Source organism: Salvia miltiorrhiza, chromosome 4, assembly GCF_028751815.1.
Source record: "Salvia miltiorrhiza cultivar Shanhuang (shh) chromosome 4, IMPLAD_Smil_shh, whole genome shotgun sequence".
Taxonomy (NCBI): domain Eukaryota; kingdom Viridiplantae; phylum Streptophyta; class Magnoliopsida; order Lamiales; family Lamiaceae; genus Salvia; species Salvia miltiorrhiza.
Genome location: NC_080390.1, coordinates 27848802 through 27919890, shown reverse-complemented (window position 1 = coordinate 27919890; position 71089 = coordinate 27848802). Strand labels below are relative to the sequence as shown.

Sequence of the window (71089 nt, the reverse complement as noted above, 5' to 3'; positions counted from 1 at the left end):
TCTCACCAGAGGGATTTCATCCACCAAAGACAACTCATTTGCTAGAGGAATGGTTCTTGCCAGAGGAGTTACGTTCGCCCGAGAAATCATCCTTCGCCAGAGAAGTCATCATCGCCAGAGAAATCCTCATCGCCAGAGAAATCATCCTTCGCCAGAGAAGTCATCATCGCCAGAGGAATCACGTTCGTCAGAGAAGTCATCTTCGTCAGAGAGATCATCATCGTCAGAGAAGTCATTCACGCCAGAGAGATCACCTCCATCAGTGGGATCGTCAGAAACGCGGGAGACTTCCCGCGTAAAGGCAAAATTACTATTCTACCCTTCGACCACGCAAGGAGCATGCGTGGGCATTGATTTTACCTTTTTACCCTCAATTGTAATCTATAAATAGACCTCAACTCATGTATTACAATTACGCTATCTTACACTTTTGAATATAACAGCTATCTTCTCTCTAGTGCAAGGTTTCCGATCATTCACTTTGTCTTCTTCAGTCAATCGCATTAGGTATAGTTTATGATTTCACTTTGTAGTTTTAGGTGTTGGTTTCTTAAAACACCATGCGGGTACCCTTATTACCCGCGGGTATTTTGTCCCTCATTTCAGAAAAAATTTGAAAATATCCTTTCAATTTCATCGATTATCCATAAAACCTATGATGATGAAATAATAATAAAACTGTTGACCAACAAGTACAAATTCAAAATCAATTCTTAAGCTAAGTCATAAGTGAATTAGAAATTCAAAATCAAAACTGAAATAAAATTAATAATTATAAATATTAATTATTTAGTAAAAATAAATTCGAGTATACGGGTACCCGATACCCGCACTCGACCCTCTTTGATAAAAATGAGGGTATCGGGTACCCCATATCCGCACGGGTATTGGGTTGGATGAGGGTATATTTGATACTCTCTACTTGAATTTACACCCCTAAAATTTTATATTATAAAATTCAATACAAAATTTGAATCTAATGATTATTTTGGTCCTTAAATCCTTACGAATTTCTTGTAATTAATGATTTTGGGAAGTTTATATCAAAGCTTCCACAATATTTTCTAAATGTTACTGTAGGGTTGTAAACGAGCAAAGCTACTCGTGAGCTATTTGACGTTTGACTTGATAAAAGCTCGATCGGTAATTTAATGAACAACTCATTTAGCTAAACAAGCCAAGCTTGAGCATGACGATACTCGACTCGTTAGCTCGTGAAGGGATTTATCTTAAAAATATAAGATTATTCATTAAATGTCTTACAATATTTTATACTATATATAGTAATATTTGGATTAAGTATCTAATTAACATCATTTATTTACAAGAAAATAGTAAATATATTATATTTTTGTGAATCAAAATAACTTATATATTTGAAAATTAACTTATGTATTAGGAAAATAACTAAAATTTTGAATAAAAATTTAAATTTAAAAAGTTCGATTAGGCTCGGCACTGTATTCGACTCGATTAAAGCTCGATCGATAATTAATCAAACAGCTCGATTAGCTAAACGAGCCAAGCTTGAACAAGACACTATTCAGCTCGGCTCGGCTCGATGACACCCCTAGATGTTAGGGTGATATTGCCGCATATTGAAAAGTGGCATTAATTCTAAGGTAGTTCTCCCACTAATAGATGATCAATTATCCAAAACTAAGCAATAACATGTCTACGTTTTATCTGGGTCAAGTTAGCCGTGGTTGGACTTGTGATATATATATATAGGGTTGGGCTAGGGTGAAAACACCCTTTTTGTAAAAACTAAAAACGGCTGAATTCTATGTAGAACACGTATGAATTAGCCGTGTAACTGTATGAATTGCGAAAGGTCCTGATTTCTATGTAGAACACGTATGAATTGGCTGAATTCATACAGTTACACAGCTAATTCATACGTGTTCTACATAGAATTCAGCCGTTTTTAGTTTTTACAAAAAGATGTGTTTTTATTATAGCCCACCTCTATATATATATATATATATATAGGGTTGGGTTCCGGTGGATCCCTATGCTTATAATAGATCCGTAGATCCAAATCTAGACCACACATTTATGACATGTGGCGCATCAAGATGGTGACACGTGGCAAGGCATTTCAAGGCAAAATCTGGAGAGGGGTAAAATTGGAATGTAATTTTCGAAATTTAAAAAAAAAATAGATTTTCTCAAAATTGGTATATTTTAGATGCATAAAGTTTCATACGAGAATGCATGAACTTTCATATAAAAATGCATAAAGTTTCATATAAAAATGCATAAGATTTCACCCCACCCCCCACACCCCTGAACCCCACCCCCACCCCCCCCCCCAAAAAAAAAATTTTTTTTATTATTTTTTTAAAAACTGATTTTCTGACCACTGACCCACCCCTACCCCCACCCACCCACCCCCCTACAATTTTTTTTTTCTCAAAAACTGATTTTCTGACCACTGACCCCCCCCACCCACCCACCTCCCCACCCACCCCCCAAAGTTTTTTTTTTTGAAAATCAGTTTTTTAAAAAAAAAAATTTTTGGGGGTGGGGGTGGGGGTGGGTCAGCAATCAGAAAATCAGTTTTTGAAAAAAAAAAATTGGGGGTGGGTTGGGTAGGGGTGGGGCAGGGGCTGGGTGGCGAAACTACCAGATTTATTAAAATGAAATGCATTTTTTGTATAATTTAATGCATTTTTATGTGAAAACTTTATGCATTTTTGTTTGATTTTATATGCATGTGAAACATGCCTATTTTTGGGGGTGGTAATGGGGAGGGTTGGGGGATGGTGTGGGCTGGATTGGGGGGTGGTATGGGGTGGGGTGGTGAAAATACCAAAACTGAAAAAATTAAATGCATTTTTCTGTTCAAAGTTATGCATTTCATGTGAAAACTTTATGCATCTTTGTGTGAAACTATATGCATCTAAAATATATCTATTTTGAGAAAATCTAAAAAAATATATTTTTTTTAATTATTAAATCCAAAAATTACATTCCAATTTTACCCCTCCAGATTTTGCCTTGGAATGCTTGGAAGCTCCTTGCCACGTGTCACCATCTTGATGCGTCACATGTCATAAATGTGTAGTCAAGATTTGGATCTAGGGATCTATTATAAGCATTGTGGGATCTATATGATCCCATTATATATATATATATATATATATATATATATATATAGAACACGTATGAATTAGCTGTGTAACTGTATGAATTGCGAAAGGTCCTGAATTCTATGTAGAACACGTATGAATTGGCTGAATTCATACAGTTACACAGCTAATTCATACGTGTTCTACATAGAATTCAGCCGTTTTTAGTTTTTACAAAAAGGGTGTTTTCACCCTAGCCCAACCCTATATATATATATATATATATATATATATATATATATGCTTTCAAAATGGAAACAATAATTAAATAAAATAAAGATAAAATGAGAATAATAACGTTATCTATGTAAAGAGTTGAGACAAGGGTTAGACTCTTTATCCGCATGACAAAAATGTTCTGCTACTAATGCTTGCGGTCTATAGCATATGTCTCCAAGATACAACGATTAGGTTGAACTCGATATGTTGCACCACATGTTGACAACATGTCGATGTTTTGGCGAACTACTCGATCTCCAGGACTAAATATCACTCCTAGGACTCGAACTAAATGCAGAACAAGAAAGATCGTTCGAATACGATCGAAACGGTATGATGTATATATGAATACTAAATGAATCGTATTTATTCTCCAATCGATGAATGAAATTTGCATTATGGGGCTCTCCGAACAAGTGCAAAATCCATGACTCTGAGTTAGGCGTGTGTCACCCACAGGCCAACGGTTGCCATGTGACGTAACTGCCAAAAGTTTTGGCTCCTCAACGCTCCTAGAGACGATGCAAAGTGCAAAGTGCACCTTAAAACGCCCATTGCGACGTACACGTGCCCGACACTGGCACTGAACGTGGACACCAAACTTCATGTATTAATTGCTCATTCATTACTACTTGAAAATGAGCAACTATATACACTATTTTTAATGTGCTTGAAATATAGATTACAAATCTACAAATAACTCTACAAAAATCCCAACGGATTTACACAATTTATACATAAAATTTCCAATAGAACTCGTGATCGAAAAAATATTAATTTTATTTTTTAGAATTTTTAATATTAAACTTGCGTATAATATATATTTTTTATTTATCTTATAAGTACACTCACAAAAACAACTCGTACTAACAGAAAAGATAAAGAACTTCACACCAAAAATTAACCTTTGAGACTTCGTTAGCAACTTGTTTTCTTTTACTCTCTCTGTTCACGATACATCTTTGTGCGAGAATGGATACAGGCTTTAAAAGAAATAAACTGTATATTTAATGAGTGAAGAAAGGATCCCATAAATTAAAAGATTGATGATAATTAATGGAGCTATTTTTCAAAAATATAGATCCATTAGTGACAAAGTCTGTAAATATGTGCGGATCGTAAGAATGGTAATTAATGAGGTTATTTCCAAACTTGAACTAAGAAGATGTTTCGTAGACGGACAAAAATGAAAAATAGAAAGATATTTCGTGGACATAAGAATATTTATAAGAGGCAAATGAGATATACCCTTTTTGAAAGATGAAACATAAAATATACCCACTTTTTTAAAACAATAATATCTACCCACTTAGGACATTTTTACCCTTATGTGTAATTCGCGCATTGCTCGACACTGAAGCATCGAGCACTCAAGTGTCGAGCGTCGAGCATTGAACTGTCGAGCAATAGTTCAAATTGAACTATTGCTCAACCCCTCGAGCATCGAGCGTTGCGCATCGTGTGTCGTGCATCACATGTCGAGCAACTAAGAACTGTCGAGCGAGGCGGAGGCGTCAAGCGTCGAGCATTGAACTGTCGAGCGAGGCGGTGACACCTCGAGCATCGAGCATCGAGCATCGAGTGTCGAGCAACTAAGAACTGTCGAGCGAGGTGTTAGGTCCTGAGGGTCTCGAATAGGTGTATGGGGGGGGAATACACCTATGGGCTATTTTTCAACAATCCTCAATCAGAGGGATCTCAGTCAGAGATCAAAACGAAACTTTGCATGCAAACAAAGACGCCTGTTTTACTGAAAACAGTTTTGACCAAACAGGGTTGACGACTGATACTGAAAGCTCTTCAGTAAAGAGTTATCAGTTAAGTTGTTGGAACTTAACTGATGCAAGTAAGGGCTTCAGTCGAGTTTGCTAAAACAGAGATGATAACACTCTTCCTGACTATCAGAAGATAGATCAGTCAGACTGATATCATACGCAGCGGAAATTAAACTTACTGAAGATAGGCGGCGTACAAAGCGTGATCTCTTAAAATAGATATGGAATATGTGGCATGATCTCTTACTGAAGATAGGCGGCGTACAAAGCGTGCAATGATTTGAAAAGATATGCATAAAAAGAGATTTTCAGAATATGAAAGTCCAATGCAGAATGCAATGTCGTCAGTTAATCATTATCACTCATAGTCCCTATTTTCTTTAATAGTCAAATCGAAAAGTGAATACGAACAAGTTCCCAACAATAAGTCAGGAAAGTAGTCAAGTACTGAAAAAGCTAAAACAGAGTTCCCCCTAAATTAGATAATCCATAATCAACTCAAGTAAATTAGGCGAAGAGAACAAAGACTGGATAAACATAAATCAGCTTGAAATCAGTAAAAGACTATGTATCAACAATTTTGCAGAAGAACATAACAAGGAAGAATTAATCAATGACAATCTAAGAATATCATTTACAAAATAAAGAGTTTCTTATAAGATGACATTCCTTGATCTTCCTTAGTCCTCAGTTGATGCGAAGTTGTTTGCTTGGCTTCCTTGTAGGACTTCCTTTTGGTTCTTCAATCATCTTCCCTTTTCCCTTCTTGTCTTCTTCTCGTTTGTCTTTGTCATCAGACTCAGGAGCCTTGTTGTATTTGTTCTGAACTTCCAGTTGCTGTTGAAGAAGAGTGACTGTTGATTCAATAATAGCTATTTTGACTTTCAGCTCATATGTTGCTTCTTCTTGAATGAGCAGCCTCTCGTCCAGCTAGGGGTGAGCAAAATATCCGAAATCCGAATATCCGATCCTAACCAAACCGAAATTTAAAATTTGGTTCGGATTTTTCGGATTTTCGGATCGGATCGGATTGAATTTTAAGCAAATTTCGGATTTTCGGATCGGATTGGATTGGCACCTTAAAAATCCGAAAAAATCCGAAATCCGAATTATATTTATAATATAATTAATATTATAATATTATAAATAAATATATATAATTATTAGTTTTTAAATAGTTAAATATTTCTAAATTCTAACCCTATACTCCCATTTTGGTTGATTATAATTAATGGTTTGTTAATTATGACCTTAATTTGATTGTAATTATCTAATATGTTAGGTTGACATCTATTTCGGATTTTTCGGATTTTTTCGGTTTTCGGATTTTTTTTTACATTTCGAATTTTTTTTCACATTTCGGGTTTTTCGGTTCGGATCGGATTTTATCCGAAATTTTTTGGATTTTCGGATTCGGATTTTCGGATAATACGGTTCGGATCGGATTGAATTTTAGGAAAATTTCGGATTTTCGGATCGGATCGGATCAGGCAAAAATCCGATCCGAAATCCGAATGCTCACCCCTACGTCCAGCATTTGAAATCTTTCATCCGTGGTAGTTCTTGCAGGTCCTTGCTCTTCAGCTGGTGTTTCTTCACCTCTTGCGTTGGCTGGAGCAGTCTGATGCGCTGGAGATTCATGGTGGACTTCAGTGTCCTCAGCATCATCTTCTTTAAGAAGACCTTTGGAAATCAGGTACAGTCTGAAGTTGGGTGCCCAGTCGTGAATAACATCCCAAACATTGGTGACTCTGAATTTCTCAAAGATGCTGATCTCCAATGCTTCCATTTCTCCTTTAGTGAGAACTTCATCAATTTCCTTGTATTGAGATTTGGGCAGGATTTTGATGAAGATGAAGAAGAAGTAACTGACAAGATCCTGAAACTCTTCAGGATTCAGAGAAGCACAGTTGTGTCATGAAGTTTTTGAGAAGGGCAGTTTGATTGATAGTGGCTGAGGATGAGGATGCGGCATTGATGTCAGCAGGTTCATCAAACTTCGCCTTCTTGTTGAACCCTTCCCGACAAAGTGAAAGAAACCTCTAAGAGGAAGTTCTTCATAATCAGTTTCTCTGTCATTGGTTGCTTGCGTCTCCTCTGGCTGTTGATTTCCTTCATCTTGTGGAGGGACAGTGGGAGACTATTGTTGAGTAGTTTCAGTGCTTGGAATTAGCACTTCTTTTGAAGCTTTTGGTGCAGCTTCTTCATGAACCTCATTGTGAGATCTCTGAGAACTGTCAAGTGAGATCTTGACTGGAGATGACAAACTGTCGAACTTTCTTTTGATTGAACCTCGAGTCTTGTAGCTTGGCTCTGAGGTAAGAAGAGAGATTTCAGTTGAGATACTGACATTCCCTTTGACTGAACTTCTCTGTCCTTCAAACAGATGGATGATGGAAGACACTTGAGTGGTGTTCTTCCAGAAACATTGTGTCTCATTTGCACTATTAAGAATGAGTGCTGAAACTCTGGTTCCTTGACGCAGATGCTTGATGGAATGAGATTCCTCCTTCTCTTCAGCAAGAATCTGAAGATAGGCCTTCTCCCAGTTGAATGGGCCTTTCTGAAGCAGGGCGATCAGCACCAGTTTGTGTGGTCTTGAGAGATGACCAGGGGATCCCAGAGTGACAAACCAGCATTTCTTGATCATTTTGGCGATGGGTTTGAGATGATGATGTAGTCTTGAAATGCTCAGAACATTGGTGATAATGCGGTCGGCAGATGCATTGCTCATCAGTGCTTTTCTCATGAGATCAGTTGCTTCATCATCGGCAAAGAATGGGGCTGGTCCATCAGTCGGGAGGTTGAACACTTCTCTTGCCGCTTTAGAGATGTTGATGGAAATCTTTGTAGATTCTGAGAAATTTCTGTTGGTGAACACCGTGATTTCAGTTCTGAGTTCGCCGGTTGACTCATCAGCCTTGATGTTGTCATAGAATTCTCTGATGATTGACTCGTCGAGAAGAAACTCAGGTGAGCATAGAATGAACTTCATCCATCCATGTCGTTCTAAGATCTCGTTGATCTTGTTGAAATCAGCAAGATTTTGTAGTGACTCCAGTGTTACAAAAGATTCGTAACACACCACTTGTTGAGATGCTAATTTTCCCATGAGGAGGTTTGAATGAAGAGGATTTCTGCAAAAATCTGTAAATTGGTTCTCACAGAGATTGAACTGTGGATTCTTACTGTTAGTCTTGCAAAGAAAGACACGCTCAAAGAATTTTTGCACGAGTGATTTCTCTGAGATTGAGGAAATCTTTAGTCCAAGATGAAACGTTTTTGAATAGTGTGAAAGATCGTGCATGAGGCGGTTTCAATAAACGTTTGAAATCCGTGCAAATGGGGACGTGGCACGTGGGTCACTCTGCTTGTTAGTAAAAAGGGCGGGATCGTGTGATCGTGTGTCATTCGTTTTAAAAGAAGTTTGCACGTGTCAATTAAAAAGTAATGAGAGTGTAAATAAAATGACACGTCAGACTAAGCACATTTCAGCCTAAACAGAATAAAGAAAAGTAGTCATAGATACAAGTGAAATCGTTGAGAGAAGCTTACACAGTGATTATCACTAGATACATCGTTGTTTGAAGTGCAAGTTCCCCCTGAGTTTTATGACTGATTCTCCTTCGATTTCAAGTCCGTTGGCTGTTGCTTCACGTTCCTTTCACGTTTCATCTTTTTTCTGTATTGAAGTGATTCTTCACGGATCACTCATTCGAGGACTTCTGACGCCTTTTTGAATTCTGTCTCTGTTTCCTTGAGACGTTGTAGAAGTTCTTGCTTCTGAGACTGAAGAAGTTTCAGTCTGTTGATCAATCTGCGCTCCTGAACATCTCTTTGTCTGTTTCGTCTTCATCTGTAATGAAGTGGCGCATGATGATCCTTCGAGCATCTTGCACAAGATCAATCTCTTTGATGATCTGTTTGTGCTCCCTAAGGAGATTTTCAAATATCGTTCTTAGGTGTTGATACTCTAGTCGTGTTTGAACATTTCTGCTTGCTTCTTCTGACTGTGAGTGGGTTGGACTCTGATTTTCTTCTGGAAAGATGAATCTATCTTTTTCATCAGAATCTAGTGTCCCCATCTCAAGTCCGAGCAAGCAATCTTAAGAGGAATCTTGAGAAAAGATTTTGATCAAAAACAACAACTCCCTCAATAGGATCTAGTTCAATTAGAACCTAGTCAGATACAGGTAGTTCTTGCGAACAACCTGCTCTGATACCAATTGTTAGGTCCTGAGGGTCTCGAATAGGTGTATGGGGGGGGAATACACCTATGGGCTATTTTTCAACAATCCTCAATCAGAGGGATCTTAGTCAGAGATCAAAACGAAACTTTGCATGCAAACAAAGACGCTTGTTTTACTGAAAATAGTTTTGACCAAACAGGGTTGACGACTGATACTGAAAGCTCTTCAGTAAAGAGTTATCAGTTAAGTTGTTGGAACTTAACTGATGCAAGTAAGGGCTTCAGTCGAGTTTGCTAAAACAGAGATGATAACACTCTTCCTGACTATCAGAAGATAGATCAGTCAGACTGATATCATACGCAGCGGAAATTAAACTTAGTTTCATAATAGCCTCGGTGAAGCAAGTTGTTGGTTATGGTTTCTCTTTGCAGTTAGTCAGTGTTTAGTTTTATCAATTGAAATAACACAAGTAAGAATGTAAAACTGAAAGCTGTAAACAACACAGAGACTTTTACGTGGTTCGAAAAAACCCTTTCCTACATCCACGGTTGGTTGATCAGACCAACAATCCACTCCGCAAGTGCTTAACAGGTGCACTGCAAACCAAACCGTGTGCTTGCCGGGTGCACACAACCGTACACTGAAGAAAACCCTTCTTCAGTACCCACGCTTCACTCGCGTCGGATTTCTCTTGCTTAACACAACTCGTGCTAAGACTCTCAGAGACAGAAAACCCTTCTGACCTCCGAATCACTCAAAACACTCTTATGGGGGGGAGGTTTGAACGAGTGCCAACTATACTTACAAAGAACAAGTTCTTTGAAGCAAGTTTGACCTTTGGCTTCTAGGTGAACAGAGTTTTGCCTAAGGTCTAAGAGAATGTATGTAATCAGCAGTGACTGATTTTGGCTTTGAAATTCTCTTCTTCGATTCAAGCTTTGGGTTGTTTAAGCTTAAGGCTGAGTAGCAATTTCGGCAGAGCTTCAGCTTATGTCGTTGAATCGGTGAAGGTTGAAGTAATCCTCGAGCGCTATTTGTAGGAGAACTCTTGAATAGATCCGTTGGCATAAATCGTCCTCAAGATTTCTTCCGTTGGAGAGCAATTTGAATTTGGGCTGAGGCTTCAATCTTCGAGGTTCCTTGTCTGGGTGGAAACGACTCTCTTTGATGGACAGGAGATGTGACGTCTCTGAAAAGTAACCACCAGATAGGAATGACCTCTGCAGAGATAAGATCCTGAGATCTCTGTATTTAATGCGGCTGTACTTTGTGAGTACGTGGCTTCCTCTGAACGTTGGAAGATCAGTCCGAGGAGGAATATTCAACCGATACTTGACTTTAGTATCAGTCCATTGCGCGCATTAAGTAATCAGTCTTCAACTGATTCTTCAACTGATACTTCAGTTGGTATCTGCAGTCTTCAGTCTTCAGTCCTTCGTTCTTCAGTCTTCAGTCTTCAGTCTTCGACACCGCAAGCTAAACTAGAAACGAACTCTAACACTTGAGTTCAAAACAATTCTAGTCTATTACAATTAAGTCCTATGAATTTTGGTATCATCAAAACAAGGGTTAGGATATTCCACAAGGTTCCCAACACGAGGTGAAGGCGTCGAGCGTCGAGCATTGAACTACTGAGCAAGGCGAAGATGTCGAGCGTGGAGAGCGAATATGCTCGACATTAAGTGTCGAGCGAAGTTCGCAAATCGAGCACTATAGAACAAACACGCGAATCTTCGAAATATATCAACTCAATTCAAAAATGTTGTTCATAAACCATAAAATAGTTTTGAATAACAATAACTCATGTATAGAAGACCTCAATATACCTTTGAAAGCAATAGATTATGATCGAATCGAAGAAACCCACAATTGAAGAAGCTTTGGGGTTTTGAAGATGAATAATTAAAAATTATTTCGTTTTGTGTTTGATGTTGAATTTGCAGAGATATATTCACTACCAATTATAGGCGTCGGCGGCGTGGAGGCGCCGGAGGCGCGGTGGAGAGAGAGTGCGTCTACGATTTGGGGATTTAGGGGGAAGGGGATTTGTTTGGTATTTCCTTTTTATTTTAAGGGTATCTTAGTCCTTTCAACCTCAAAAAGGGTACATTTTATACATTTCTTTTATAATGGGTATATTTTTGTTTTTGTCTTTCAAATAGGGTAAAGACTACTATTAACCCTATTTATAACCCCTTATTCTCATTTAGATTATACTCTCTATGTGCTACTAACAATGACTCACTTTCCTTTGTTCTAAAAAAAAATGACTCACTTTCCTTTTTCATTTATTCCATTAATATGACATGTTTCAAAAAGGAAATCATATTTTCTTACAAAAAGTTATGAGCTCCATTATTTTTATCACTTTTATCTTTTTATCTCTCTCTTTTTTAATAATCGTGCTAAGCATTAATGAGACATTATCAATGGAATGAGACATTATCAATGGAACGGAGGGAGTAATTAGCAACAAATTAGTAACATAATAACAAGAATTCGATAACTTACATGCAGATGAAATTAATTATAGTTAGATTGTTATGTAGGTAGGACCAAGTGAGTGGAAAGTGGAGGATATGGGCGGTGATGGTGGCGGCGGCGGCGGCGGGGTGACTTTTGCAATATTTATATACTCCATTAAATAAAAGGTTGTTGGTTGATGCACTTAGCTTTAAGCTTCCAAGTGCTCTAAAACTGCGTCAAAGCTACCATTTTAGCAGACAAACACCTGCATGCTTCCACATAATACATATATTGCTTTGCTTAAAAGATTGTCACAATTATGATTGCAGATCATGATGCATCATGCAATCCATTGTTTTTTTTGACAATTTTAATCGGGGATGGTGGTTTCAGAAATTATATATTTATATTCATTTGCAAGGAGTTAATAATTAATCTATTTATTTTTCATAACTCTTCTCATTTTATTTTGTGTCTTTTAATAAAAAGCATATGGACATTTTGGTTTATAGACGTATGAGCGAACCTTTTATATATACTTTTTGTATATTTCTTTTCTTTTTATTGACCGAAATGTGATTGGGCAATTTTTTCTATATCGTGGTTGATTTTTCTATCTATTGTTACTACTTAATTTGCTATCTCTTGTAACTATATTAGATTCCAAATTGTGCATTCACTAAAAAAACTAAAGATTCAGTCGAGTAAAATTGGTCACGGAATCTTTAAGCGCCAATTTTTTATTGTCCTAAATATCGATGATTTATTTTCCAATATTTTTTATAATTACACGTCAATTTATAGCCTCACTAAATTATGCATGATGTATTCGAATGATGGTACATTTGGTATATAACATCATATATATATATAGGGGGCGCTCCAATGAGACCCCCTAATTTTAGTGAGATTTAGGGCACGATCTGATGCGTTTATTTTATCAATTCTATGGCTGATATTGTATCTGGAGGGTGATTTTTTTTCGCAGGGTTCGAATCTTGGAGGGAGCAGAATATTTTAAATTTTGTTATTCATCAGTATATACTGCATTGTTCATCAGTATATACGGCCCTGTTCATCAGTATATATGTCTTATTCATTACGAATTTTTTAAATTTTATTTTTCATCAGTATATACATCTTGTTCATTAGATATACGTTTTGTTCATTAGTATTATATGCCTTATTCATTGTACTCATGTTACACGAAAAATAGGGGGTCTCACTGGAGCGCACCCATATATATATATATATAGGAATGGGATCATATAGATCTCAATGCTTATAATAGATCCCTAGATCCAAGTCTTGACCACACATTTATGACATGTGGCGCATCAAGATGGTGACACGTGGCAAGGATTCCAAGGCAAAATCTGGAGGGGTAAAATTGGAATGTAATTTTCGGATTTAATAATTAAAAAATATATATATTTTTTTAGATTTTCTCAAAATAGATATATTTTAGATGCATATAGTTTCACACAAAGATGCATAAAGTTTTCACATGAAATGCATAACTTTGAACAGAAAAATGCATTTAATTTTTCCAGTTTTGGTATTTTCACCACCCCACCCCATACCACCCCCAATCCAGCCCACACCACCCCCCAACCCTCCCCATTACCACCCCCCAAAAATATGCATGTTTCACATGCATATAAAATCAAACAAAAATGCATAAAGTTTTCACATAAAAATGCATTAAATTATACAAAAAATGCATTTCATTTTAATAAATCTGGTAGTTTCGCCACCCCACCCCTGCCCCTGCCCCCCCACCCCACCCACCCCCACCCCCACCCCCCCCCCAAAAAAAAAAATTTTTTTTTTCAAAAACTGATTTTCTAATTGCTGGCCCACCCCCCACCCCCCCCAAAAAAAATTTTATTTTTTTATTTTTTTAAAAACTGATTTTCAAAAAAAAAATTTGGGGGGAGGGGGGTGGGGGGGTCAGTGGTCAGAAAATCAGTTTTTGAGAAAATAAAAAAAAAAAAAAAAATTGGTGGGGGGTGGGTGGGTGGGTGGGGGTGGGGGTGGGTCAGTGGTCAGAAAATCAGTTTTTAAAAAAATAAATTTTTTTTTTTGGGGGGTGGGGGGTGGGTGGGGGGTGGGGGGTAGGTGGGGGTGGGTGGGGGTGGGGTTCTGGGGTGGGGTGGGATTCTGGGGTGTGGGGGGTGGGGTGAAATCTTATGCATATTTATATGAAACTTTATGCATTTTTATATGAAAGTTCATGCATTCTCGTATGAAACTTTATGCATCTAAAATATACATATTTTTAGAAAATATAATTTTTTTTTTTTTTTCGAAAATTACATTCCAATTTTACCCCTCTCCAGATTTTGCCTTAAAATGCCTTGCCACGTGTCACCATCTTGATGCGCCACATGTCATAAATGTGTGGTCTAGATTTGGATCTACGGATCTATTATAAGCATAGGGATCCACCGGAACCCAACCCTATATATATATATATATATATATATATATATATGAGACATGACAACCCTCTACCATATTTGATGTACTATCTTTCTTCGGAAATAATTTTAAATTAAACGTGAAAAGTGAAAGAAAATCATGGGAAGAACGAAGAAAACCTCATGAAAATGATTAAATGACGCGACTTTAATTCTAAAAAAATCAACCGTTACAGTGAATAGGTTAAAAGTAACCTGCAAAAGGTCAATATATAACATGTGTTCACATTTGTCTTCATATATATTTGCCATAATTTAACAAATTTAGATGTTGTTATCATGCAGTAAGAATATTGTTGTTATGAACTACACATTTACCTGGCCCACATTAAAATTGCTACTAAAATATTCAGGCTATAGAAAAAGGCTAATCATGGCATTAGATGTATGATCAAAGAAAGTATGCATTATATCCATTGATCGATCACTGTATGTCTAACATCTATGGGCAAAAAAAAATTAGTCTAACATCTATTTGGATTTAAATCTAGCCAAGCAATTATGACTTATTAGCTACCAAATTGTTATATATCAACCGATTTAATATATCAAGTGGTATTTAACAGTACTCATAAACTTGCACTTATTATCTCGTGTAGAGTCTCTATCGATATTTTTCATACGTTGAGTGTTCAATAATACATGTAAAATTGACATGAATTTCATCTTATAACAATTTTCAACCTAATTAATTAGGTAAACTATTAGTACATTCATCTTTTTTTCGGTAGTACTAGTATATTAATCTTAACTTTGGGCTCCAACTATTCTAAACCTCTTTAAGAGTCGAGGCTTGACTTTTCACTATTGAATTAAATTTGCAACAATGATGCATGCAAAAGAAGAAAAAGGTAGCATTCCTGCTATTAAAAATTATAATGACCATATCTTCTCTTAATAACAATTGAACAAATTGTTCTGATTTAAGCACTTCCAAGTGTCTGCGAGATACGAATCGTGGGAAAAGATAAGGTTAGCGGTATATTAAAAATGATAAAGTGTTCGAAAAAAATAAACAATCGATTAAATTATTAGGAACATTGGATGAACCTGCAACATTTAAAAAAAAAGGCCAAATAAGATAGCTATCAAAGCTTAGGAAATTTGAACAAGAAACCCTCATGCACATGATTGTTTCTTTGAAAATGACTGAAGTTTTAGTTATTTATACAGAGTTTCATTCGCCAATCCTTTAAATCGAAGTGAGATAACTAAAAAACAAATGGAAATAGTTAGCAAGATCTAGCAAGATACACATATTATATTATTATTGATTAATTGCCACAAATAACACAACTAACCGATAAAATGTTGCAATCACAACACCCTCTAACACGCCCTTTTTTTCAATAGTGAAACTATGTCGTTTCATTGCTAGAACAACATCTACCGAGACATTGGGGATATATATTGTAATGATGATAACAAGTTATGTTCATAACATAAGGTATGAGATTAAAAAATAATAGAAATTATAAGATGCACACTGCCAGCTAATATGTCAAGTACTATTCAAAGATCCAAGAAATGTAAGTGTGCTCCCATTTGCAATGGCAAAAATTCAATCCATCACTTTTAGGAACCAATCAATCCTTATCTAGTTTTGTTTTATAATACATATAATTAGAGCGATTACCAATTCAACTGAAAACGATTATTCAACAAATACTTTCACTACTGACTTTGAACAATGTGATGTATATGTTTAAGTCACCTATTTCTTGAATATGTTTCGCTTAAGTCTTGATCAACAAACACTCTCCTACTTGTTTTTATTTAATTTTTAATCTGAAGTTGGGAAGAAATGTCCAAAATGATAAATCAATGACTTTTGGATGTCTGAGTCAATTGTAAGTCTTTCTTTACATGTATTCTCCGTAAATATCTAATCTAACAGGTCAGAAAATGAAATAAATGGGCATTTAATATACCTAAAAACATCAAACTTATCTTCAAGTAGAGCATAATGGTCCAAACTTAGATATCACACAACGCTATATTTCCAAGTCATGACTTGCAGGCATATATATAAAGTAAGCAAAAATAAGCCAGTTTTTTCAAATTCATATTTTGGTGCTGTGTTGTCGGTTGCACGATATCACTCTATTTCTATTAGATGGAGACGATAAGAAATAAATAATCTCGTGTGTGGAAAGAAGTGCAAGTGCACTAAGCAATAAGCTTTTCCCCACCGAATTTTCGGGTTAGCCCTATCGGGTTCCGGGTTAGTCGGGTGCGGGCTAATCGGGTTGGAGATTTTTTCGGATTGTAAATCTTCAACCCTAACCCTAAACTTTCGGGTTTCGGGCTAGCCCATCGGGCTAATCAGGTTAAAGGCGTAAAAATAAAATTATCATTTGTATTAAATTATTCCTAATGATCTAATGTATAATGTATAAAATATACATAGATATTAAATATATAAATTATATAGCAAAACATGAAATGCAAAAATAAAAGATATTCAAGATTACATAAACAAAATTATTTAAATGAGATAGTAAAATTTAACATGTATCAATGCACTAGAATCAATATGGATTATTACTGAATAATTAATGGATTTGCCATGCACGTCTCATTGACAGAAAAAAAAAAATTAGTATCACTTTAAAATGAGATACTATTAATTAATTTCTAAACTAATGAGATACTAATAATCAATTTCTACAAAAAATCCGTAATTAATTTCACTTTTTTTAATGAGATTGCACACACACACACACATATATATTCTAACTAATTAATTTCATTTTTTTTAATGAGACTACATATATATATATATATATATATATTTAAGCAAATACCATAGATCTAAACATAGCAGAAGTTGTAACTGGATGCATCAGTCACAATTTCATCAGCCCACCGGATTTTCGGGCTAGCCCTATCGGGTTCCGGGTTAGTCGGGTGCGGGCTAATCGGGCTGGAGGTTTTTTCGGGTTGTGATTTTTCAACCCTAACCCTCTAATGTTGTCGGGTTATTCGGGTCGGCCCACGGGTTTCGAGCTGCATTGACATCCCTAACTCCCTCCGTCCTATTACAAATGTCCCACTTTTCATAATGGAATGTCTCATTCTTTTTTTGACAATATATTCTCTCTCTATACCTAATATTTAAATAATTTCCACCAACCCACTTTATCTACTTCCTACACATTTCTTAATCTTAGTGCCCAAAAATAATGGGACATTTGTAATGGGACGGAGAGAGTATATAATTAGAGGGTGTTTATTTTGCATGATTTGTAAGATGCACGATTGAATATTTCTATCCTCGATATTAGGATTTCTCCAATCTCACCCTTTCAATGGGATGCGAAACAAGCAAAACTAGCTTAAATAATAAAAATAATCAATGGCCTTGGGATATCTCAAAGTTTTATCTAAGTAAACAAGGAATTAATCCTACTATTTTTATGTATCAAGACTAATACTCAAAAGTAAACGCCCCATTAAGGAATTATATAAAAGAGATGAGAAAAAGTGTAGTCTAAAGCAACTTCATAGATCACTCCCATATGTTACAGCTTAGAGTAGAAAGAACCCATAATAGTAATAGTGATAATAATAGTAATAAATAAAGAATTAAGAAGACATGTCCAAATATTGAACTCCAGTTTTGATTGCTCAACTCCAAGCTAGCAAGAAAAATAAATTGGAGAAAATTAAATTGGCTCGAGCTGAGAGTGGTATATGGATATAGTAACACTTTAAGGAACTATAGCGTTCTCAATTATTAAGGTGCAATATATATCGGGATCAATAGAGTGCATGTATCATAAAGCCAAGAGAAAAAAAGTAAAAAGGAAACAAGAGAATGCAATCTATACAATAATCATATACTAGTTTGGAGAAATTTTCTTTGTATTAGGATGAGATTTAAAGAGATACATATATTTTCGTAATGAGATCTTCCAAATTTCATATTGCACTAAACAATTAATGGTGTTTCACTTGGACAGAGATTGGGTGGTCTTGATGTAACAGAGGAGAGACTAACCAACATTTCTCATATTATGTATGGGACATAAGTTATGTAGAAGTACCTTATATATTTGTGTGTGCTTTGAATATTTTTCCTCATTCACTGCAATGTATATGGCAGTGGTTCATCGGAATCTAACAGAATTCCAATTGATGCATCAGCTCCTAAAACCAAGTCAAGAAAAACATTTAGACTTGTAATCATCATGAAAACATTTAGGTGTCAATCAGAAGTATGGATATATATATATATATATATATATGAACGATAACCAATAATATTGGTGGTGATTTCCCCAAGATTCTCAAATTCATTCAGAAAAGTATGCTTCTCGGAGAGTTCTTACACTCAAAAGAAGCCCATCGCGATGGAGGCACAACTGTACGATCTTGTGTTTCTTCTGACACGTAGAGAAGGCTGAACAGATCCGTACCAGTATCAACATTCTTACTAGATGAACAGCCTTCGAAACTAATAAGAGGCGGAGCTGAATCAATGGCGTCCATAAAACTGAAAGACTCCTGCTTAGATGGAGGTTGTTGGCATCATTTGGCAAATGATCGAGATGCAAAAACAATTAAAATCCCAGATAATTCAGTTGTAAGAGATACCGCACGACAATGTGATTTTGGAGGAGCAATTTTGGGCATTTCCTTGACGAAAAATTCTTCATCCAAAGAGTATCTTCTTGCTTTCTTTGGAATTTCCTTTCTAGTGGAGGTGCTTTCTGCACAGATCTCTGGGATTGGCTGTGGGGTTGTTGGAGCCCATCTTCTATCCACGTACCTGCAACCAACGCTTAGTTTCGACATAAATGATTTTCTCTTATCAAATTGAGTAATATGTTTCAAGACTGAAGTTACTTGGCATAAATGAAGGTTTCAATTGGACTTCTGTAGAACTGTGCTGGTAAGTCTGCTTCCCAATAGCTGTTCGACTTCTGGTTTCCCATCACTGCACAACAGCACGAAGGTCACTCGATCAATCAACCAAGAATATCTACACAAACATGTATCTACTGACTTACCCTGCATGAATGCAACCTGCTCGGGAAGCCATGTGTCCAACGTTGTAGACCTTACCTGTTGCAATAAAAGGAAATATAAGTATGAAACAAAACATGACTTCCAATGTCATAGGTAGCCAAACCTTCGAGATGTGTACTCCAAGACTGCGGTGTATTCCAGAACATCGCATGCATATAAATATTCCAAGGTTGATGCTTGCCCATCGTGGAGCCCTGCAGCAACGCTTGCAATTATTTGTCTCATTCAAACCTCAACTCATCATGATGCTTGCTTATCGAACTATCTTCAAATGTGGGAACATACTTGCTCCGGCAATCTGCACATTCCTTGTTTTCGGGCAGCTTAAGGAGACCCAACAGTATCTGCCAATCACCTTAAACAGTATATGAGTTATACGAAAAAGACATTCTCGTACAAACAATCTTGATTTGTGCTACTAACAGTATCTCATGTTCATGTAGACAAATGGTGATATCATGATATCAATTGCTTTTTCTTTTTTTCTTTTTCTGAGAGGATCAGTTTTAACTACAGTTAAGATCAGCATAAGCAAGTTTTAACTACAAATTTTGTCGAACTAGCTTACATTTTAGTTTAGTTCAGAAATTAGACAGAAAATTCTGCAATTCACAAATACAGAAAATTCGAGTTCTATGCTTAGCAAGAGCAATAGAGCATGTATGGTGCATTACGCAAATAAAAACTTGTTTGAATGCAACATGGTTGCAGTCAAGCTATGTGATAATTGATAAGTATGTTTTGATAAAAGTGAAATTTAGAGCAACTGGACTTAGCCAACTTGTTAACAATGCAGCTAATATTAGGTAATGTTAAAGTAAGATAGACTGAATTTAGAACTAAACATCCCTCTGCACCTGATCGAATTCTTTAGTTCTGCCTTATTCTTGAAAAGGGAAGGAAATTTATTGAGCAAATATAATCTAACTATTTCTGCATAATTCCAAGATTCAAATACTTAGCAGCATAATCGATTGAGGAAAATGAAGACGAGACATTGCAATTCAACAGGGAAATGCATATAATTAGATATAGAATGGGAATTTAAGGAATCCTATACGGCCTTAGGAAAAATAGAACAAAAAAAAAATAGTTTGCCAATGAAAATGATTGTGAAAGCAGATGGGTTTGTCACCTTTGCATGTTTGGCATTGAGCTCTTTGGTAACAAACGCCTTCTCATTCATAGCTCTCAATATATATGTCTGTCACGAATGGATTCACACACAAATACACACACTAAAAATCAAAGGAAAAAAGAAAAACAAAATGAAAAATACAAATGTAAAAGGGAAAAAAGAAAAGAAGGAAAAAAATGGGAGAAACACGAAGAATCACATTAACAGAGATAGAGAAAGAGAGACGATTGATTTGGGAGAGTTGTGTCTCTCTTTCTCCCTCTGAATTTTGGAAATGATTTTTCAAATTATATAACAAATGCTGAATGGTTTAACAGATTTCGAGGATGTTAGCATCAATTGTAGTAGCCTCATACTATCCCAACGTTCAATGTAAAAGGTCGATTTTTAACTTTATATCTTATCATGTAAATTAATTTCTTAATGTTTATAAATTTAGATGGATAAATCTTTAAAGTAATATTCACAAATTGGAATAAATAAGTATATTTGTTTAATGAAAAATGGTAAAGTGTATTGATAGTGGAGAAAAATATACTCCCTCCGTCCACGAAATGAATACCCATTTATGGACGGCACGGGTTTTAAGAAATGTATGGAGTGTAGTGTGAATAGTTTAAAGGTCTCACTTTTTGAGTGTATTAATTAAAAAGATGTGTGGGGTACACTTGCCAAAAAGGGAAATGGGTACTGTCACAGCCCGCCCTAACTAGGGATAGTTAGGCCGAGTGATCCACGACTAGGGATGGGGTTAAAGAAGAAGGGGAAGAAAAGGGGCGTCATTTATAACCGTAAAACTTACTCATCTTAATAAAACTCGTCATTTTTATTCATTAATACTCAATTGAAAACAGTCTATGAAAGACTGCATAAAAGTTAATTAATATCATTAATCAAGTTATACATCATATGCAACCATTCTCTTAAGACTCAAAGTATGACATAACATACTATAACATCAACAACATCTTGCAGCGGAAAGTAGCTAGACATATGTATGAAGACATATTCTAGACAGGTTAACTATTTATTAACAACCCTGGAGACTCCGCTCATTGCAGCACCATCATCACATCAGCTCAACCTGCACATTTAGAAAACATATGCAGGGCTGAGTACAAAAGCACTCAGTGGGCACGTATGCCTAGGTATAAAAATACATGCTTCAAAACTATAAATTGTCATGCCATCATAATCAGTACAGCAAGGGAGTTTTTCGCTAAAAAGGCCCAAGCTTACTAAGTTCATTTGTGATTCTTAAAGTTCGTCTGATCAGACTAAGTTCTTTTGTAATCTATCATATCTGGAACTTTGTGCCGGAGAGGTGGCCACCTCTCACGGTCACTTGACCGGCCAACCCGCTAGATGACTCACGGTCACTGGTGTACACTAGTCCTGGCAGGATAGCTATCAACTGCTCAAGACCCGAATTCGATTGCATCATTGGCAAAGCCAAAGCAGATAGATATCATACTAAAATTTAAACATTTTATGGCAAGACAATACTTGAAATAACTTTAACTCAAAGATTTTGTCATGAAATAACTTGCTTGAACGTAACATTTAAACTCATTTGATATATATATGAAACTGAAATTAACAGTTAGATCATCTCATGCATTCATTCGTATAAGAGGCCTACGACACGCAGGGGATCTCTATATACGTATAGTAAAAGTAATGCCCACCTCGTTGTGTCTCTGTATCAATGAGTAACGTCACTCTCTCCCTCAAGTCGTTACTTCCCAAAAGGACCTTCATCGTTATGAAGAATTGGTGAGAAGTTATAAAAGAAACCTCGATTAATAATCTAATCTCTTTTATGAAACATTAGTATCTCTAATGTTCATCTCTCTTGATTGTTAATCAATATAACAATTATTATCTCTCGTCATTACTCATTAATTATAACATCCTTATGTTATAATTAGCAGCGCTTCAATTAAAAGAAATATTTAACACATCGAAAAGTCCACTTTCTTAGCAGATCTATTCGCTCTCATCTCGTCTAATTAACCGATTAGAAAGTTAAACTTTCCATTAGGCATGTATTTGAGTCACGGGTCAACAAGAATTGACTATGCTCAAATTCTAATTTCACTAAAAATTTCGGCATGACCTATTCATATATAATGTCAGCCACGAGATTTCAACGCGTGAATCTCACTACGTGAACTCGTCTCTCGACTCAAAACTTAACATCTTGACATCTTTTCAACGCAAACCAAACAATTCAAAATCATCAAAACTCTTTATCAGTAAACTATCATTTATACTCGACACCAATTGTTCGAGTGTCAGATACCAACATTTATGTGCGTTAATCATAACTCTCACAACTCACACCATTTAGTCATATCGTATCATCCATCAAAACAAATATAATCAAGTTGTTTTCTAGAAAGTTTTGCTGTTTTTGTGTCATCTTTAAAAATTCATAACAACCAACTCAATCATCATAAACTCTCATACCAATTGATCTCAAAAACTTCATGAAGTGTAGTTCATTCTAAAAATGGTAGTTAACCAAAAAGGTTAAAGGTTTTTGGAGATATTGCTCTTTTAGTGCAGGCTGTCAAAGATTGACAGTTTCTGCCAATTTTGTTTAGGCCATTAGAAACCAAGGCAAACCTTAATAAAATTCCATCAAATTTAATCATCCAAAACTAAAGGTATCCTTGAAGATTTGGTTAAAATTTCACAAGAGAAAACGTTCATATGATCTGCCAAATAAACAATGAAACTCATACACTTTTACTGTTGGACAAATATGACAGCAGAACAGGGCATTTTTGAAATAATAAACTGCTCTGTTTCAGAGGTCATAAAAATCGAAATCTTATGTTTTTAGAAAAGTATTGAAGTCTAGTTTCGTTTAAGATCATTTCTTCTTAGTAAACCACATGGTTTGGGTCGAAAATATATATCCTTTCAATTGTGACACGTGAAACACGTTATGCACATTTCCAAAGCTAGGTGGCAAAGCCAACCTGTACGCTATTGGACCTATCTTTTGCAATATCTCGTAAGGACTTATAACTCTGGGTCTAAGCTGTCCTTTAACTCCAAATCTATTCATCCCCTTTTGAGGGTGAAACCTTCAAGAAAACTTTGTCTCCAATCTCGAAACTTTGTCTCACATCTTATAGGCAAACTCAATTAGTGGCAACACATTCTCCTGATGTACTCCTCTATCAAGGATAGTAGTTCTTATCATATCTTCCATCGTCTGCTATGCTAAAATTCATCCTTGTACCCAACTCTTTTTGTAACTCATCCAAAAACGTGATGATTTTTTTTTTCAGATCTCTCTCTGAGGTGTGATCTACACCGGTACTCAATGCAATCTTATAATCTCACGAACGTACAATTGTGCTAACTTATCTGGTCCATACGCGATTAGGATCGGTATGAAATGTGCAGATTTTGTTAGTCGATCTACAATCACCCAAATTGCTGTATTTTCTCTTTGACTTTTGGGTAAAGCTGTCACAAAATCCATCGTTATGTGATCCCATTTCTACTCGGGAATCTCCAACGGTTTTAACTTTCCATAGGGTCGTTGGTGTAATGCTTTCACTTGCTGACAAGCTAAGCATCGCTCTACAAACAAAGCTATGTCTCGTTTCATTCCGTCCCACAAAAATCTCTTTTTTTTTTCCACAACCTGATACATCTGTGTGCCTCCTGGGTGGGCGGTGTAAGGCGTGTCATGAGTCTCACTCATGATCGTATTCTTAAGTTCATCATCGCGGGGAATGCATCTTCTCCCCTCAAATAAGATAGCATTGTCTGATTTTTTTTTTTTTTTTTTGTAACTCTTGAGATCTCCTGCTCTTATCCTTTCTCGTAACTTGTTCATTGTCTCATCTTTCCTTGTGCTTCAATCACCATTTTCCTCAAACTAGGCATCGTCTCAACAATACTCGCTATCGTCCCTGGTGGTTTTATCATCTCTATCCTCATCTTGTCAAAGTCCTTTATAAGCTCATCCTCTCTCGTGAGAAGACATCCTAACTTTGACGAGACTTTTCGGCTCAATGCATCGGCTACTACATTGGCCTTGCTAGGGTGATAATTAATGTCGCAGTTAACATCCTTTACTAATTCGAGCCATCTCATTTGCCTCATGTTAATATCCTTATGCTTGAAAAAGTATTTCAAAGTTTTGTGGTCCGTGAAAATCTCACATCTAACTCCGTAGAGATGATGTCTCCAAATTTTTTTTTTTTTTTTTGGGCATGCACAACGGCTGCAAGCTCTAAATCATGCATTGGATAATTTATCTCGTGGGATCTAAGTTGTCGTGATGCATAGACTATAACTCTTCCTTCTTGCATCAAAACACATCCTAGCCCATTCTTTGACGCATCTGTGTAGATGGTATACTCTTTATCCATTTTCGGGACTAGCAGCACTGGTGCTGTAGTCAATTTCCTTTAAGCTCTTAAAAACTCTCTTTACACTCCTCTTTCCAATTGTACTTAACTTCTTTTCTCGGTCTTGCTATCATGGAAAATCCTTTAATAAACCTCTGATAGTATCCTGCTAAACCTAAAAAGTTGCGAATCTCGTTAGGCGTAGTTGGTGATCTCCACTCATGTATAACTTGTACCTTGACGGGGTCAACTTTAATTCTTTCGGATGATACAATATGTCCTAGAAAAGTTACTTCGTTCAACCAAAACTCGCACTTGGTGAATTTGGCAAAAAGCTTATCAACTCTTAGCGTTTCCAACATCGTTCTCAAATGTTTTGGCGCTCCTGCTCATTCTTCGAATAGATGAGAATATCATCTATGAAAACTAGGATAAATTTATCAAGTTATTGATGGAACACTCGATTCATGTGATCCATGAAAACTACTGGTGCCTTCGTCAAACCGAATGGCATAACTATGAACTCATAGTGCTCATACCTCATTTGAAAAGCTGTCTTAGGTGTATCCTCCTGTCAAAATTTGAACTAGTGGTATTATGATCTCAAGTCAACTTTCAAGAAAAACTCGCTCCTCGTAATTGATCAAACAAGTCATCTATCCTCGGCAAAGGATATTTGTTCTTGAGTGTCAATTTATTCAGCTCTCGATAATCTATGCACATTCTCAACGTGTCATCCTTCTTTTTGACAAAAAAGACTGGTGCTCCCCACGGGGATACACTACGTCTAATAAAACCTAACTCGAGCAATTCTTGTAGCTGAATCTTCAGCTCTTGTAGCTCCTTAGGCGCCATTCTATAGGGTGCCTTCGACACTAGTGCTGATCCAGGTTCTAGGTCGATAGTGAACTCCAACTATCTTGTTGGTGGCAATCCTGGTAAGACCTCGGGAAATACATCTCTATATTCCCTTACCACTACTACATCCTCAAAGTTTTTACTTGATTCTCCTTCATCATTCAAGTAAACTAGGTAAGCTTGCGCTCATTTCTCCTTTACCAATTTCGACGCCTGAAGTGCCGAAATGATTGGAATTCTCTTCTTTCTATCAATGTCGTGAAAACATGTCTGTTCCTTCCCAGGTGGTTGGAAAGTTATCCGTCTCTTCTTACAATCAATCGGGGCAAAGTTCTCTGCTAACCAGTCCATCCTTAGAATAATGTCTACGTTCCACATAGGCATTAAGTGCAAGGTTCTTGTTTTCATCTTTAGTGATCCTAACTCAAACTCTAATTTAGAAATCATGTGAGAAACTGTAGTAGCTCTTCCTACAGGAGTGATTACTCTCAACTTGGGACTAGCTCGTTTTGGTTCGAGTTTGAAGGTAACATGCTTCAAACACTTAAAGAATGCGAGGCTCCTGTATTAAACAGGATTCTAACTGATGCATCCAATAACTTGCCCAATACTACCTTAAAGTTCTGCCTTAAACCGGCACATAAAACTCAGACATCTCATCATCAGTATCCATCTTCTGATGAGCAAATCGTGATAGCTCACAGAATTCTCGGTTATACTCTACAACCGATTTCTTTCCTTGCATCAAACTTCGATAGTCAGCCTCTTGCTGCTTACTGTACTCCTTGGTACATATTTCTCAAGAGTAGCCTTGAATTGTTCTCAGGTGTAGTTTACCAGTTGCTCGGGTGTTAAAGTCCTCTGACGTGCCTCTCACTAGTCTTATACATCAAAAGAATCTACTAGGATAACTCAAAAGTTGTAAGGGTTCAACCCTAGAATGACATCAAAACAAATTGTTCAAGAGACTCAAATGAATGACCAGAGGGTAGAATGAAGTAACTACCAGGTCGAACAAAAATGACCTAGAGTAAGAACCCATCTGGCTTTTCAACCAAAAGTTGAAACACGTGGGTTTATAAACCCAAAACACGTCTACTGAGATTTGGATCATGCGGACTGGCCAGGTCCAACATAATCACTCCCCAGTCACACGGGATATACTATCCCGAACTTGGAAATTCTGTGTCTTCTAAACCCTCAACATACTATACATAACAAAACTTAAGTTCACACCAGCAAGCTAAAAGCTTAAACTCAGGGTCCTATGTTCTAGACTCTTGTTTCGAAAGTTCAATATTTTTCGACTCTCCTCTCATGTTGCGGTGGTGGTGGCGGAGTATCATCCCGCCTATCCTTCACATCACACTCTTGATGACATCTTTGAGGCATTTTTGAAATCACAAAAGGAAAACTCAACTCGACCAACGCTCTAAGCATCCTCGAAACTCAAGTTCAATTTACTAACTCAACTTTAAGGAAACCCTCACGGTCACCTTAACATTCATCTGTAAGGCAATAAGCACTCACGAAATGCTAACAAAAAGACCATTCTGGTCAACCTAATATATCCATCAGTAGAATGCCTCTTTTTAGAGGGCTTACATAAAGGGGTTATTTAAACCCTACAAAAACCATAGTATCTATCGTAATGTCCCTTCTAAATCGACACCATTAATAGTACTATGTCTCGGTCTGGACCTCCTACGGTAATTGCTACCAGTTAACTCATCTAGTTGCTACTTTAGCACACTAGGAACATTCATCTATTTAACATCAGTAGGGTACTAAATTCGCATGCTTATCTATCATCATGTCAAAATCTCAAGTACCAGTATCTCCTAAGTAAGTTATATACATCGCAATGTAATTGCAACTAATCAAAAACGAGGGTGTACCGCGCATACTCTCAAGATCATCCTTAGCTCTAGCCTACATCAACTTCTCTTCTCATCCTCATCAACTCTAGCCCTCCTCGGCTACTTCTCATCCTCATTATCGTTTATCATTTTATCATCTTTGGTAACTGATACTCAAGGATCGACTCGATATCTACTACACTCTTCTAGAGTCCCTGGTAGAAAACAAGCATCCGGTCAGTAGATCCGCATAGAAAATCTGGGTATCTGTAACAAATCCCATCTCCTGTGGGTCCAATGCTCAAGACGACATGTCCCATCATATTGAGTGGCTTTCTTCCTTGCTCAATCCTACCACTCGATTGGTAGCACGGGGACTAGGTGCACGATGCCATCCAGTCTAGTAACAACCATAAGGCTTTCATCCTTTCATAGTCTATGAACATGTGTTTGAAAATCTGCTAGGGTATCTCTGTACCACATACTGTACGCCTCGTCCTCGTATCCGATCTTTCCTGAGTTCGATCTCACAACAGTCCACTTTCGTGCAGTGCCAACAGTCCTGGCCAACCTATAAGGAGAACTTAAAGGTGACTCTAGGAACTAACTCTACTTGGCTCCAGCAACAGAAATAAACAAAACATAACTTAGCAAAACTCCTATTAAGTAGTACTGTTATCTTAAAACTCAAGCTCAAAACATCTAAATTCTCATCTCGTCCCGTCTTTACTTAGTAGGGAATCTCTCTAAACAATGATATTAGATCCCTTAATCTAAATCATCGTGACTCAGTAAGACAACTCAACAATTCTCTCTCAAAGCCATCTCCAAAGACTATGGCTCATGATACCTCCTCAAGTACCATTAAGGTTGCGTGAGCAAAACTCGCGTCACAAAATAACTCAACATATCGTACAATATCTCATTGCAGCATGCTAATAACTCATCATTAATCATGCTATTATACTCAAGCTCATAACTCAAACTCATAACTCAAACCAACAAGTACTTAAAGCAATTGCTAATTCTCTCAAGCTTTAGCTCTAAGTTCTCATTTCATCCTTCTACTTAGTAAAAAAAATCTCTCTTAACAATGACATTAGATTCCTTCATCTAAATCATCGTGACTTATCACAACTGCTCAAACAATTCCCATCACAAAACATCTCAAATACATCACATCATAACTCATAATTATGCATCCTCAATCATATAACATCATATGATATAAACGCTCTCATGATTCATCATGTAACATCAACATATGCTCTTACAACATAATAACTCATTATTAATCATGTTGTCATCCTCAAACTCAAACTATGCACCTTTAAAGTGTAACATCATAACTCATCATATAACCTCAACATCATGCTCTTCAAAATTTAACGTCAAATAAACTTTGAAATTTTACATACCTCGTTGAGCCTGGTGTGATGGTGCGCTGAGCTCACGGTTGTTAATAACTATTAGTCTAGTGACTCATTCTAGACTAAACTCAAGACTTCTAATTCAGAGCTTTCCTTCGCTCTGATACCACTCTGTCACAGCCCGCCCTAACTAGGGATAGTTAGGCCGAGTGATCCACGACTAGGGATGGGGTTAAAGAAGAAGGGGAAGAAAAGGGGCGTCATTTATAGCCGTAAAACTTACTCATCTTAATAAAACTCGTCATTTTTATTCATTAATACTCAATTGAAAACAGTCTATGAAAGACTGCATAAAAGTTAATTAATATCATTAATCAAGTTATACATCATATGCAACCATTCTCTTAAGACTCAAAGTATGACATAACATACTATAACATCAACAACATCTTGCAGCGGAAAGTAGCTAGACATATGTATGAAGACATATTCTAGACAGGTTAACTATTTATTAACAACCCTGGAGACTCCGCTCATTGCAGCACCATCATCACATCAGCTCAACCTGCACATTTAGAAAACATATGCAGGGCTGAGTACAAAAGCACTCAGTGGGCACGTATGCCTAGGTATAAAAATACATGCTTCAAAACTATAAATTGTCATGCCATCATAATCAGTACAGCAAGGGAGTTTTTCGCTAAAAAGGCCCAAGCTTACTAAGTTCATTTGTGATTCTTAAAGTTCGTCTGATCAGACTAAGTTCTTTTGTAATCTATCATATCTGGAACTTTGTGCCGGAGAGGTGGCCACCTCTCACGGTCACTTGACCGGCCAACCCGCTAGATGACTCACGGTCACTGGTGTACACTAGTCCTGGCAGGATAGCTATCAACTGCTCAAGACCCGAATTCGATTGCATCATTGGCAAAGCCAAAGCAGATAGATATCATACTAAAATTTAAACATTTTATGGCAAGACAATACTTGAAATAACTTTAACTCAAAGATTTTGTCATGAAATAACTTGCTTGAACGTAACATTTAAACTCATTTGATATATATATATGAAACTGAAATTAACAGTTAGATCATCTCATGCATTCATTCGTATAAGAGGCCTACGACACGCAGGGGATCTCTATATACGTATAGTAAAAGTAATGCCCACCTCGTTGTGTCTCTGTATCAATGAGTAACGTCACTCTCTCCCTCAAGTCGTTACTTCCCAAAAGGACCTTCATCGTTATGAAGAATTGGTGAGAAGTTATAAAAGAAACCTCGATTAATAATCTAATCTCTTTTATGAAACATTAGTATCTCTAATGTTCATCTCTCTTGATTGTTAATCAATATAACAATTATTATCTCTCGTCATTACTCATTAATTATAACATCCTTATGTTATAATTAGCAGCGCTTCAATTAAAAGAAATATTTAACACATCGAAAAGTCCACTTTCTTAGCAGATCTATTCGCTCTCATCTCGTCTAATTAACCGATTAGAAAGTTAAACTTTCCATTAGGCATGTATTTGAGTCACGGGTCAACAAGAATTGACTATGCTCAAATTCTAATTTCACTAAAAATTTCGGCATGACCTATTCATATATAATGTCAGCCACGAGATTTCAACGCGTGAATCTCACTACGTGAACTCGTCTCTCGACTCAAAACTTAACATCTTGACATCTTTTCAACGCAAACCAAACAATTCAAAATCATCAAAACTCTTTATCAGTAAACTATCATTTATACTCGACACCAATTGTTCGAGTGTCAGATACCAACATTTATGTGCGTTAATCATAACTCTCACAACTCACACCATTTAGTCATATCGTATCATCCATCAAAACAAATATAATCAAGTTGTTTTCTAGAAAGTTTTGCTGTTTTTGTGTCATCTTTAAAAATTCATAACAACCAACTCAATCATCATAAACTCTCATACCAATTGATCTCAAAAACTTCATGAAGTGTAGTTCATTCTAAAAATGGTAGTTAACCAAAAAGGTTAAAGGTTTTTGGAGATATTGCTCTTTTAGTGCAGGTTGTCAAAGATTGACAGTTTCTGCCAATTTTGTTTAGGCCATTAGAAACCAAGGCAAACCTTAATAAAATTCCATCAAATTTAATCATCCAAAACTAAAGGTATCCTTGAAGATTTGGTTAAAATTTCACAAGAGAAAACGTTCATATGATCTGCCAAATAAACAATGAAACTCATACACTTTTACTGTTGGACAAATATGACAGCAGAACAGGGCATTTTTGAAATAATAAACTGCTCTGTTTCAGAGGTCATAAAAATCGAAATCTTATGTTTTTAGAAAAGTATTGAAGTCTAGTTTCGTTTAAAAAAAACGGTGATGCAAAATCCTTCATGGATTAATAGATATAAACGTTTTTGTGAAGTCTACCAATAGTTGACAGATTCTGTCAAGGATTTTTCAAAATATCTTTAAAATAGCAAACATCATCCAAAAGACATGAAATTTTGCCGCAACGAAATACACATATCATAGATAAACATACTAAAATTTCAGAGCCATCAAGCAATGAAAACTCATCGAAACATAAGCTTGAAACTGCTGTAAAATTTTGACAGAATTCCAGTTTTAATTTCGTTCAACAATTATCATCCATAAATTGTAAATCAATTAACATGCTCATGTGACATCGTAGAACACATATACGCAATAATATTCATTATGCAACGTCTCAAACTTCACGAATTTAAATAATCATACTCTAAATATTTATACAATTTTCGTGCTTGGAAAAATACGAATTTAATATATATCGATTCTAGCATACCCCTAAGCACAAATATCAAGTCAAAACGATCAAACTAAAATCGAAAGACAAGCTAATATGTGAAAAACGGGGCTGCCCTCATGGGTTTCATAGCTACGGTTCGTTCCGTTCTTACTCCCTTCATTAAACATGCTCAACATCTACCCAAGAACAACATACTAAAATTTTACGACGATCTGACGTCGTTTCAAAATAAAGTCGAGAATCGACGTTTTTCGACGTCGACGAAAATCGAAAAGAAAACCATCAAAACGTAGGTAGAGATCTTACCTACTTAGATACGTGATCGAAAAGATGATCGGCGCTCGTCTCGGTGCTCAAATCGGAGGTCAAAAGCTTAAGCTTCTCAACAATGGTGTTACGTGAAGTGTGTGTGTGTTTCTAATGTGGTTTAGTGTGTGTGCAGCACAAATTAGTGTGTGTGTGTTGTGTGCAGCGTGAGTTAAGGGTAGTGGGCGGTTGGGGGGTGGTTTTGGTAGGGTAGGCCTAGATATTTAGTCGTTAAATATCTCGTTTCGTCTCGTCTCGTTTTAACGACTAACTACCCATACTCTTCGTTACTCGCCCTCTCAACTCCTACTCACTTTTATTACACTCGTAATTCTATATAAATATAGAAAATACAAGCTCGTTCTCGAAATTCTGATAAACGAGATTTACACGTTTATCGAGAAATCCCGATTTACTATTCACTCGTCGTCCAAAAATAAAAACTTTCATTATTGGACTCGTATCGAAAAACTAAGAATATTTCTCGACGACGTGCACGTAAGATTTTGAAAGTCGACAAAAAGACGAAATAGCAGTATTTTACTATTCATCGTCAAAAAGTCAAAATTTTTAAAAAAGTCTTAACGGACTCAGATCTCACTTCCGAGTTCACCGTTCTCATTCAAATAATTATCTCGAATTATTCGAATACTCAAACTCAATTTCGGATATAAAATCTCACATCATCCAAACATCATCAAAAGAACATCTCAACATCTTAAAAATAACAAGGGAACTTCATATAACTCCTCATCTCTTTACAAAGTAAATCAAACAAGGGATCTATACCCTAATTACTCAAACTTAAGCAATTAAACACGTCATCAAAAGCCCGGGTGTTACAGGTACACATTTCGTGGACAGACGAAAAAGGAAATATGGGTACTCATTTCGTGGACGAAGGGAGTATTATAATTAGTATTGAGAGTGGTGAAAAAGTGAAAAAGTGTTATAATTAGTATTGAGAGTGGTGAAAAAAGTGAAAAATAATAATAAATAAAGTATTATTAGTGGTGGGGTAGATGTCCAAAAATGGAAAGAAAGAAAGATGAACTTATTTGGGGGACGTCCCAAAAAGGAAAAAGATGAACTTATTTCAAGGACGGAGGGAGTATATTTTTTTAAATATTACATCCTGCAACAATTTTATTGGTCGTCACCAATTGAAGAACATATATAAAAATATTATAAATAATATGAAAATATAATTCAATCATCTTTCTTCCTTGGCATCCCCATATTTTTTAGTTCTCGTAGTACTGTGTCCTTACGTAGTATGTAGTACTCAATCTTGACCACACATTTTGTACATGTGGTGCACCAAGATTGTAGCACATAGCAAGGAACTTCCAATTGTATGTATTTTTTGTACAATTTAATGCATTTTTGTGTGAAACTTTATGCATTTTTTGTGAAATTATATGCATGTAAAATATGTTTGTTTTTTATAGTGGGGGTGGGGGGAGTGGGGTGGAGAAAATACTAGATTTGTAAAAAATGAAATGCATTTTTTTGTACAATTTACTGCATTTTTTTGTATGAAATTTTATGCATTCTTGTGTGAAATTATATGCATGTAAAACATGTCAGTTTTGAGATAGTCTAATTTTTTTTTAATATCTGAAAAATATATTTCGATTTTACCCTTGTGCAGATTTTGCCTTGGAAGCTCATTGCCACGTGTCATACTCTTGGTGCACCACATGAACAAAATGTGTGGTCCAAATTTGGTCCTACGTCACTATCTAAAGACACGGTACTACATGATCTTATTCCCATACAAATCCTCTTTAGATAAAAAAAAAAAAAAAAAAAAACCAATACAATCCCTTGATTACAATAACATCAAGAATTAATAATTTTTTTTATTTTTTTTTAGCGCCAAAGATGATATATATCATAAATCAACCAGGATTGTTTGAATACAACGGTAAAGCATTACACGTAATGGGAGAACAACTATTTCTAAGAGCATAACCCACTAAGGCATCCGCCGCTGCATTGCCTTCATGTGGCATCCAACTAAATGAGACATGGTGCAGGTTAGCAGCGCAACGGTGAATGTCCCTCAAAGCATCACCCGTATAAGAGAGGACAGTAGCTCCTCGAGATAGCAATAATTTTTTTAATAAACCTAAAAATAATTTATCCACTCAAAACACCAAATCATGATCTCTCTCATAATTTCCCAACAAATGAACTGAAATTAAACAAACGGAAAACCAAAACTATGTAAGAAGAAAAAATCTTTAAATTCCACAAATACGACCTAATTAATTACAGAGCATATGTTCTTGATCTGACCAGTTAAGCCGGTCAGTACGTCGATCTGCCCCATTTTAACCATCGACACCACAAAATCCTCAAAGAAACTCCTTGATACGGATGAGGTCGAATGTTGTTTCGCATACTAATTCATCGTGTCATCGTCGAAGAGAGCTACATCCGTCCGGATAAGCCTCCTTCCCCACCTAAAGAAAAGTGAACAATCGCCTCAAGAAAATAGGATTTCAGCTGTAATTTTTGGATTAATTAAATTCACCGTGGGATTTGAGGACGTAGTTGGCGACGCGTTTTTAGGGTGAATAGATATTGATTAAATAGCCCTTCTTCAGTGTGAACGCAAAAAAAAAAAAAATGAAATAATAAAAGGGGGATGGATTTAATAGATTGAATCTAACGCTTGAATTGGTATTATTTAATGGACTAGATTAGATTTAAGATCTAACACAATCCTACTAGAGTGCACCATATATATGCGTGTGTGTGTGTGTGAATGGTTCATGAAAGATCTATCAAGTGCATATGTATGATGTGCATATACATATGAAATGATAAATCTAGAATTTATTGAAGGGTTAATTGCATCAAAATACCTGACCTTTTCCCAAAATTTGGTTTTTTGACAAACTTTTTAATTGTAGCAAAAATTTTAGCTACGTTTCAATTTATTGCAATGTCCGTCCCGTGTATATTTTTGGTCAAATCCATGCTGAGGTGGACCTCCATAAAGCTTAGGTGGCATGTCGTGTCGGGTAATGAAACATTGTCGTCTCAAATCCATTGCAATAAATTGAAACGTAGCTAAAATAAATTAGCCGGAAATGAATGGATTTGGCTGGAAATATACGCGGGACGAACATTGTAATAAATTGAAAAGTAGCTAAAATTTTTGCTACAATTAAAAAGTTTGTCAAAAAACCAAATTTTGGAAAAAAGATCAGGTATTTTGATGCAATTAACCCTTTATTGAATGAGAATAATGCTTGCATTGGAGAAAGGAAATCACATTACCACTCTCAAACTAGAGAGATAAAAAGAAAAGAAGAAATGAGAATTAGAGATAGAGCAAGACCAACACAAATGAGAAAGCTATCTGAAACCCTCTTTGTATTCATACATTAGTCAAACAAGGCACACACACAAAATACCACATCCTTTGCTCCCTCTAACTTAAGAATCAAAAAAGAAGAAAATGAAAGATGGTAGGGAAGTCACAAGCCTACTAGCTATTTAAGGAAATTGGAAGATAATAGAAAGTGTTTGAAAGATAGAAAGTAGTTTTTCACACAAAAAGGGAAAGGTAATTCTTACACCTTGACATTAACAAATCAAATACAAACACACTCCCTCTTATTTCACCTGCCACCTTTTTGTCCAACACCCCTTTTCAAGTACCACTTTTCTCTTTATAAAATCAACAATGCAATTGTTCGTCCTCACAAATGGATGTGTGAGGAAGAATGAAGTCGAGCGAGAGGGAAGAGGAAGGAGGGCGAAGGAGCAAGCCACTCACCTAAGCTCTAGGACTCTTCAAAGGTTGTTGCTCTATCCTTGTAGTTTTGAGCCTATGGGTTTTCTAAGCTTAGCTTAGAATCAACTCATTTTGAAGCTAATCTTGTAGTCATATGATATTCTTGACATGTCTTCTGTACATTTTATACAACTTGTATGTATCTACGAGATGTATATCTACTTATAGTATGTTTTCCAGATGTTTTGATGGTGATAATCTCGAGTTATGATGTGAAAAACTATTTAAACAAATTGTTAGTTTCGAACAACAAATCCACTGTTATGACCCTACTGCTACACTTTTTATTTGCCAAGAAAAAGTAGTATATTTTCGAATTTAATATTTTATGGGGATAATAGGATGTTGTATGGAGGTCTCTGCATTAGAATTTTTCAAAGAGGTTTACTATTTTTAAAAATTATTTTAAAATTGTTGCTAAAATAACTTACATCTTTTAAGCCACTTCAAATTTTCAAGAATATCTTTTTCTAAAAAAAAGAAGACATCTTAAGGTTTTCGAGAAAGGTGTATTTCAACCTCCAGAGAGTTCTGACTCTTAAACTGTGAGTGTTTAAAGTTGACTTATTTATGGTGAACTTTCTGGCAATTTGCTAAGTAAAATGAATAAATATTTTGGACTTGAACATGAGCTTGAAAAAATTCTTTATTATATTATTTAAATACTAAGTCACATGCCTAAATAACTTATATGACTAAATGAAATTGTATGACAATTATTTATTATCTTTACAAGAATTACACATTGAGTTCAGATATGTAAAATATGTTTCTCAAGAAAAACGAGCAAGGGCTATTTATTTACCCTTCGATAAATCTTAAGTTTTCAAATTATTAAAGTTTTACAAAAACTGGGGGCTTAAGCAAATTTATGACTAAATTAGCTTTACTGATAAGTTAAGATTATAATAAGTTTTAGATCCTATTGAGATATATTATCTTGTAGGTTTCGACGAAGCGGCGGATTAAGTGCTACCTCTCTGACGAACTTAATTAATTATCCAAGAAATTTCTGCCTGGAAGATAGGTAAATTCTTCCAAATGTATGATTGGAGCTAATAAGCTTAAATGCTTTATTATTAAAATGCAAGTTATCCACAAATATTGTATATGTGCATTACTATGGTAAATGCTCTTATATAGATCGATCGAGGTTCTTGCACGACCTAACACGTCGTGCAAGAATCGTGTTCATAAATGGTTAATAGTGCGATGGGTTGATCGTGCACTAACATAGCATAAAGATTTTCTGGGTAACAATCCTGAAATCAATCAAGTATCAGATGACCCTCCGGGGACTCAGATTTCGAGGTCAATTATTGATCTAACAGTGGCTAGATGTCCGTGAGCATGAAACTAATGTACTCAACCAATGAAATAAATGTTTTAATGAACTTAGAAGTGATTTTTATTTTCGAACCCTTTAAGTATCACTTCATGTTATATTGGGTAACTTTGCTTTTTAAAATATATGTTTGAATTTGTTATGCTAAAAAAAGCCGTCATTTACCCATTGAGCACATTAATACTCAACCCAAATACTTTCATAATGTTTAAGGCAGAGTTGATGCGAGGGTTGAGATGCTATGTTTTCGTTATGCCAATATTATCTTTAAATTTACTAATCATGTTCTTAAAGGCATCCAAGAATTGATTATCTTAAGACCTTATGTTTTAAATTTTCTAATTGTTTGACGATTTTATTAGTTGCAAGCATCTCTCGAATTCCACTTGTGACATATTATGGTAAACTAGTTAAACTTTTAAAGTCTGATCAAACTTTATGTGTTCCAATTATGTTGTGAAATAATTTCTCCCTTCTTTTCCCACTTCTTATTCTCCCTTCCTTCACCCCCAATTTGAAAATCTTCATTAAAAAAATTGGGATGTGATAAATTATGAAGTTGGTATTGTTTATATATGCATCTCCCCTTTGTTAAGAGGTTTTGTACCAATTAGATTTAAATAGTTGTAACTCGTTACCTTTCATGAACTCTTTTTTCAAGTTCTTTTCGGGCCCGATCCCCATTTTTAGATGAACCCTTGAACACGTGAATTAGATATGCATTTTTCACTTGAATTTAAAGTTTTAAGTTTTGCTGTTATGAGATTTTTATTTCGTATTGAAAAGTAGCTTGCCTATCCCTTCTATTTGTAGTGAAGTAGTAATGCTTAATTTTGGGACAATATCGCTTAGAATAATTCTTGTTATGAGTCTTGAATTTTGACCTCCCCTTATTCAATTTTGAATGCCAAAGAAAACAATAAAATAGTTAGTATAAGCCAATTTATTTCGTAACTATCCCAATGTATATAGGACTAGCTGCCAAAGCCCAAAAATATTGGCCCGTCCAAAATCACAGTTTTGTTTTGTTTGTTCTTTCTTTTTTACTTTCCCACTAAAATAAAGAATAGTAGCGTAAAATTAAAATAGGTGAAAAGTGACGGCAAAATGCGAAACGACGACGAAAATCACGGCGATCATGGGCCGACGAAGCAGTAACTGATCGGACGCGGCAGGCGAGTTAGCTATCGCCGGTATGTTCTAATTTTTGCTTTAACCTCCAATTAGGGTTCCTTAAAAGGGCCATTTCCCCGCTGCTCGTTTCTGACTGCTGTGGATATGGCATTGCTACAAAGCCTACTCAATTAGGGTTGTGGAATGTATCACTCGTTGTTTAATAGATTTTGGCATGTCAAAGATTTTGGGACTAAAGGTCTGAGCTGGATATCTGCATTCTGAACTGAATATTTTTTTTTTCTCTGAGATTCTGTTTGATTGTGAACATGAACGATTAAACCGAATTCAGTTTATTGATTATTAAACTTGTAGCTTTGGTGAAGCTATTTAGAGAAGGGCCTGTTTTAATTCAGTGCATTGTTTGTAGCCCCTGAGGATATCCTTTGATCAAAATGTCGGGGTGTTCTACTTCCGCATCCACTGAACTTCAAGACCCGAATCACCAGGATGCTGTTGTTGATTGCTCCAACTTATCCAAAACCTCTGACCACTGTGCTTTGCAACATGGGAATGAGGTCACTGAAGGGAACAAATTGGAGGATGGTAACCGAAACGTAGATGTGGCTGAGGAAGAAGATGAGGATGAAGATGCGGATTTCAATCCTTTCCTGAAAGAAACTAATTCAATAGAAGCTTCCTCAAGTTTGAGTTCTGAAGTTGAAGACTTGGACTTGGATGTTGCTGATAGCAGGGGAAAGCATTGTGCACCGGTTGGTAACGAGTCTGATGAAAAACATCGAGATACCGGTGGAAATGTTGAGAACTGTGATGAGATTGTGATGCAAACTGTAGATTCTTCTGGAAAAGAACGTGGAAAAAATTTGGACCTAGTTTATTCTTCGACCACTGAGAAGGAGTCTGCATTGGTAAATCAATCAGATAATGGATCACTATTTGACAAGGAGAATGGACTAGCCAGCATGGCAGATATTGGCAGTGCTACAGATTCCAGGAAATCTATGGTTGATATAGAAACTGATGGTGCCATCTGCATGCGAACTAGGGCTCGTTATTCTCTTGCAAGTTTCACACTTGATGAGCTTGAAACTTTCCTTCAAGAAACTGACGATGAAGATGATCTCCAAAACGTCGATGATGAAGAGGAATATAGAAAATTCTTGGCAGCTGTTTTAAGAGGCGATTGTTCCCAGAATTTGCAAGAGAATACAAATGCTGATGATGAAGATGAAGAAAATGATGCTGACTTTGAGCTTGAACTTGAAGAGGCACTGGAAAGTGAACCAGAGGAGGTTGAAGAACGAAGAACGACTAGACGGAATAGAAGCCAAAAAGCATCCCTTGTACGCAGCATGAAGCTTTCAGGACAGTTGAATAGACCATTGCGACCACTCTTACCATTTGCGTCAATTGGTTCCTTTTCAGCTGCAGATGGGAAGCACTTTACACCTAACATTTCTTCGTCCTATATGCCTCCTGTAAATAGTGGCTACACCTGCGGATTCACCCCACATCAGATAGGGCAGTTGCATTGTCTTATTCACGAGCATGTACAGCTACTTATTCAGGTTTTCTCTCTATGTGTTCTTGAGCCTGGGAAAAGCCATATTGCTTCCGAAGTTAAGGAATTAGCTGTACAGATGCTACAGAAACGTGATCAAGCACTGGCATGGAGAACGGTTCCATATCCGAGCTTTTGCTTCTTTCCCCCATATATCCATCCATCCGTGCAAGATGGGAATCAGAACATGTTGCCATCTACAGATGGCAATAATAATGCGCAGCAGAATTTTCCTTGTGGAAGTAACAGAGAGCTGCACCCTGATATCTTTTCCATGTCCAATGAGAGGCGGACATGTTTACCAGATGAACAGGCAGGCTCTTCTCGGACTCCAGAATACACCTCATGGGCCCCTTATGTTTGTGGTCCAGTGCTGTCTGTCACAGATGTAGCTCCACTTAGACTAGTTGAAAACTATATCGATGATGTTTCTACTGGTATGTCATTGACAATTGATGCTTTTGTCCTGCTTTTTTGAATATTGTCTGTGACTTGTTCTTTAATGCATTTTCATACTTCTATGAAATGTTTGGTAGCTGTCCGTGCATACGAACGCTATCAAATTGAGCGTGGTTTTGAGACTCCCAGTCAAAAGGAGCCCTTGTTTCCTCTTCGCAATTCCCTATGTTCCGCTGAATCTGATGGTCAAGGAGAAACGGATAACACTCTCCCAGATTCTAGTAAGGCGCCTTCCCCCTCTTCCAGGCATCGAATGCCCAAGAAGACAATGGCCACAACTCTGCTTGAAAAGGCCAAAAATCAACCAGTTGCTCCAGTTCCCAAGGAAATTGCTAAACTAGCTCAGAGGTTTTGGCCGTTGTTCAATCCTGCCCTTTATCCTCACAAGCCAGCTCCTGTTTCTCTTACTACTCGGGTGCTTTTTACCGATGCAGAGGATGAGTGAGTTGTATGCTTTTGTTTAGTAGTGCACACCATCGAAGATTTCAACATTCATTGAACTATATTCTTTGATCTTGTCTCTAATTAAAGATTGTGAAATGATTGCATTTTCAACTATTCATAATCATACAAAAATTACAGTGAAGATCCTCTTGGTACAAACTGTTTTAGGTCCTGTAGAAGCACACAAATATTTTCCTTTCTTAGATACTGCGATATTCATTTTCAACTAATAAGGACTACTCCAGTTTCTCCAGGTACATGTAATTTATTGACTATTATGGTGCTGGTTAAAGTTTTTGAAATGAGTATACATCCGAGTCTTCCAATATGCTTTGCTGAAACATAGAAGTGAAAGTAACCAAATATAACGCTCAATGTATCTGTATATATCGTTTGATGTGCTGGTTTTAGTATATATCTTTTGATGTGAAGGTTTTAGTAAACAAAGATTCTCATTTTCATTCATGAACCTGTGCATACTTGTTTCTTCAATTATGCCTTACCATCTTCTGGACATGAACTGACAGATTACTAGCCTTGGGTTTGATGGAATACAATACTGACTGGAAGGCTATACAGCAGCGGTTTCTTCCTTGCAAATCTAGGCATCAGGTAATGTATTTTATTGTGAACTGTAAATTATAAAGCCTGAAAAGTTGTGTGTTTTCTGGGGATATAGTTGACCAACTTTTAGCAATGTGTTGATGCTCAATTGTGTAGAACTTTTGAAGTCAATGTTTAGCATTTCCATCTGAAGGGTGTATGACATATTATCTATTGTTATTTGTGTATATGTAAACATACTTATGTAGCATGAACTGCAAAACAGATTTTCGTGAGGCAAAAGAATCGTGCATCATCAAAAGCGCCAGAAAATCCAATAAAGGTTTGTGATTATTTCTGATGCTGTTTGTTTCAAATCTTCCATCATGTTCTAGAAAGTAGCTTGCTTTGTTTTGTAGTCTGTGCGAAGGATAAAAAACTCTCCCCTGACTATGGACGAAATTGCTCGTGTTGAACTGGTATGCTCTTAGTGACTAATATTTGCAATGTTTTATGAGATATTTCTTCTGGTTTATAAATGATTCAAATGATTCAGGGGTTAAAAAAGTTTAAACTTGACTTCATGTCCATATGGAGATGCTTCCTTCCTTATAGAGATCCGTCCTTGCTTCCAAGGCAGTGGCGCATTGCTTCTGGCACCCAGAAATCGTATAAATCTGATGCGAACAAGAAAGCAAAGCGGCGTCTGTATGAATTAAGAAGAAGAAGTAGCAAACCTTCTCCCTCAAGTTGGCGTTCGTCATCCGAGAAAGAGGTATACATTTACTTCCGAACTCGATTAATTAGGTCTTTGTTGGCTTTCAAACGGATTTCCTTATTTGTTAACAAGTTAATTTTCAGATTAGCTGCTGCCATAATCCACCAATGATTTATATGTCCCCTTCTTGCGTGTTGAGATATATCAAGCATCCTAGTGCTTCCTGCTATATCGAATTTGTGTCTACATGCATGTGGCTAGTACATTGTTATGATAACTTTGTCATGCAGTCGAAGAACAATCAAAATCTTTCTTTTGTTGTACCCTGAGTTTTTCACGCTAATCAGTCCATGTGCTTGTACTCTCATGGAATTATGGTAGTATAGTATACCGGTGGAACTTGATATAAGCTCAGAGTCTCTAGATAAACCATTTAATTTCCTTCTAACTCAGGCAAATATTATCTTTATACTTGTTGTTTGGTCTTTCTTCAAGCCGTATAATCTTTACATCTTACCTGGTCGGTCAACATGATGCATATGTTCGAAGTCTTTTTCTGAACTTAAATTGTATGAAGTTTGATATGGATACAAGCCAAAATACTAATAATAATTAATAAGTAACCTTCTCCAGTACATCATCTTAGTCCACCGATATGGCTATAACTAAGAACTGAAGGAAGCTATAATGATACTTTTTATTAGTTACTCGATGATGGAATTGAATACATTATGGATATAATCTGTAAAAATTTGTATACGATAATCTACTAATATGATAATTCATCTGAATTTAATAATTTCTCAATCCTTGTAGTATGCGCTCCCTGGAAAGTTGACACGCGACTTCTCTAATTCTAACAAATGATCTGTAAATTCTTAATTTACAGGGTGATAGCTCTGATAATGCTGTTCAAGAAACTAACAGTGGAGATAATCACATAGACAAGGAAGATGAAGCATATGTCCATGAGGCATTTTTGGCAGATTGGATGCCAGAGAACAATGCTTCTTCCAGTTTTCCCACTTGCCTGCCATCCCAGGAGGGTGCTCAAGCCAGAGAGCAGAAAGATAAACCTGGTTATCGAGACATCCGACCCGCAATTTGTACCAAGTCCGCACTTGCTGTAAGGTAAGCCCCCTGTTAACTTTTCACAATATTCAGCAGCATGTGTTTGTCATTCAGATAAATTACTATACTTACTGTCATTTCTAGGCCATCCAATTCTGAAGTAGTTATGCGGCCCTACCGAGCTCGGAGACCAAATAATGCACGGCTAGTCAAATTAGCTCCTGATTTGCCTCCTGTCAATCTGCCTCCATCTGTCCGAATTATGTCACAATCAGCTTTCAAAAATTCCCAAGCAATCACTTCTGCAAAAGATTCAGGCAATACTTTGAGAAATGCTGGTTTGATGGCAGAACATCGAACTTTGCATGCTGGGAGCAATATGCACTTGGGAGTTGGCTCTGGAGCAAACAGGAACAACCATGTTAATGTTACTACGAAAAGTCAGCAGCGAAATCATTCTGATGTCGCAACTAACAAACATACAGTAGAGAGAGGCGACTCAGATCTTCAGATGCATCCTCTACTATTCCAGGCACCTCAGGATTGTCATTCGCCTTACTACCCCAGCAGTGCTAGCACGTCTAGTTCTTTCACTTTCTTTCCAGGAAATCAACCACAACTAAGTCTCAGTCTTTTTCATAATCCCCGGCACATAAGAGACGCTGTGAACTTTCTCAGCAAGTCATCCAAGCCTCCTGAAAAGAATGCTGCAACATCCGGTGTTGATTTTCATCCTCTTCTACAGAGAAGTGATGATGTGGATGCAAATTCAGTAGCTACACATCCTGCTGGCAGGCTTCCTCCCATTGCAGCATCAAAGCCTCCCATTCGAAATCATCTTCCCTCAACAAGTAAGGCATCTGTAGATGGTAATTCAAGTGCTTCAGGTACAAAGGCCAGCAGCCTTACTAGAAAGGGTAATGAACTAGACTTGAATATCCACCTTAGTTTCACAGCCAAGAATCCAGAAAACAGAAATACAAATATACATGATGCTAGCAGATCACTAGCTGCTCCCGTATCTGGCATCATAGAATCAGAAAGTGCAAAAGATTCTAGCAAGAAGAGAGATTCTACTCCAGATGGGATTAGTAATGAGCTGCACTCAAATGAGACTCCAGTGGCTACTCCCAGAACCAGAGGAAGCAGGAAAGTGTCTGACGACATGGATGTTGAGTCCCTCCCCGAAATTGTAATGGAACAGGAAGAGCTGAGTGACTCCGAGGAAGAGTTTGGGGAAAACGTCGAGTTTGAGTGTGAGGAGATGGCCGATTCAGAAGCAGAGAGTACATCTGACTCGGAACAAGTTGTCAACATGCCAAATGAGGTACTGTTTCTCTAACTTTAAAATTTCTATGTAGTTACTCCTAAGAAGTGGTTGGATTATGTAAGACTCATAACCTCTTAAAAGCTCTGCTAATTTGTTTCAGGAAGTACACCTGGATGAAACAGATGCAGATATTGGCGATGGACGGGTGCCAAATTCCGAGAATGATTTTGAAAGCAACCCTTGCAGCACATCAGAAGGATTGGATAGGGTAGAGAGGGAGCTTAGTGTCTCTCTGAATCTGAATTCCTGCCCTCCAGTTTCTCCATATGAATTTGGACCATTTGGTACGAGAGGAACAATTTGTGATAATCAATTTCTCGTTGATTCAAAAGCCTCCACCAGAACGCAGAAACGCGCTTCTAAGCATCTCAGTGGCGACGCTTCATCAAGAAATCCCAGAAAACGTGCCTGCAGATCCAATTCTAGTTCAAACACCGTTAATATTGTAGAAAACTCAAAGAATGTTACCCAAGATGAATTTGGTTGAGTGATGATCAATTTGTATGTATTAGTGTAGAGCTCTTGCCGTATAGTTTTCACTTGAAAGAAAATTTCAAAATGGATTGGGGTCATTTGCCTTTTAATCCAACTACTAAATGAGCATTGTTGTATTTTTAGAAATATGAGTGGGACGTTTACTTTGAGGTTAGTCCTAATACAGATTAATTTCTTATTTACTAAAATGGTTGGAATATTTCAAAATTTTTCATAATTTATGGAGTATTATTTAAATTAATTTAATCTTATTAAAGAAATAAGATTGTATAAATTGTTATTGTAAGAATAAAAATGCCCTCGAGATGAAAAAGACAGTAAAAATAATGTGGCGAGGTTTTTGGACAAGCATACAAAACGACACAAGTAGAATGTTAATATGGACACGTGTCGGATGCTTATTGAACACCTGGCACTTGGGCTCCACTCAAGCTGATGGTACCGTGTACTCGCAGCAGACCTTTAACATACAACAATGGCTGGTAAGTGGTAACAATGTTTTGTCAGTGATTTCGAATTTCATATTTGTGGGAGAGACAACATGTGTGCACGAAACCATTGTTTTTCTTTTTCACCCATTTCTCTCAATCCCTCAGTAGAATTCGAGGCCCAAAACATTTGATCTTCATCATCATCATCATCCTCTCCTTTTCTCATTAATACAGACAGACACGATTTCTGAGGTTTGTTTACGGGAAACTTTATCTTGAATGCTTCCGGTTACATGACTTTTTTGTTGCTAGCTTGAAACTCAACTTTTGTTTCCCTTTTTAGTTATATTTCCTTCCTTGTTATGATGGTTTATCTTCTTACACTGCTTAAAGATTATTTGGCATCTTTTTTTCCGACAATGGTCGGAACTCAAAGAAAGATTATAATTTTTCGGTTTTGTTTCTGGAAAAAATGGATTGATTCTTAAAGTATTTATTTCTGAAAACGGTCTAAGTAGGATTGGAAAGTAGTTTAATTTTGAGCAGATCCCGTATACATGTGGTTTGATGGCTGGCTTGTGTCTTAATATAATGAAGAACAAATTGTAGGTTTTGTTTGAAATTTGAAGTGTTAGTGTTTGAAATGTTTAGATGAAGAAAATGAAGGGGCACTGGTTCGCTAATGATGATATCCCTATGAATATACTAAGCCGTTTGTCTACGAAGACATTGCATCTCTTCAAGTCGGTTTCCAAAGATTGGCTGAATCTCATCTCCGACCGCTCATTCATCAGCCTCCAGTTGAAAAGAAGCGAGCCCGTCTCGGGTTTTTACTTCCAGGAGGTATTTCAGTGGACTGATGATGAATATGTAGATCAATGTATTAGCTACATTAATGTTGGAGTGGAGAGAGTGAATGTGTGGTGCAATGTCTTGGATTTCCTGCCTGATAATGTAGTCGTTCTGTCACTCAACAACGGCCTTTTATGTTGTCGAACCTCTTTCCCAAACTCCCACCCCATGATCTATGTCTGCAACCCTTTGAACAAGCAATGGAGAAGTCTAATGTGGCCTAATAATATTGCCAAAGACTGCAGCATAGCCCTTGCTTTTGACCCTTTTCGAGATCCCATTGATGTCTCCACAGATTTCAAGCTGGTTGCGGTGAGCAGGATTGAGGAGGGATACAAACAAATTCTTGTAGAAGAAGATGAAGAAGAGGAGGAAGAAGAAGAATATAGTTTCTTCTTTGACATATACTCGTCTAAAACTCGTTCATGGAGGAGATCAAAGGAGTGTTGCAAGTGCAATCACGAGCTCACTAAAAACAGAGGTGTTCTTGCAGATGGGATTTTGTATTGGCTGGTTGGTCATGGCTATGGAATTCTCATGTTTGATCTTCAAAACGAGCTGTCTTGGTTGATTCCCGGCCCTCTCCCATCTGCAGAGTTCACTTGCACCCCGGAAATGTGCATAGGAGAATCACAGGACAAACTGTGCTATGTTATAATCTCAGAACATGGGATGCAACTATGGATTCTCGAGGATCAATTTGCACCAAAGTGGGATTTGAAGTTCCATGCATCTTTAGACGAGTTGGAGGGCGAAAACATAGCCGTGTTGTACAATTTGGAGGAGAAGATACGAAGCCGGTTGTCCAGAGATGTGATTCCTTGGATGGATCCTTTGTCTTTCAAAGATGGAGTCGTGCTTCTACGCGTTTCAGCTGCTGTCTATCTATACGAGTTTGGTACGAGGAGGAGGATGAAGAAGCTCTGTGATGTTTCGACTTTGGGGCCCAAGGCCATGTTCTCTCCCATCGTTGTTCCATACACCATGAGTTTGGTTCCAGTTGAGCAAGCATAGCATAGATAGATAAAGAGATTGTGTCATTTTGTAATGTTTGCTTGGCTCCGCACATGTTTAGTTGCAAATGTTATGCTATGCAGCACTGATATAGATATTTTGCTGGCAATGTTTTCCACTTTCTATACAGTTTATGAAGATCGATTACTAGGTGATTTGGTCTGTCTATGGCTGCAGAATTTTGTGGAAAGATTTGGATAATTTTTATCAATCTCTGATGGTATATGCTGATTAGATTTTGAGTATTACAACATGTGCATTGCTCATTGCTCTCGTTTCGGTTTCGGTTAATTGTCACATGTGTTTAATGAAGATCGCTTAATCGAATAATCGTCTTCTTCTTTTTTGTTTTTTTTTGTAATATTTATTTATTTTATTATGTACTTTTTCAACTTTTCCCGATATAGTTCGTTTCAATCCCACTTTTTTTTGTCAAAACCTGTTCCAAATCTATTTTCATACACAAAATCTGTCTCTGATCTCTAATTTTCAATCAAACGCGAATTATCATGTGCGACGGGTCGACCCGGCTCCAAACCCGCGCTCCTGATCCGAAACCCTGACCCGCTTGGATTTGACCCGTGCTCCCAATTATTACATTTGTTTATAATAACTGTTACTTTTAATAGCATAATATATACATTTGTTCGCATAAATGTATATTTATGTTAATATAAGTAGTTAACTTCAATATTGTGAAAATTGTATTTTAAAAACATTATCTTTCTTTATAATAATAATAATTACTTTTTATTATAATAATAAATAATTTTTATTACAACAATAATTACAATTAATATAATATTTTTGAAACATTACATTTCTCCATATCAAATATTACTTTTTATTATAACAATGATTATTTTTAATAAGCATAAATAATTACATTATTATTTGATCAAATAATTATTATCGTAAGAAAAAGTAATTATTGATATGTATAATGTTTTATATTGAATGAAGATAAATATTTATATTAATATAAGTATACATTTGTGCGACCAAATGTATATCTTATGCTTATTAAAAGTAAATACTCCTATTAGGGTTTAGTGTTGAGGTTTAGGGTTTAGTTTATAGAATTTAGAGTTTAGAAAATATAATACTTATATTAAATGAAGGTAAATACTTAGATTTATATAAGTATAGGGAAAATTGCACCTAAATACACAAACTTTGCCAAAAATCCATATTTGACGCGAAGTTAGGATTTTACATTTTAATACACCAACTTTCGTTGTTGTCCAAATTTGACACGACTTAATTCTTAAAAATTCAAAAAATAACCCCTTTTTGTAAATAATTATACAAAGACCCACTTATGTTATAATTTGGGACATTTAAACCAAAACAAGATATTTCCTTATGATGTTTTCTTTTAAACCATTTTAGGCGCAGATCAAAGATTAAAACAAAACATCATAAGGAAATATCTTGTTTTGGTTTAAATGTCCCAAATAATAACATAAGTGGGTCTTTGTATAATTATTTACAAAAAGGGGTTGTTTTTTTGAATTTTTAAGAATTAAGTCGTGTCAAATTTGGACAACACCGAAAGTTGGTGTATTAAAATGTAAAATCCTAACTTCGCGTCAAATATGAATTTTTGACAAAGTTTGTGTATTTTCACCGCGCAACACAAATGTATATTTCATACTTATTAAAGGTAATAATTATTATAAACAAATGTAATAATTTAGGATTTAGGATGTAGGGTCTGGGGCGTGGGTCGGGTCGGGTCGGGGCGGACCCGTCGCATTGGAGTGCGACCGCCGCATGCAAGACCGGCTGTCAATCAAATTCCTAAACCAAAATTTTAATAATTATAAAATAATATACATATATTGTATCGATTATCGGTATCTTTATACTCGGTAGCCAATATCAAGGAATCATCCATCTGAATACTAAACCAAAATCAATTTAGTATCTCTAACAACTATGACCGTAAAAGAGTCAAGCTGAATATTAGCTAGTTCGAGTTTGACTCTTTTAAACATTTGATTGTCGAGATCAACTCGAACTTCTATCTTGTTGATCAAGCTAAACTTGTCACCCAATTACTGAATTCGACTTATATGATACTCGATAATATCGTAATCGAGCTAAAGCTCAAGTTCAACTTATTTGATATTTTAGAATCTTGATCTTTTGATCCACTCTCAATTTCATTATTGACTTGAGTCTCATGTCAACTGATCATGATTACCTTCCAGCTCCACCTGAATTTGAGTATTGTTATCTTCTACTTGTTTTGATATATGGCATTTTATTTTCTAAGAACACTGCATCTCTACTAACAACCACCTTCTGCATTCCAGATTTAATACACCATAACCGGTACCCTTTGAATATCCAATTTATGTCATCCCACATTTCATTTGCAATCAAATAGCATGCTATTTTAACTACCTTTCTTCATTTCATTATGTTGAGGTTTACCAGGTATTAATCTATTTCTTTATTATCACGGTAAGACTTTAATATTCATTACACAAATTTTTCAATCCATTGTTTGTTCTTAAGAACCTTAGTTTAAGTCATTTTTCTGCTTAAACCTCATTTTACCATTCAACAAACCTTATTCTTTAGTATGTAGATCCCTAATTTTCTGGGATATATAGTTGTCAAATGTCAATGAGGGATAAGAAATAGCTCATTGTCTTGTGTCCAGCGTAGGTAAATATGCACATAATCTAGAGGTTGTTTTGCTGCTTCAATGTCACCGTTTCCGACTTTTACCTAGAATGCATTATTCACATTTTTCTGACTTTTACCAAGAATGATACGGAGTAATTTATTTTTAAATGAAAGTAATCAATGTTTTAAATAAAAATATAAGTAGAAAGTTGGAATGGGTACGGTTAAGCTTGTGATCTTCAAAGTATTTAATAAATAAAATTTGAGATTCGACTCGATTGACACTATAAAAAAAAAATTTGAATCGCCGGCGGCAATTTCTGCTGCTAAAAATGAGGCGGCCGCCGGCGATGGAATTAGCGGCGACGGCGTTTCCGGCGGCAAGTTGCCACCGGCAATTATCTAGTCGGAGATGTGATCGGCAACGGCAAAATGAAGCCGCCGGCGATTACCGCCGGTAAATGTTGTCGGCCAAGTCGGGTGGTTGGCCGGACTTTTACTGGCTGCGGACTGTTGGGAAATATACACAAATAATTCCGCCCATTATCAAATTGAAAGCAATATCAAAGATATAAATTATCTAAGACGGGAAAAATAATGACACCGATATTTAACGTGGTTCGGCCAAACTGCCTACGTCCACGGACCCACCCCAATATATTAGAGAATCTTACAAAATGAGGAGTACAACAATACCACACTGTATTTTGTATCTTGCCTACACAGAGGCTATCTCTCAACTCACTTTTATCACTCGTGTTTAACTTCCACACTGAAGTTTTCTCTCACAATATTTTCCAACTCTCTAGCACTTCTTTCACAAGACTTCTTTTGTGAATTTTGGGATGCACTTCAAGTTGCTGCGATGCACATATTTATAGCCTCCATTTGTTGATTCCACCTCACACCCCAACTTTCTCAAAGTTGATTACACCGCACACTCTAAAATGGAGCTGCACTTTTCCCTTTTGGTGGTGGCAAAGTTGTGGTGGTGGCAGACAACTTTCCTCAAAGTTGTGGTGGTGGAGCCTCCATGTTTTTGGCTAACAATCTCCCACTTGAAGACTGATTTTAATCTGTCTTCACACCTTGATCATCGCAGCAGCCTTACTGTCTTCACTGTAGAAGACCAACTGAAGTTGAGCACAACTCCAGTTTCTCTTTGCCAACTGTCTTGGTTAACATATCGGCTGAGTTCTTGCTTCCCTGGATCTTATCAAGTTGTAAGATCTTCATCTCCAGCAGGTGACGGATGTAGTGATACTTCAACTCAATGTGCTTTGTCCTTGAGTGAAACGCTGGATTCTTAGCCAAGAAAATAGCACTTTGACTGTCACTAAAGAGTGTACTATTCTCATGCTTCTTCCCAAGTTCTCCCAAGAAATTCTGCAACCATACCATCTCCTTGCTTGCTTCCGTCACGGCTACATACTCAGCTTCCGTAGTAGACAACGTGACAATCTTCTGCAACTTAGAAGACCAAGAAATAGCAGTACCACCAAAAGTAAATACATACCCGGTTGTACTCTTCCGACCTTCCAGGTCATTTGATGCCAAATCTGCATCAACATAGCCAACCAATTTTGCACTCTTGCCATCAAAACATAAAGCCTTGTCCGTGGTACCTCTTAAGTAACGAAGAATCCACTTGACTGCTTCCCAATGTTGCTTGCCCGGATCACCCATGAATCGGCTTACTACTCCCACTGCATGCGCAATATCTGGCCTTGTACACACCATGGCGTACATAATGCTGCCTATTGCTGATGCATAAGGAACTTTTATCATCTTGGCACGTTCCTCCTTTGTACATGGCGACTCCTTCTTCGACAGCTTGAAGTGACAACCCAACGGGATGTTCACCGGCTTCGAATTCTGCATGTTAAATCTTTCCAATACCTTCTCAATGTAGTTGGCTTGTGAAAGATATAACTTTCCTGCCGCCTTGTCTCTTTTGATCCTCATGCCAAGAATCTGATTGGCCTCTCCAAGATCTTTCATGGAGAATCGTTCAGACAATTGCTTCTTCAACTTATCCATTTCCTTTGCATCAGCTCCTGCGATCAACATATCGTCAACGTATAGCAAAAGGATAAGATAACTTTTGTCGAACCTCTTGTAGTAGCAACAATGATCAGCGTGGCATCTCGCGTAGCCAATCTCCAACATAAAACTGTCAAACTTCTTATACCACTGCTTCGGAGCTTGCTTCAGGCCATACAAGCTCTTTTTCAACTTGCACACAAGATTTTCTTTTCCTTTCACCACGAATCCCTCGGGCTGTGTCATGTACAAGTTTTCCTCCAAATCACCATGAAGGAACGCTGTCTTTACATCCATCTGATGTAACAACAAGTTTTCTGCAACTACCATGCTCAACACTAAACGAATAGTGGTCAGTTTCACAACAGGAGTAAACACATCTGTATAATCAATACCGTATCGTTGCTGAAACCCTTTGACAACCAGCCTTGCCTTGTAGCGTTTGCTACCATCAGCTTCAATCTTGATTCGATAGATCCACTTGCAATGCAATGCCTTCTTCCCCTTCGGGAGCTCTACAAGTTCCCAAGTGCCGTTTAGGATAAGAGATGCAATCTCATCATCCATAGCACCTCTCCACATCCGCTTATTACTACCAGTATCTGCCTCTGCATAGCATTCGGGCTCACCACCATCAGTAAGTAGTAAATAAAAGTTAGAGGGCGAGTACCTATCAGGTGCACGTCGCTCTCTAACCGGTCTTGGCAGCGGATTGTTTGGTGGTGGGGTTCTTGGCTCCTCATCTGGAACCTCTTCAAAATTCTGGCTCTCCTTGCTCCCACTCGAGTTTGAGATGTCTAACTCGACTACTTGGAAATCAGAATTGCCAGGGCTAGATGCTTTCACTCTTTCCTTGTACAACACCTGTTCATTGAAAACCACATCTCTACTTCGAATAACCTTTCGGTTCTGCTCATCCCAGAGCCTATAACCGAACTCGTCTCCACCATAACCAATGAACGTACACTTAAGAGATTTAGCATCTAACTTGCTTCTATTAACATGATCAATATGAGCATAAGCAACACATCCAAAGATGCGTAGAAAAGATAGGTTTACCTCTTTTCCTGTCCATTCTTCCTCAGGTATCCGAAACTCCAATGGAACTGATGGACCTCTATTGATTAGGTATGCAGCTGTGTTAACTGCATCTGCCCAAAACATCTTAGGCAACCCACTTTTCAGCCTCATGCATCTTGCTCGCTCATTTAGTGTTCTGTTCATCCGTTCTGCTACACCATTCTGCTGGGGAGTTCCTCTCACGGTTTTCTCCATGCGAATCCCATTCTCAGCACAGTAGTCTTTGAACTCCTTAAGTTCATATTCTCCTCCATTGTCGGATCGTAGACACTTTACTTTTAGCCCTGTTTCAGTTTCTACAAGGGCTTTCCACTTCCTGAAAGTATCAAATGCGTCGGATTTATTTTTAAGAAAATAAACCCATACCTTTCGAGTGGAATCATCAATGAAGGTTATGTAGTATTCCGAGCCACCAAGGGATTTTACAGGTGCCGGTCCCCATAGATCACTATGGACCAGCTCCAGTTTCTGCGTCTTCAAGGTTCTGCCGCCTCTCGAGAAGCTTACCCTTTTCTGCTTTCCGAACACGCAATCCTCGCACAGGCCAACTTCAACAGTTTCCAGGCCAGGCAGCCTACCCTTCAAACACATTATCTTCATCCCCTTTTCGCTCATGTGGCCAAGCCGACAATGCCACAAATCTGCATTGTTCACTCCTCCTGCAAGATCAATGCAATCTTTGGAGTTAGTTGTCATATACAACGTGCCATCCTTCTTTCCACGAGCTACAATCATAGCTCCCTTGATTATCTTCCAATTACTGCAGCCAAATGTCACTGTGTAGCCCTCTGCATCAAGTTGCCCAATTGAAAGTAAGTTCCTTTTCAGTCCAGGAATATGTCTGACTTGATTCAGCTTCAACTCGGATCCGTTGGATGTCACAACTCGCACGTCTCCCTTTCCCACGATTTTCAGGGGCTCATCATCAGCAAGATACACCTGTCCAAAATCGCCAGAGACATAATTTTCAATTATATCTTCATTACTGCATGAATGGAAAGACGCTCCAGAATCCAGCACCCACGACTCCATCGGACTGGTCACGCTCAGGACCAACGCCTCGCCTACATCTTCTGTTGTGGCTGCGTTCGCTGTCTTTTTGTGATCCTTTTTCTTCGGTGGCGCTTTACACTGATTCTTAAAGTGCCCGAACTCTTCACAGTTCCAGCACTGGATTGAACCCTTATCCGTCCTGGATTGGCTCTTTCCTCTGGACTTTGACCTTCCCCTGTTCTGCTTTTCTTTCGATCTTCCTCGATATTCCGTGTTCAGTGCAGACCCTGACCCTGAAATAGATGGAGATTCTTTCCTGCGAATCTCCTCGCTGATCATCAGATCTCTTACTTCGTCAAAGCGCAACTTTGCCTTTGCCGATGAAGCGCTAACTGCTGTCACTGTTCCGGCCCAACTTTCTGGCAAAGAAGATAGCATTATTAGGGCACGAACTTCATCATCAAACTCGATCTCCACCGAGCTCAGCTGTGTGGTGATCATGTTGAACTCGTTCAAATGATTCTGCACTGGTGTGCTCTCGGACATTTTTAGATTGAACAATCGTCTCATCAAATGTACTTTGTTTGCAGTTGATGGTTTCTGGTACATCTCCGCCAGAATCGCCAACATCTCCTTTGTTGACTTTGCTCCAGTCGTGTGGTAGGCAACGTTCCTGGACAGCGATAAACGTATTGCACTCATCGCCTTTCTGTCCAGCAGCTCCCACTCGTCCGGATCCATCTTATCTGGTTTTTCTTTGAGGGGCTGATGTAGATCTTTTCCATAAAGGTAATCCTCGATCTGCATCTTCCAGAAACTGAAATCCGTACCATCGAACTTCTCAATCGTAATCTTTCCGTCGCCCATCGTAACTGCTCCCAATTGATAAACAAGATAATTTTCTCAAAGTAATTCTTTTCTGGTGTGGAGGTTCAGTAATTACTGCAACCACAGAGCATACTAAGAATTACAAAAGAACAATCACTGTTCACAACGAAATCACTATTCACGATGAACAGTAACAGCACAAGAAAATTATCAGACCGCCACAAACGTGGCTCTGATACCAGTTGTTGGGAAATATACACAAATAATTCCGCCCATTATCAAATTGAAAGCAATATCAAAGATATAAATTATCTAAGACGGGAAAAATAATGACACCGATATTTAACGTGGTTCGGCCAAATTGCCTACGTCCACGGACCCACCCCAATATATTAGAGAATCTTACAAAATGAGGAGTACAACAATACCACACTGTATTTTGTATCTTGCCTACACAGAGGCTATCTCTCAACTCACTTTTATCACTCGTGTTTAACTTCCACACTGAAGTTTTCTCTCACAATATTTTCCAACTCTCTAGCACTTCTTTCACAAGACTTCTTTTGTGAATTTTGGGATGCACTTCAAGTTGCTGCGATGCACATATTTATAGCCTCCATTTGTTGATTCCACCTCACACCCCAACTTTCTCAAAGTTGATTACACCGCACACTCTAAAATGGAGCTGCACTTTTCCCTTTTGGTGGTGGCAAAGTTGTGGTGGTGGCAGACAACTTTCCTCAAAGTTGTGGTGGTGGAGCCTCCATGTTTTTGGCTAACACGGACGTCGCCGGCAATTAGCGGCGTAATTATGCCGCCGGTAATTAGTGGCGGCAATGGTGCCGCCGGCAACTCTGACCGGTCGCCGACGGCTCGCCGATGCTGGACGTTGGCCGAACGATACTATTCGACTCGACTCGATTCAGTTATATCCCTATGACTTGGTTGTAAATTCTAGATTTAAAACTTCAATTTACAATCACGATCATTCCTAGTTGTGAATTTTAATTTTATAACTCGAATTCACAAACAAAACTATTAATAGTTGTGAATTCTCGTTTTAAAACTCGAATTCACGATGAACTTATATTCGATCTGTGAATTTTATATATAGCTTTAGAACTTTGAATTCACACCAAAACTAATTTACAACTAATCAAATTTCAAGTTGTCAATTTATCGTAAATTTAGAAATAATTGTGAATTTAAGAACAATAACAATACAAACTCGATTAATCACATTTAATTACAAAAATAACACTAAAACAACACTGATATATAAAAATCAGATAACTTGCTATACTAACATTCAAATTCTAGATTTCTTCGCTAAAACATAGTTCTTTTTTTTTAGAAAGATGATCTATAATAGTTTCCTATTTATCATTGAAACATAGTTATTAGATATTTTTATTCTTTTATTTGCATCGCGGCAGCTCACGCCACTCCGGCCAGACGGCGACTTCGCGCGGACTTCTGAAGCGACAAAGGAGCCGAGGGTGAATGAGGAGAGACTTCGCGCGGACTTCTGAAGCGACAAAGGAGCTGAGGGTGAATGAGGAGAGTAGGAGGGTAAAAAAAAATTGATAAAAGAATAAATTAAGGTAATGACGTAATCTTAAATAAAAGTTAGTTTTTTATAAAGGTATCTTTTATGTTTGTTAATTACACTAGAATAAATAATTTTATTAATTGACTTTATGTTATAATATGAATCATCAAGTAAGTATTTTACTTGACTTTACTCTCGGCCACAATAACCACTAGATGGGGTGTGTGTGGTTTGTATTATTTATAATGTAATTTCATAAAAAAAAAAAAAAAAAGTAAGTATTTTACATTTATTTGTCTCTTCTATTCTTCCCTAATGAGAAACAGGTCCAGCAAAAGAAACCCCGGACTGCATCTCAAGACTCTTCTCTTCTTCGAAATCCAGATTGGGGCAAAAAAAGCAAAATCTTTTACAAGCTTCATTGCTGTTGACATCGAAGCGATCACCGCCATTTCATCCTTATTTCTCTCTGCAATTCTCCATCACCACTTTGTATGTACAATCTCATGTTACTTCCTCAACTCAAAAAGTTCCACACATCAACAACCACTACCATTCTGCGCCACTGCGTCGAGACTTCCAACTTGCCAAAAGCCAAAGCAATACACGCAAAGCTCATCAAAACATCCCAACACGAATCAGATTCCTTATTCACCCACAACCATCTCATCAACGCCTACGTCAAATGTGGGGACACCGCGAGTGGCCTCCAACTGTTCGACGAAATGCCTGAGAGGAACGTTGTGTCGTGGACGGCCCTCATCGCCGGTTTCGTGCAAAAGGGCTTCCCTGCCGAAACACTCTCTCTGTTCTCAGATATGCACAGGAGCAGCATTCGCCCCAACGAGTTCACCTTCGTCAGCGTGCTCCACGCTTGCTCTTTTGCACAGACCTTCCACTTGATTTGTGCTTTTCAAGTCTTTGCGATGGTCATCAAGTTTGGATTTGAGAATAATGTTTATTTAGTGAATGCGTTGCTGACTACTTTGATAAGAAATGCTGAGTTGGATGAAGCTGCTAAGGTCTTCGAGGAGTGCTTCAACAGAGATATCGTGTCGTGGAATGCTGTATTCGATGGCTTCTTGAAATTCAGCTGCAATTGCATACCCAATTTCTGGCGTAGGATGATCTTCGAAGGTGTAAAACCGGATGCATTCACTTTTGCCACTGTTCTAACTGGTTTAGCCGACCTTTCGAATCTTGAAACCGGGCTGCGAGTCCATGCCTTGCTCATCAAATCCGGGCATAGAAGTGAGAGATGTGTGGGGAATGCTTTGGTCGACATGTACTTGAAAAGTAGAAGATTAGACGAAGGTTTTGCAGCGTTCGAGGAGATCCCATCGAAGGATGTTTACTCTTGGACTCAGATAGCAGCTGGTTGTCTGGACTCCGGGGAGGCAGTGGCGGCGCTCAGGGTGATCGGAGAGATGAGGAGGGCCGGGATCCGGCCTAACAAGTTCACCCTAGCAACGGGGCTCAACGCGTGTGCTAGCTTATCGAGCCTTGATGAAGGGCGGAAAATGCAAGCTCTGGCGGCTAAACTAGGCGATGAAGAAGTTGATGTCTGTGTGGACAATGCTCTGCTCGACATGTATGCCAAGTGCGGGCACATGGACAGCGCACTGAGGGTGTTTTCCTCCATGAGTGAACGCTCGGTGGTGTCGTGGACAACGATGATCATGGGGTACGCGCAGAACGGGGAGGCTGAGGAGGCTCTTAAAGTTTTCGAAGAGATGAGGACGCGGGGAGAGAGGCCTAATCACATCACCCTCATCTGCGTGCTGTATGCGTGCAGCCAAGGGGGGCTTGTCGACAGAGGGCTCAGCTATTTCTCTTCGATGAGCCGAGAATTCGGCATTGTGCCGAGAGAGGATCACTACGTGTGCGTGGTGAATCTGCTCGGCCGCGTGGGGCGCATCAGGGAAGCGGAGGAGCTTGTCCTCCGCATCCCATTTGAGCCGAGCGCTGTCGTTTGGCAGACATTGCTCGGGGCCTGTCGTCTCCACGGGGACGTAGAGACGGCTAGACGGGCTGCAGAACTAGCACTGGCCGTCGATCGGGATGATCCCTCGACGTATGTGTTGATGTCCAATACTTTTGCTGATTTTGAGGATTGGGGGAGTGCGAGGACATTGAGGGAGTGGTTGGAGAATAGGGATATCAAGAAAATGCCGGGTACAAGTTGGCTTGAGATCAGTAGAGGTTCGAGATAGCTCCTGCGGGTTAACATTTGTTAGATTAGTGCGTATGGTTAGTGGAACATTTTATTTTATTTTTACTTTGGAGAGGGGGTAGCGGTGGGGTTTGAACCCTAGACATCACTGTTCACAGACATGAATTCATGCCGCTTGGTGTCCCATCGGGGACGATGGAACAAAATTATTGTAACCGTCAAAATGAATTTTATGAAATATTGGAGAGCTATTTCGAACATATAGTTATAGCACAAGATTCTTAGATAAAAACCGTATGTGCAGCTACAAAGTGATCCAAACAATATTATGCTCTAAGAGATAATAATATTGCAGTCCAAATTACATAGAGACTGTTTTTGTCACAGCAGGTGGGTTATTCATTAAACCCGATTAGTACTTGTCCTTGGAAGAAATTTCTAGTTTTGTTCCGAAAGAACATTAAGTGAGTGGGTGTTTGGATAAGTTTATTTTAAAGAGTTTATTAGTACATTTGACCGTGCGATGCACGGCGAACATAGTTTTGCATCAAAATTAAACGATGTAGCGTGTGTATCGGTTAAGCGATTAGAGGTTAATGTCTAAAACCGAAGGTCTTGGGTTCGAGCCTCTGTGGCGTGGCCTTTAAATTTCTTTATTTAATAATGTTAATTTATCAAAAATAAATAAATTAAATGATGTATCAAATAAATAAAAAATAAATATTAAATATAGTTAGAATATAAGTAAATGTAAATTATTTTTTCTTAAAAAATAAAATAATCTACATCAATTACTCAGTAAAGATCCTTAATTTAATTTTATAATTTTGAAAAATATCATTTTTATTTTTCCATCTATTTGATGAAAAACTTTATTTTCTTCCTTAAAATTATAGAATAAACACATCATTCAAATTAAAAGAAACGAAGAAACAATAAAAAAAGAGTTTTTACATCACAATATATAGTTTTAAAACATATGCTAATCATGCATAAAATTAATTTTTTCTAAGTTAGCTCATTACCTATGTCATCTTATTAGAAAAGCTTCAATTGATAAGTAGGAAAATAAATTATATTATTAGAATTTATTAGAATACTAATAAAAGAGTTGAATAATTATTTGATACCAAATCAAAGATCTTGCATTCATCTTTAATTTAAGATATATATAGAATATTTTTTATAAATAAAATTTGATTTTTTTAAAAAATCATCAAAATATGAAAAAGAGAATATGAGAGAGAGAGAGAGAGAGAGAGAGAGAGAGAAAATTGAAGAATACGTATGATGAAAGAGAGGAGAGAGGAGAGAGAAAATATATGGGATATGAGATTTGTTGAGTTTTATAAATACTCATTGATTGATTCTTTAATTACAATTTTGCCACAAACTGTGTTTTTATATAATAAATAGATAAGCTCTTAGAGCTTGTAAGATGTTTCAAGAGCTTATGAGATGTAGTTTGATTCTTAAAAGCTTATAAGTTATCAAAGTGTTTGTGTTGACTTTTATAAATACCCATTGATTGATTCTTTAATTACAATTTTGCCACAAACTGTGTTTTCATATAATAAATAGATAAGCTCTTAGAGCTTGTAAGATGTTTCAAGAGCTTATAAGATATAGTTTGATTCTTAAAAGCTTATAAGTTATCAAAGTGTTTGTGTTGAGTTTTATAAATACTCATTGATTGATTCTTTAATTACAATTTTGCCACAAACTGTGTTTTCATATAATAAATAGATAAGCTCTTAGAGCTTGTAAGATGTTTCAAGAGCTTATAAGATGTAGTTTGATTCTTAAAAGCTTATAAGTTATCAAAGTGTTTGTGTAATTGAACTTATAAGCTAGAGAGAAAATTTTTAGTCAGTGAGACAAAATCGAATAAAAATGAAATTAGAATGATATATGATGAAAATAAAAAATTATAGTTAACTTATTTTTTTTTTTTTGGGGGGGGGGGGGAGGAGGGGGAGGGGGCTTATAAGCTCTTAAAACTTATTTTGACTACTTATAAATTGTTTTAAAGAGTTTATAAGCTTACTCAAACACCCTCAAAGTACTTAATTCTTTCACAAACGATAAAATAATGGAACAATTATAATGTGAATTGTGGTACAATACATCTTAACAAGATTCATGATGTGAATGGTGACATAGTGCACTTTAACGAGAGTTATCATGTGAATTGTAACACAGTGCATCTTAACAAAGGTTACGATGTCAATTGTCTCATGGTGTTTTTCCTTCTTGTCTACTCCTAAAACAAGGTTTTCCTTTCAGGCTGCGTTCTCAAATTAGGGTTCTTGAGAAAAAAAAACACCCAATTCATGTCTTCGTCTTCATCATCCTGCCGGAACTTCAGCCGACCTTCTCCTTTGTCTTAATCTCTTCTCTCTTTACAGACCTCCTCTCTTGTTAACCCCTCTCTCATCTCTTTACTCAAGTGAACCCTTCTTCTCTCCATCAAGCACGCCTACAGATCTGGACCTACGCACACAGACACACAAGCACGAGGCCGCCGCCGCTCTAACTCCGACGATGAGCATCAACTTCGTCCTTCGTCTGTACACCCTCAAACTGAAATACCCTCTGATTCTCCCTCTCTATCCTTCACGCGAGATTTTGAGGTCAAGGGAAAAACGAGAATCGCGCCAAACTTAAGGAATTTTGACGCTATTAGGTTAGACGCAAAACGACGCCGTTTAGCTTCTAATTAATCTACTCGGCATAAGTGTGCCACGTTGGTGACACGTCATCTAATTAATGGTCGAAAAACGTCACTAAGGGAAAAAAGAGAATCAGAGCAACGGTCAAGGATTTTAACAAGAATTTTAAAGGTCAAGGAAAAAATGCGAATTCAGGGAAACTATAGGGATTTTTGTGCTATTTGCCCATAAATTTATCATAGAAAAATGAGGGATAACAAAATTTATGTATTTAAATGCCTCCTTTTTTTCAGAAGGTATTTAAAGGCATAAATTTTTATTATCCCTCATCTTTCCATGATAAATTTACCAATAAAAGAGAACACACCCTCATAAGAAATCGTTATAAGGAGAGGATGTTTTGTCAAGAAAGTTCTTGTTTTCGAAGAAGTCTAGTGAATTAATCTTTCACAAAATAGTTTACCAAATGAAAGTTTCGACATACATGTCGAAAGACTTGTGTTAGACTTAGGGATGGCAATCTACCCGCGGGTAGCGGATATCCGCAAAAATCCGAACCCATTAGGGTGGGTTTGGATACCATTTGATATCCACGGATAGTTTCGTGGGTACAATTCACTATCCATTTAGTTCGTGGGTATGGGTTTGGATACTTACTATCCATACCCGCGAAACCCGTTTACCCGCGAAAAATACCCGTCAATTACCCGTCAATTACCCGTCAAATATCCACAAAAAATTCTATAAAATATGGGCTTTAAATACATATTTTGAAATTATGGGCTAGTATTTTATATTTTAAAATAGGCCCAAACAATAAGGCCCAAAGTCTAATATTGAGCTAAACCTAAACCCTAGTAATTCCCCTACGCCCCTTCCTTCAGCCGTTTCTTCCCTTCAACCGTTTCTTCCCCAGCCCTCCTCGCGAAGTCGCGATTCCAACCACCAGCCGGCAGCCACTCGACGGCCGCCGCTCGCCGTCCGTCCAACAATTATAGACATTGTTCTTGAAGATGAAGAATAAGAGTTCAATGAAGAGGGTTCTATTTCTACTGTCGAGCAATTATAGACATTGTTCTTTGTTGGATTTTATATTTTAGTTGATGAATTTGAACATTGTTCTTTGTGAATTTGAATTTAAACATTGTTCTTTGTGGATTTGAACTGTGCTATTTGTGTTGATTTTTTTTTCTATTAAATTTGTTGTAAATTTATATTTAAATTCTATTTCGTGGGTATCCGGCGGATAGCGGGTATCCGTCGGATAGTGGGTGACGGATACCCGTCAGATAGCGGGTTTCACGGATACCCGACGGGTAGCAGGTAGCGGGTTTGGATACCATTTGATATCCATGGATAGTTTCGTGGGTAGCAACCACTATCCATTTAGTTCGTAGGTATGGGTATGGATAGTCACTATCCGTACCCGTCGTACCCGATTGTCATCCCTAGAGAGACGAACGCACACTCAACATTATTGGGGGCACGTGCCCCCACAATTTTTTTTTTTTTTTATCAATTATATGTATATGTCTCATCCCCATATTTCCAAGTTCCAACCCCAAAGCCCAACCCAAAACGTGCCCCCCTCAACTTTTTCTTTTTTATTAGTATTCCCAAATCCCCAAAACCCCAAACCCCTAACACAAACCCAACGCATTTAGATAGATAATAGATAAGTGATTACTCAAAGTCAAGTAAAGAATTGAAGGAATCAATCATGCAAATGTTCCGGTCAATGAAAATTCGTAAATTTCAATTGTAATAGACTTGGATTGGATTATCATGTAGTAATTTTTTTGAACGTATTTTTTATATATAACTATTTTGTACCCCGTATCAAAAAAATTCTTTATCTGTCACTGTTTGTGTAAATCCTCCCACTGTATTAAAAGAAATTTTAATATAAGTAGGAGAAATGTTTGAATGAATGTAACAATGGGACAACATGATCAGTAACATTGTATGATTAAAGTCTACTTTAAGCATAAATGAAAATTGAAAGATTGTATATTGAATCAAACCTTTTTTTACTTATATACAAAGTTATATTTTATTTTCACTAATTTCTCTTGTATGAAGTAATTACATAATTATATATGCTTTGTTCACTTATCTCAAGCGTTATAGAGGTTGATCTTGAAGCGAGTTGTTCATCCAACCCACAAGACCGAGCAATGGGATCACAGTTCATAATATTCAAATTAGAATCAACCAGCAAAATTATGAATTTGATCAAAGGTATAACTCTAAACACCTATGTGTAACTCTAAACACCTATGTGTTTCTTTCCTTGCAATAGAAACATGATTAAGTATATATTTATTTTTATCATTAAAAAACCAAACAATTCAACAATAAAATTGAACACACTCATCCCGCGTTTTCTTCACATCTGTTAAAGCATTCACACCGAAGTTCGTTGGGTCATCTTGAGTCACGCTCCAGCGAGCTCCGCATTGCTGCCGCACCATGAGGCTCCAGAGGGGGCGCGCGATTCCGTGTCAGGCTTGGGAGTGTTATATATGACGCGTTTATTGCATGCAACTATTTTAAAAAATCTAAAATTCAAAAACTAAGCTGTTTTTTGTGATTTTTTCATCTTTTTTTCTTTATAGAAAACTAGCCGTTTTAAATGACTATTTTAATACATATATATATATATATATATATATATATATATATATATATATATATATATATATATATATATATATATATATATATATATATATATATATATATATATATATATAGGGGCGCGCTCCAGTGAGACCCCCTATTTTTCGTGTAACATGAGTACAATGAATAAGACATATAATACTAATGAACAAAACGTATATCTAATGAACAAGATGTATATACTGATGAAAAATAAAATTTAAAAAATTCGTAATGAATAAGACATATATACTGATGAACAGGGCCGTATATACTGATGAACAATGCAATATATACTGATGAATAACAAAATTTAAAATATTCTGCTCCCTCCAGGATTCGAACCCTGCGAAAAAAAATCACCCTCCAGATATAATATCAGCCATAGGATTGACAAAATAAACGCACCAGATCGTGCCCTAAATCTCACTAAAATTAGGGGGTTTCATTGGAGCGGCCCCCTATATATATATATATAATAATTTTATAAATGTCCACCCATTTCCTTCATTTTCTCCACGCCAAATTCATCTCCTACTCCATATTTCTTACAAAAAATATCTTCTTTTTCCAATTCTTCTTCCAATTTTTCTGCCGACGAGGTTCCGGCCATTCATCCTGGCATTAAAATATTCCAACGTGTGAGTACGTTTTTGGAGGGGCCGAGTCATGTAGTGTCGGATACCCTCCACGAAAAAGAGGAAAGAAGAAAGCATACATTCATTACGATCGTGAGGCCACTGTTCCATGACTTTATCAAGACTTCACCCCTGATCCAGTATTTTGCGAAGCATTTTTTTCGCTTCGTTTTTGTATGCAGAAATCCTTATTCTTGCGCATAGTCAACGCGTTGGAGTCTGATCCTTATTTTTAAAGTAATTATTGTTGTGATGAAAAGTAATAATCGTCATGTAAAAATGTTATATATGTTTGGAATCAAACCAGCAACATTAAAGATGGTAGGCGAAGAAGTGTACCACTAGGCTAGCGAGTCTTATTTGTAGAAGACCTGGTAATTTTTATTTATACACTGCTACTGGAAATCGAAAATCAAATGAAAAAAATAAGACCAGATAATTTTTATTTATACACTGTTGTTGGGAATCCAAAATCCAGTGAAAAAAAAATGTTGCTCCTGGGAATCAAACCTATGCATTAGAGATGGTAGAGAAATGAGCGTACCACTGAACTAGCGCGTGTTGTTTGTAGAATAGCGGATAATTTTTATTCATACGTTCTTTGTGAGAATTGGTCTCATGGATGAGACCGGTCTCACGGGAGACCGACTCATTCATCTTAGTCGATAGTTCAATAGTATGATTGTGTTAGATTATATAATTATTTATTCATATGTACTTGATTAATCATTATTTTTATTTATTTATTTTGGGGATGAAGAGATTTAGATTCATAACCTGACCACCTATTTTTACAAATGAAAGAATATCACTTAGTTGCAATACTCAAATTAATTAAATAATACTACTTTGCATCTCATAGGTACAATACTAGTTAATATATAGAGAAGGTTGACAATGACAGTTACTAGATTATTATTATTACTAAGAGCATTTCTAGGGAGGGGATGCTTTGAAAATGCATGCATCTCCAAAATTGACTATTTTAGTGGGTTTATGGTTTAGGATGCAGTTGGAGGAGAGACGAGAGGTGGTTCAAGCACCTCTGACACGCAGTAGGAGAGAGAAATATTTAATTTTCTTTTTCTTCTTCTTTTATTTTTGTTTCCTTCCTTTTTTTTTTCCCCTTTCATTTTTTTTTGGACAGGGGAAAGAAAAAAAAAAAAACCCACTTTTTTTTTCCCTTTCATTATTCTTTCATATTCATTCTTTTTTTTTTAAAGCATCTATTTTTTTTATGAGAATGTATCTTTTTATACCAAAATATAAAACATAGAAGTTTTTTACGTCCATTTATAAAAGTATAAGTTTTTCATATCAAATTCAATAAAAAACTAAAACACTCCTAAATAAAAGAGTATAAGTTACGGCTTGCACAAGATGGCAAGACACGGTCGTATAGCCACCGTGTGCAATCATCGTGTGCATGTATATATACCCCTAATTGTGCACACGAAGGCTTAAGACACGATCGTGTAGCCACCGTGTACAACCATCGTATGCACAATTACGTACCCCAATTGTGCACACGGTGGTTGTACACGGTGGCTACATGACCGTGTCTTGCCATCGTGTGCATGCCGTAACTTATACTCTTTTATTTCTTTTAACTTATTAGTAACATATAGTAAGAGTATTATAGTAATTTAACACATTTTTGTATAAAAAACTTATACTCTTATAAATGGGTGTAAAAAATTTCTGCTTTTTATTATGTGGTATTTAGAAAAGATTCCCCCCTATATTTTTTTTGCTATTGTAATTTATTACATTTAATTTTTTAAACTTAAATTTATTTTTTTGTTGTGTGTTTTGCTTTAAATAAAAAAAATCTTTATACTATTTGCTAATGATATTCTATAAAATTTATAAAAATAATTAATTTGCATTTATATTAATTTAAAATATCTATCATATTAATAATAATAAATGTGAAAATTAAATAAAATGTAAATAAATATTGATTGAATTGAAAGTGAATTCACAATAATATCAACAAAAATAATAATTTGAAAAGATATTATTATATGTGAAAATAAAAAAATAAACATATGATCATATATTTAAAATGATATCAGCAAAAATCTTGAAATGGAGAGTTATCTCATGAGATGGTCTAGTGGTAACAAGCCCAACTAAAACTAGCTAGCTAGCTTGCTAGGGCATCCCCTCCCTATCCAACCCCAACCCACCGTTTTTTCTTTAATGCATTATGCATATATAAAAGTCAAATGTAACCAAAAACTACATTAGTGTCATTTTCAAAAATATCAAATCAACGATAACTATTATTAATATATTTTAGACTCAATATATCAAATTAGCCTATTTCTTATAGTAAATTAAAAATTTACCTATTCAAGTAAAAATTTAAATAACAGCCAATTTTTATGTTAAATGACAAACTTGCCTCTAAGATTAAAATTAAAAAAATATCCACTAATATATCATCACAAATACATTATACATCTTAAAAAAAAAAAAAAAACAAATCTCCTCTCTCTTTCTACTCTCTCTCTCTCACTTTTCTCTTTCTCTTCTCTCTAGGGCTGTAAACGAGCCGAGCCGAGCCGAATACTAGCAGGCTCGAGCTCGGCTCGTTTAAATATTCGGGTGTTCGAGCTCGGCGCGAGCTCGATTCGAGCTTTTATCTTCATGATCGAGCTCGGCTCGTCATCCACTTACTAAGCTCGGGCTCGGTTCGAGTTCGGCTCAGGTGATGCTCGATAATATCGAATTCGAGCTTGAGCTCGAGCTCGACTCGTTAGATGTTTGTATATATGGTGTTCAAGCTCGAATTTGTTATAAATTTAAGAAAATTTTCTTAATTAATATGTTACACGAGTTCGAGTTCGACTCGTTTAAGGCTCGTGTAGTGGCTCGATTGAAGGTTCGTGAACAAGCTCGCGAACATGTTCGTGAACAATCGAATTCAAACATGTTCGCGAGCTCAACGAGCCGAGCACTATCAGGCTTGAGCTCGGCTCGATAAAAATTTCGAGCTCGAAATTAGGCTCGAGCTTGGCTCGTTTATTATCGAAGCGAGCTCCGAACGAGCTTTTTTTGAGCCGAATCTCGAATAGCTTGCGAGTAGCTCTGTTCATTTACAGCCATACTTCTCTCTCTCTCCTTTTCTCGCAGATCTCTCTCTCTCTCCCCTCTCTCATTCTCATTCTCTCTCTTTCCTGTCTCTCTCATCTTTCTCGTAGATCACTCTCTCTCTCTCCTCTCTCTTTCCTCAACTCCTCTTTCTCTCTCTGGCGCGCACACACATAGGGAAACAAAAATGGAACCATGGAAGGTAAGATCGAGCGGATCGAAGCTCTATCTATCTGCGCGAGAAGCTCTCCAATTGCAGCAGATCGCAGATCTTTCTTCTTTCTCCTCCTACATCTCTTCTCCCTCCTCCTCAAATGCCTCGCCTGCGCCGGAAGCTGTCGCCTTTTTTAGGAAGAGTCGCGCTTCGCCGATCTCGGCAAGTTGCCGGAGTGCTCCACCGTTTTTCGCCGTGCGATGGTGCAGAGAGAGGTGGAGCAGAGGCGGCCGGGATTGGCAACCACCGATTAAGACGGCGATTCGCCGGATTTGAGATGGAGAAGGATTTAGGGATTCTAGATTTAGGGGATTGTTCTTATTCAATTACTTTAAGAAAGTATGCCATTTAGAAGAGAAACTTGAGGAAAATTTAAATTCAATGTGAATTTAATAGAAAAATATATAAGTAATGAAGAAATTGATGAAAATCACATAACTTTATACAAATGTTCTTGAATTCACAACCAAATTTATGAATTCACAATTAAATATTCTTGAATTCACAAAGTCTATTGCTAGTTGTGAATAGTTATTTTGGTTATGAATTCAAACTTTAAAATTCAAATTCACGACTACTTGAATTCACAATCAAAATAGATCCTAGTTGTGAATTCGAGTTTTAAAGCTCGAATTCAAAAACACCATTATTATTTTATACACTACATTACAATTTTATTACATCAATAATTAGAGAAGATAAAATGTATAGCATGATTGTAACTCATTGAATATTGTGGCTTATTTCAATACGTAGAAAATATAAATGTTCTCCTTATATTACACTGGGGAATAATTACATAATATCAAATTGAAATTTCATTTGTTTGTAACAAGAAAGAAAAAGAAAATATGACTTATAAGTATTTTAATTATTATAACGAAATTCCACATTCCTATATATTTTTAGTGTTAATAGGCAAAAATGCCCACTTCCTTAAGTTTTTTTTGTAAAAATGCCCTAAGTTATCATACAAAGCATTCTATGCTCTAATTATGTGAAGTGCCTATTTTACCCTTTGATGTTGATGGGTTTGCTTGGTTTTTTGTGAAAGTCTTACACATTTGACCGATTTGACAGCCATCGGTCATAAAAGTCAACGATTTGACAGCTATCAGTCAAGAGTACATATGATCAGTGGGTGGCTAGATCATGTGTCCGGCCGGCCGGACACATGATCCGACCGATAAAATCATGTGTCCGGCCGGTGAAATTATGTATCCGCCCGGCCGGACACATGATTTTACCGGCCGGACACATGATTTTATCGATCGGACATGTGTCCGACCGATTAAATCATGTGTCCGGCCGGTGAAAACATGTGTCCGGCCGGGCGGACACATAATTTCACCGACCGGACACATGTCCGACTGATAAAATAATGTGTCCGGCCGGTAAAATCATGTGTCCGCCTGGTCGGACACATGATCTAGCCACCCACCGGTCATATGTACTCTTGACTGATAGCTGTCAAATCGTTGACTTTTATAATTGATAGCTGTCAAATCGGTCAAATGTGTAAGACTTTCACAAAAAACCAAACAAACCCATCAAATCAAGGGGTATTTAAAGAATAGAGCATAGAATGCTTTGTATAATAAGAGAGGGCATTTTTACAAAAAAAAGATAAGGAAGTGGGCATTTTAAATTTTTACTCTTTTTTATGGGGTATAACTATAATTTGTCCCCAACTTTTACATTTTTCAATGTACCCAACTTACGTTTATTTTAAAAAATCTCCAACTTCGAAAAAATTATACAATCAAAAATTCAAAATTTGACGACATAATGAATCACTTCACTTGAAACTCAAGTAAAATTTTTGTGAAATTTTTTACACCTAAGTCTGCGAGTATAATTTGTGTCTTGAATTTTGGTATTTAATTTTTAAAAAAAGTCCTAGAACTTACTTCTATTTATTTTTATTTATTTTTTCTTTTTTTTGAGGGATTTCTTCTATTTCTATTTCTTTTTTTGAGGGATCAACATTCAAACTGCAAAACCTAAAGATCTTTCGCAACACTTCTTGTCTTTCATCAATGGTGGCAAAGGTAAGAGTTGTCACAAATTTTTGAAAGCATTGTGGATTGGCACGATTTGGATCCTTTGGAATTGTAGGAATGAGAGTAGGTTCCAAGGGAAGGTCTGGGAGATTCAAAAAGTTTCACAGGAAATCAAAGGTAGAATGTGGAGTTGGAATTCCATTTTTCACATTGTGGATTCTAATATTCCTTTCCCTCTGTGGTGTTCAAAGGACTTCAAACTGGATTTGTTGTAATTGGGTACCTCTGGTACCACCTTTTTTCCGTTAATATATTTCTCTTTTACTGACAAAAAAAAAAAAAAAATTCTTAAACTCCAAACTTTGAATAAAAAAATATATAATTATGCTTGCGATCGAGCCAACGAGAGGAAGATGAATCACCTGGCCTAATTCTTGCGGCGATTGTACATGTTCTTTTCACCTACTCTTGCACATATTTTACATGTTTTTTTTGTTTTTTTTTTTTCACCTAGGATCTAGGGCAATAATAATTTACAGCTTTTTTCAAAGTTCGGACTTTCTTAAGTTGGGGACGTACGGTTTTCAAAAAATGCAAAAGTTTGGGACACAAAGTAAAATAAAAAATAAATAAAAAGAACTATATACTGATTCCTATTTTTATTGTATCTTTATTAATTTTCTGCATATAACTATGTTTTTGTATAAAGCTCACTGAATATAAACTGGATATTGAGTTACGGATTGAGATTCAAATGTATATTTGATGTCCTACTACATGTTCCATTTTTAATTTAATTTTATATATTTTTTTTCAATTTCAACTTTATATGCTTTTAGCTTAATTTTATGATTATTCACTAGGATTTATTCCATCTAATTAGGATATATTTTTTATCATTTAGTTTTAGTTTTATTAGGTAATAATACGTTGATAAATTAAAAGTTATGGTGTATAATTTTATAAAATTTTAATTTTTTGAAACAAAAGTTAAATTTATTTCATAATATTATAATAAATTTTATTTTTATATAAAATATTATTCCCTCCGTCTCAACGAAGATGTTACATATTCTTTTTTGGGCCGTCCCAACGAAGATGCTACATTTCCAAATATGAAAAAATAAAATAAAATAAGGGATTTTAATTGCAGAACTACAACTAATTAATCACTTCCTTATTACCTTCTCTCTCCTATTTTATCACTTTATTACATTCTCTCTTCCCTCTTCTTTTTTCACTTTTATACTACACACTTAAAATACTAATTTATAATTTCTTAAATC

At 36.7% G+C, this 71089-nt stretch overlaps 4 protein-coding genes and 1 long non-coding RNA gene across 8 annotated transcripts; 3 read left to right on the top strand and 2 right to left on the bottom strand.

Annotated features, from left to right (window-relative positions):
* Positions 1-17756: 17756 nt before the first annotated feature.
* On the bottom strand, positions 17757-20710 carry LOC131019573 (probable ADP-ribosylation factor GTPase-activating protein AGD15). Of its 3 annotated transcripts, none has more exons than XR_009100343.1 (9): positions 20437-20710; positions 19587-19645; positions 19405-19495; positions 19283-19337; positions 19119-19209; positions 18867-19041; positions 18602-18776; positions 18317-18419; positions 17757-17908 (listed from the first exon to the last, which is right to left on the bottom strand). XR_009100343.1 is itself a non-coding variant. In XM_057948148.1 (8 exons), coding segments are annotated over exons 1-8 (699 nt in total). In that variant the 5' UTR covers positions 20488-20709; the 3' UTR covers positions 18111-18417. The 3 variants fall into 3 exon arrangements, 1 of the variants encoding a protein (XP_057804131.1); XR_009100342.1 differs by having other exon boundaries at positions 17757-17913; positions 18318-18419; XM_057948148.1 differs by lacking the exon at positions 17757-17908 and having other exon boundaries at positions 18111-18419; positions 20437-20709.
* An 8483-nt stretch (positions 20711-29193) lies between these two features.
* On the bottom strand, positions 29194-32129 carry LOC131019572 (uncharacterized). The gene is made up of 3 exons (XR_009100341.1): positions 31997-32129; positions 30077-30143; positions 29194-29470 (listed from the first exon to the last, which is right to left on the bottom strand). It is a non-coding gene; the product is annotated as an uncharacterized LOC131019572 (long non-coding RNA).
* A 6028-nt stretch (positions 32130-38157) lies between these two features.
* On the top strand, positions 38158-45036 carry LOC131019550 (uncharacterized). 2 transcript variants are annotated; one of them, XM_057948115.1, is made up of 10 exons: positions 38158-38348; positions 38699-40287; positions 40387-40750; positions 41281-41365; positions 41583-41639; positions 41716-41775; positions 41853-42071; positions 42904-43145; positions 43230-44412; positions 44516-45036. In XM_057948115.1, the coding sequence occupies exons 2-10, from the start codon at positions 38724-38726 to the stop codon at positions 44900-44902; spliced, it is 4161 nt and encodes a 1386-aa protein (XP_057804098.1). In that variant the 5' UTR covers positions 38158-38348; positions 38699-38723; the 3' UTR covers positions 44903-45036. The 2 variants fall into 2 exon arrangements, with proteins under 2 accessions (XP_057804098.1, XP_057804099.1); XM_057948116.1 differs by having other exon boundaries at positions 38160-38348; positions 44497-45036.
* Positions 45037-45407: 371 nt separating this feature from the next.
* On the top strand, positions 45408-47421 carry LOC131019558 (F-box protein At5g49610-like). The gene is made up of 2 exons (XM_057948134.1): positions 45408-45593; positions 45993-47421. Exon 2 carries the CDS (start codon positions 45993-45995, stop codon positions 47205-47207), a length of 1215 nt encoding a protein of 404 aa, XP_057804117.1. The 5' UTR covers positions 45408-45593; the 3' UTR covers positions 47208-47421.
* Positions 47422-56633: 9212 nt separating this feature from the next.
* LOC131019555 (putative pentatricopeptide repeat-containing protein At3g15130) lies at positions 56634-58776 on the top strand. Its single transcript, XM_057948131.1, has one exon. It carries the CDS (start codon positions 56838-56840, stop codon positions 58554-58556), a length of 1719 nt encoding a protein of 572 aa, XP_057804114.1. The 5' UTR covers positions 56634-56837; the 3' UTR covers positions 58557-58776.
* Positions 58777-71089: the final 12313 nt, after the last annotated feature.

What these genes read in the sequence shown, in the direction of transcription:
- LOC131019558 (XM_057948134.1), top strand. Translation starts at nt 45,993, where the DNA reads ATGAAGAAAATGAAGGGGCACTGGTTCGCTAATGATGATATCCCTATG.
- LOC131019555 (XM_057948131.1), top strand. Translation starts at nt 56,838, where the DNA reads ATGTACAATCTCATGTTACTTCCTCAACTCAAAAAGTTCCACACATCA.
- LOC131019550 (XM_057948115.1), top strand. Translation starts at nt 38,724, where the DNA reads ATGTCGGGGTGTTCTACTTCCGCATCCACTGAACTTCAAGACCCGAAT. An exon ending in TATCGATGATGTTTCTACTG is followed by an intron (nt 40,288 to 40,386) that starts GTATGTCATTGA and finishes AATGTTTGGTAG; the next exon opens with CTGTCCGTGCATACGAACGC. An exon ending in AAGTCCGCACTTGCTGTAAG is followed by an intron (nt 43,146 to 43,229) that starts GTAAGCCCCCTG and finishes TGTCATTTCTAG; the next exon opens with GCCATCCAATTCTGAAGTAG.
- LOC131019573 (XM_057948148.1), bottom strand. Translation starts at nt 20,487, where the DNA reads ATGAATGAGAAGGCGTTTGTTACCAAAGAGCTCAATGCCAAACATGCA. An exon ending in TTGGAGTACACATCTCGAAG is followed by an intron (nt 19,338 to 19,404) that starts GTTTGGCTACCT and finishes TTATTGCAACAG; the next exon opens with GTAAGGTCTACAACGTTGGA. An exon ending in CAAAATCACATTGTCGTGCG is followed by an intron (nt 18,777 to 18,866) that starts GTATCTCTTACA and finishes CCATCTAAGCAG; the next exon opens with GAGTCTTTCAGTTTTATGGA.